The sequence below is a fragment of the Hibiscus syriacus genome, unplaced genomic scaffold, assembly GCF_006381635.1.
Source record: "Hibiscus syriacus cultivar Baekdansim isolate YM2019G1 unplaced genomic scaffold, ASM638163v2 tig00112225_pilon, whole genome shotgun sequence".
Classification (NCBI taxonomy): domain Eukaryota; kingdom Viridiplantae; phylum Streptophyta; class Magnoliopsida; order Malvales; family Malvaceae; genus Hibiscus; species Hibiscus syriacus.
The window spans coordinates 464230-536318 of record NW_024063273.1 but is presented as its reverse complement, the minus strand read 5'-3'; the positions used below and the strand labels follow the sequence as shown (position 1 = coordinate 536318).

Sequence of the window (72089 nt, the reverse complement as noted above, 5' to 3'; positions counted from 1 at the left end):
CTTTGATTTTCGTTTTGCTACCAAATTGTTCGTTGCTTACCTTTTAGCCATTTAATAGTATTTTTGTCAACTGACTGTTATTCATATTCACGCATGAAATATTCACATTATTTCATTTTAGATTCTTGTTGATTTTCCTTTTGGTATGAGTGCACGTCGTTTATATGGCTTTACATGCTGTTTGCCATCATTTCTCATATTTTGTAACATTTATGTATATATGTATAACAGCCATACTATACGTCTTTTGGTGCCATTTCACGTATTGTATATGTACATCGGGCATGTTGCCATTTTTAGGTGTTTTGTAGTTCGCAGCCTGTGTATTGTTTCTAAGTTAAAGTAGTACACATATTTTAAACGATGCACGTTTTAGATGTATTTGTATTAAATGCCCGTATGTACGTGTTAAATAATGGTCATAGTTTGTCATTTTTTTAATATCTACTAATAATAAATTAATGAAAATATTAATAAATATTATTTTGTGCGAATAATTTATGGAGACACGCCTTAACTGGCAAGGAGTGTGTCTCCAAGGATTGTTCGTACAAAATTATATTTTTTATTATTTGAGTAAATATTTAATATGTAATTGATGTAATGTTATTTCGTAAGGGGAATCATGGAAACACACTTTAACTTGTAAGGAGAGTGTTTTTGAAGATTGTTCGTATGAAACGGCATCATTTTATTACTCAAATATTTTCCGAACATATTAAAATATATATGTCTAATTTATTACAAAGATAAAGGCAATGATCTTTTATATGGGGAATCATGGAAACACGCCTTAATTGGCGAGAAGTGTGTTTTTGAGGATTGTTTGTATAAAATAATATATTTTCTAATTTTTTTCTAAAGGGGTCACAATTTAAATACCATTCAAATTTACAAGTTTTGATATAAAGATGATGTATAATCGCATAGGTACCGATTTTGGGCGTTGTGGGAGTGCTCACCCTTCCCCATGCGTAATCGACTCCCAAACATTTTTTCAAGTAGTTTCTGGTTAAACGCAGGCTGGTTTTGGTTTTTTATCTTTTAATTTAATTTTTCTAAAAAATTATTTTAAAAGGTAATTTCTTTAGGTATTCGACCTACCTAACCCAAAGGTCGATGGCGACTCCAAATTTGTTTCTAAATTTTAGTTTTATTAAATTAAGTTGGTTTGATCCCCAATTAGCCCCAAAAAGCTTAAGGACCATTCCGACATACTAATTTTCTTTAGTGAGTATACTTGTATATTCACTCGCTACTCTATAGTAGACATCATGGTGCTGCTGAGGATTCTGCATCTCGGAGCTCACACACCCCTCTAGTCTATCGAGCCTGGTTGCTCGAAATCTCTGCATCGGTTAGCCCCTTCGACTAGCCCACTCCTTGAGTGTCGGACCTTGCGCCCAAGTTAGTTAGCTTAAAGTGCCTCGCGCAATCCCTAAGGATATATCCGAACTGGAACTATACTTTTGACTCTGCTATCTTTTCTAAAGGAACTCAGGTGTCCTATTTGTTTCCCGAACATTCAAACAAGGCTAGTCTTATTTGATCCTACTTAATTTTTGTTTCTACATTTGAATTAATCATAATTTTTATTCTCACTTGTAGTCTTATTTAGAGTAATTAAAGCTTTTGGGAAAATCTCATCTTGTCTTAACTCCCTTATAATTAAAACCCTCAAAATCTGACTACTGGTATCGATACCAAGCATATTGGTATCGATACTGACTCTAGAGTATTAGTACTCCTTCTTGGGTATCGATACTGAAGACAAAAACTTTACTAAGAACTGAAAGGCAGTATTGTTACTTCCATACTAGTATCAATACTTCCATGTCATAGTTTCGATACTGACAAGGGTATCAATAGCAAAATGGCATTCTGGAATCTGAAATACTATCTTGGTATCGATACCACCCCATGGGTATCGATACAAACCTTGTAGTATCAATAATCTCTGTATAAGTATCGATACTGCCCTTAATACTTAAGCACATTCTTACTATGCTGAAGAACAATATCGGTATTGACTCATACAGCATCAATACCCCTACTCGAAAATACAACTCAAACTCCCTAAATTTCCTTACTTGAGGTTTTTCACTTGTTTTTTAAGTCTTATGTAATTAAAGGGGTCATAAATAAGGCTTAAAAACATGCTAACACATATGTACAAGGAATCTTCCATGAAAACTTGCTAATTGTGCTTTAAACTCATTTTCTAGCTAAAACTCTTTATTAATGATTTACAATTGGTATAAGGAAGCTGTGAGTGTGTTACCTACCTTTCTTGATGTTAGAATCCTTCTCAACTCATCTAGGATTCACTTTTTCTTTCCCTCTTGACTTTGAACTTTCTCCCACCTCTATCAAAGGTAAATAAAGGGATTACTAACTTATTTAGGGCTTAAAACATGGTTAAGGACACTCCAAACAACTCAAATTTACTAAAATAAACTTGAATCATTTGAATTCCTTAACCCTCCTAAAAACTCATTTTGGAAATCTTAACTAAATCTTGAAATTAAGGGCTCTAAATGAAGCTTAAGAAATGAAGATTATATTTCTTTCCTTGGTTGCTTCAAACTAGACTTGAGGATCTTAAAGGTTCTACCTTTGCTTGCTCTTGGGAAGGAAGAATAAGAGAGAAAGGACATATTTTGGGAGGCTTTGGTTTCACGTGAAAAACACTAAATTTAAGGGGTTTTTATCCTTTAAAACCAACTATGGACAAACTACCTTATAGTCCCTCTCCTTTAAAACCTAACTTAAAAACCCCATTTAACTTTAACTTTTGAGCCCACCTTAAGCCCAATACTATTATAAACTGGTCCAAACTGATTTAGAAGATCTAATGGCTTGACTTACGGGTCTCGGGTTGACCCTAACTACTGACCTAAAATTTATCTAAAATTTATATTTTCATGTAAAATTAATAAATAACATTAAAATACAATTATAATATAAATCATGAATGCAAGTAATTTCAATTTCATCCATACCTAATGTCATGCAAGTGTTTTGTTTCTTTATGTATCAATCATGAATTATAGGAGACACGCGTTTCGAACATGGAGTTTGTACATATAAATTATTATCAGTGCTACTATCATTTTACTGTAATTGTATGATTGATTCATCAATGCGATTCTAAATTTTTGTAGGTTAGCTGAACCATGCAAAAAGAATAGTATATTAAACGAAGAAATCATTTAAAAATAAACTATATAATATATTAAATCCAAGCATAGAATAAACTTGGGTCCTTCGTGTTTGTTGGAATTTGGACAACTCTATAACTTATGTTTAGTTTGGATCGGACACGCATTTAAGTGGAATGCCAAATACATATAACAACCAAAAAAGAACAGCATATTTAGAGAGAGAAATTACCTTGTGTTTGACCTAAAGGCCCCAGATCCGGCCACGTTGTGTTTTCATATAGTGTCATATATAAGTTTAGATTAATTCGAAATATATAGGCATGCAAACGACCCGAACACGAATGAACATGAATAATATTTTATGTTTATTTAATTAAATGAACAAAAATAAACAAATGGTCCGTTCGTTCATTTACGTTCGTGAATGTTCGGTAATCCGTTCGTTTATATTTGTTTATTTATGTTATCTTACGTTCGCTTATTTATGTTTGTTTGTTTATGTTCTCTTACGTTCGCTTATTTATGTTTGTTTATGTATGTTCTCTTACGTTCGCTTATTTATGTTTGTTTATTTATGTTCTCATACGTTCGTTTATTTATGTTCGTTTATGTTCACTCCAATCTTCAAACTCGTTTAAAACATTCAGACTAAGTAAATTTTAACGTTAAACCTATTAATTTTTAAAATCTAATTAATTTTAAACCCAAATAAAAATAAGCAAATCAATTAAAAAATATAAATCTTAAAATTATTTATATATAGACAAGATTAATTTTATGTTTGTTTGTTTGTTTTGTTTACGTTTGTTTATGTTCGTTGGTTTATCATTTTAACAAACGAACAAGAACAAACTACATTCCTTAATGAACGAACACGAACAAAAAATTATGTTTGTTTAGTTGTTTATGTCCGTAAGTTTGTTTAGCTAAAATCAAACGAACGAACAAGAACATACTTTTGTTCGTGTTCGTTCATTTCATTTACATGCATAAGAATATACAAGTTTAAATGTTGTATTTTTTTTATTATCGGTGTATGAAAAAATGACTGTTTAATCATAAAGGGGTGTTTTAACCTTAAATATTGAAGGTAAGGTCATATTTATTTTAATTTAAATGATTTAACTTTTATCCATATTTTTAAGATTAAATATTTTTGTCCAACCCTTTTGTCACATCAATTTATCAAAGTGAATTTATTTGATATATTATCGAGAAAAATAGTTTTATAAAATATTTAAATATACTTAAAAAAAATATCTGAATTCTTCCTATAAAATTATGTTTTTATTGGCAATATATAAAATAATATCTTATGCTCATTAATTCCAAAATTTGTATTTGATTAAATCAAGCAAAAGGGACTATATCACTTGATGAGTCACTTATTAATGATTGAAGATTCGTTAAAGAAGTGTTACTTTTTCGTACAAAGCATTATCAACTAATAAATGTCCTCAATCTTTATTGATTACATAAACATATGCTAAGAATTCATAAAATAAAAGTTTGGTAAAGGAAGATAAAAAGGGAACCACATTGGAGGTAGACTCGTATCAAGTTTAATCCCAAAACTCAATCCAATTCATGCAAGTTGGATATATTAAGATTAAATTAAACCCACCAACTCTATATGAAATGATAGAGTAATTTGAACTCAAAATCCTTCAATAATGCATATTTTAAATTAAAAAAAAATTTAAGGGTAAATTATGCATATAATACCTAAACTCTCAGTTTTTTTGTCTATTTTAGTACCTAAACTTTCAATTTTTTTTAAAAAAATCATACATAATGTTTAGTTTTTGTTTCGTTTTAATACACTGTCATTAAAAACTTAACGCGTTTAGTACCTAAACTATTGGTTTTAATAAGTTTTAGTACCAAAATTTTCTAAAAAATTCAAAATTTAACGTTAAATTTTGAACTTGGGTACTCGAATAAAACAAAAATTGAACTTTAAGAATGGTTTTGAAAACAATAAAAATTTAGGTACTAAAATAGTTTACATATTAAACGTGCAATTTGCCCTAACTTTAAAATTCATCTGTTTCGAAATAAATTTAAAAAAAAATAATCAAAATATGAGTTAATCTAATCCATATTGAAGTTATTACCTAACTTGTTCAATTCATATGTCTGCATGAAGGAATTCATTTATCGAATCAGATTCAACTCGATCCAGAGTTCTAAACGTCGGAGCTCAAGTTTAAGCATATTTCGGATGAATTTCCTTTACAACTCACACACTCTTGACATTAGCATATCACTTCCACACAAACTCACACCGCAAACAATTCAAATTTGAATTATCTATAAAAAGGTGAACATCGACGATCAACAGATCCACTTAAACCCTACTACCTTTTTATTGAAGTAACCCTAACTATTGTGTCGAATTCCGAATTGGGACAGATAACCTAACCCCTCTACAAATCCAGAGGGCAGGTTGGATGAACCTGATTGGGGGGCTAAATCTGGTTTACCCTACCAGGTACGTCAATAATATGATCATGCATGTCATTTTCAGCAACGCCAATAATGATGAGCTGAACTGGCTTTACGTTAGTGAATCGAAGAAGGCAGCCACAAAATTTAAAAGATGATGGTGCCCAAAAGGTTTTTCAACACTAATTCGGTCATGCCATTAATATATATCACCTTCCCCCCTTCATTGTACACACATACAGTTTTCCCAGTTCAATTATGGAGATGGGCCGAAAATAATAAATGAATGAAAATAAGCAATCTCGTCCCCACGAAATATTCTCATGTCCTAGTATTTTTTTAATGTTAACAAGTATTATTTTAATTATAATAAAATTTGAAAAACTGAAATAATTAGCTGTATTTTAATTATAGTCACTAATCTGTTAACAAATGATATTTGAACGTTAATTATTAAATGGTTGAGATTCTTCGTATAGATACTACCACCTGCTAGCGGCTTAGATTAAAGTTAAAAAACTTTTTTGATTACTTTAATGATCTTTTGATATTTATCCCAAACCTCACGTTGGTGTGTCCTATACATCCATGGAGAGCCAAACCCTTATTTATCAATGATTAATTACTCAAGTGAGAGATAAAATCCATAAAATAAGTGATCATTATGGAAATGATAATGATAGTTATCATTTCTTTTAAGAAAAAAGTGGGTCAAATTCTTTTTTTAATTCATGATATATATATATATATATATATATATTATTAATGAATATGAATTAAATCCACAACTTATATATAACGTATATACTAATATAAAAGTTCAACAGTCATTTTGGTATTAAACGAATCACATATAGTTAGTTAATTAACAAAATTATTGATATAATAATTTTAAATTTTATATAATAATATATTTAGTGGTTTGTGTTTTTACATTGTTTTTTTTAATCTTATTGTGGCCAAGAAAACAAAAACTTGTGATGATTCTTAGCTGGAAGTCAAATCAAACTAGGCAGAAAGATTTAAAGATGAGATGAAACACCAGAAAAAGTTTGTCCGCTAAACTATATTATTTATTTTCAGTCCAAAAAGAATGATGTCATGCAAACAGGCCCTTTTTTTAAATTAAAGAGGAAAATAAATAAATAAATAAATATATTAAACAAAATCTACATTTTGTCAGTCTCAGATAGCATATACTTCAAAGAGAGAGAGCAATGAGTCTGGCATCTGGAAAGTTAGATATAGCTAGCAATCAACTAACATTATTGGAGTGCGGAACCCCTCCTCTTATGCAAACTTTAGGTTTATTTACACATTTGATCCCAATATTTTTCAAACATCTGAAATTTTGATTTTACTTTTAATTCCAAAATTTAATATCCGAAACTCGATTTAAAAACACGAACAATTAAGATACAATATACAATCCTGTTTATCTTACACTACGTTAACCTTTCACTGGTCACATTTTGAGATTATATTTTTGGGTTTAAACCCATTTGATCATCGATAAGTATATTTGGACTTTGATTGGGACATATACTCGAACTATAAATAGCATTATCTTTTAAATTTGCTAGAGACCCTAGAAGGATGTATGAACCATTGCACCATGCTACTACTACAACATTGAATGATACGTTTCCATTTTTAAGTCAAGCAAGTAGAATGACAAAAATTATTAGGAAATCGAGATAGAATGACCAAATTTTAAATGTATAAAGAGTACAGGGTCTAAATACAAATTATATCAAGACAGCACCGAAATAATTCAATGGTCGAAAGATTTGTATACAGTGGCACAAACCCAAAGAAAAAGGAGAAGTTGTTCATATCCGTTCGCATTTTAAAAAATCTGTCTGGCAAGCTCTTCGACGTACACTTGTCATTCCCAAACAAATCCCAGCCACATATGGCCGGAAAAGAAGGATAACAACATCTTTTTCTTTTTGTTTTCAGCTTTATTTTTTTATCTTTTCATTTCCCCATCAACCAATAAACCTTCATTTTAATATATTTTAATATGTGGTAGGCCTTATTAAATTATTATTTACGTTGAGACGAGATATATAAAATTTTATTTTTTAGATGAAATTTCGATTTAAAATTCTATAGATAAATGATTAGCGTATAGGTTGATATCTCATCTTGAATGCTTTTTTACCTCATCCGATATTAGCACTAATGCACTGGATTTCATCATAACTCTGCACTTAAGTATATTTGGACGAGAGTCGTACTAAAATGAATAACTTTTTAAGAAGTTTTCATGTTGCACTCCTCATTTAAGCACGTACTAACTTACTTCAGTGATTAAAAGAATTGTTGTTATTTTTAGAGGTCATGGGTTCGAGCACTAACGTCTACAACAGAGTGTTGAACGTTAACTGTTAAATGGTTAAGAGTATTTAGAACAAATATTACTTTATAATCATCTTAGCTTAATAAAAAATAGTATTAGATTCAAATAATTTTGAATTTAAATTATATTAAATTCAGTTATATCGATATTGTATTTTGAATTCATGTTAAGAATTGCGAGTGCAAAACCAACAAATAATGGTAAATTTCGAGCAAAAAAAAAGTATAATGTTCATAGAACGTAAAACTCCTAACTGACTTTTATTTTAAATTTTACTTTTTTTTGAATTAATCATTAGTATTCGATCTATTGACCGACTAATTCAGATCGGGTACAACAGAAGCGAGGGCAGCCCTCCCAACTTAGTTTGCTTCATTCGCAAACGCAATTATTCGAACCCCTGACTTTGCTTAAGAGACCTAGTATCTCATCTCACTAGACCAACTAGATCATATACTACAACGAGTTTATTAACCTTCAAAATTAATATATAAATTTATGTATTAATTATAAATTCAATATAGGATTGCAGCTTAACTAGATCATGCAAGAAAATTGTCCGAGAACAAAGAGGAGGGAAGTTAACAGTTCTCTTGCATGTCGATCTTAAGGATATGGACGAAATAAATGCGTTCCCAATTACAAGCATTTAATTCGAAAATATCAATATCGATTAATGTCAAGTTAATCCAAATTATAAAATAACACGAATTAAAAACTTTTTGATGGTAATACCTTTATTTTATTATTCATACTTATTTGTTTTACTAATATCATTATGGTTTTTATATTTTAATAGTCTAAAACAGGGATAGAGTCAGGATTCTAATTGAAGGGAATAAAATATAATTAATTATAGAAATAAGGGGAAAATATAATTAACCATAAAAAACAAGAGAGGCAAAATTAAAATTTGAAACCCTAATTTAATATTTTCTCATATATTTTTTAATAATAAAAATGAGAGGGCCAGTGTATCGGGACTAAGCGTATGTTCTTCCTAGTATGAGGTGATTACAAGATAATATTTATTCATATTTACACTACAAATACAATTACACGAACTTTAAACCCCAAGAGTGAATAACACTAACTTTAACAACTGATACCACTCAATAGATTCTATTTCTAAAATACACTATTACATACACAATACTTATTCATATAATTTCAACTAAATCCTAATAGATATGAATCAAACTACCGTAATAATTAAATGAAATATTTTTATTTCTAAAAGTCTTAAATTCGAGTAATAAAGTATGCAAGATATTTAAACTTTTATTTTTAAATGGTTGTAAATTTTAATAACAAATATTATAATTTGTAAGTACTCTATATTAATCATAAAAAATAAATCCTAATAGGATATAGGCAATAACGTAGGAAGGGCAGACACGCTAGAAAGTGACACGTGGAGCTAAGAACAATATGGTAATGGAAAATGATTTTTCATGCTGTGTATTTCCACGTGTCATGCAAAGGATGAAGAGTTTAATACGGACTCTTGCTTTACATATAGCCCCAAACATTTACCCCCCACCAACACTCCCCTATATATACAACCCCCATCTTCCCTCGTCCCTCAACATCCAGCCAGAGTGTCCGAGACAGAACACAATTAGAGCCTCCTCCTCCATTTTCGTTCCTTCCAAAAACACAAAGCTCAAAGCATAATAGTTATCCATTTCTGTTCCGTTTGTGAAAGAAATAGCCATAATGGTCGATCACCATGTTTTTGCTGTCGCATTTGGCGTCTTAGGTTAGTATTATTACTTGCAGAATGCCGTTTTAGCATCCACAGTTACACCCTTTTCATTCTCTGCAATTCCCATTACATGATGATTGTTGATGTCTCGAAGCTCTCGATCGGGACATCAACAATCATCGTGCTGTTTATAAACAGCTTCGGTTTCGTTTTGTATTCGGGTTTGAGTCTGTCAAATCTTTGCTTCCCATTTTATTGAACACTTACCTTCTCCTTGTTCTTCACTTCTTTTGTTTTCAGGTTTTTTTTTATATTTGTTCTTCATGATATATATATATATACTATATTTGTCTGTTCTATTGGTTTTAGGCAAGTTGTAATACCTGAAGTCTAAGATAACTGTGATAATTAATGCTCATATATATATATATACTTCCCTCGATTCGGGGCAAGGGCAAATGATAGTGTTTAGTTGTATATACGAATTAGATACGATTATTATACGAATAGTTTGAATACCATAGACGTACGCATATCACTTCCGCTGTCAAAATCCCACTGTAGTCACCTTAATGATTCATTTCATATAGAAAACGGCAGCGTTTTCTGTATCTGCATGGATGCATGTTTAAACCATTTCCTTTTTCTCATGTTGGACAGTAAAAAGTTATGACAGTAACTAACCAATGAATTCACTTGCTTTTGCTGATGACAGGTAATGTCATCTCATTCCTGGTATTTCTGGCACCAGCGTAAGCATCAATTCTTTATTATTTTTTTAACTTTTTTATTTTTTATTATATTAATTAGATAAAGAGAAATAACCCTTTTCTTGGAATAAATTTCAGGCCAACTTTCTATAGGATTTACAAGAAGAAATCAACAGAGAGTTTCCAGTCATTACCATACCAAGTAGCACTGTTCAGCTGCATGCTGTGGTTATATTATGCTTTGATCAAAAAGACTGCTTTCCTCCTCATGACCATCAACTCCTTTGGATGTGTTGTGGAGACTCTATACATCTCCATGTTCCTAGCCTATGCACCCAAGAAGAGCAGGGTAAGAAGGGTTTTCATTAATACGAGGATCGAATTCATAATTTCCCCATACATATATGCACTGTTTAATTTCATCAAAGGTCCTCAAACAATGATCCAGATTCCAAATTGATATTTAACTCGGTCCTCAAACATAATTTAGGGTCTTCTGGTGAAATTAATCATATATGTATGACCCAGATTCTAAATTGATCCTAAGTTCGTGTCCTCAAATATGATCACGTATTCTATTGTATGAACAGTTTAGATTCGACGTGTCAACTTATTTTGGTTCTGGAATTCTACAGATGTCTGCTATGAAGCTTTTCGGAGCTATGAACATGGGGCTATTTTCATTAATACTTGTTGTTACACACTTCTTTGTGAAGAGTTCAATTAGGATTCAAGTTATTGGTTGGATCAACGTTGCCATAGCTGTGTGTGTATTTGCTGCACCTTTGAACATTATGGTGAGTGCTTATTTAATGGCTCTGATATGACCCATTTTTAAAAAAAAAAATTCTACTTATCTTTTGGTCCCTCTGGTTTTGATTTTCTTTCGGCTTATTAATTACTTTAATTACCCTTTTCTTCAGGTAAGGGTCATTCGGACAAAGAGTGTTGAGTTCATGCCTTTCAACCTATCGTTTTTCCTCACGTTGAGTGCAATTATGTGGTTTTCTTATGGAGTCTTTATCAAGGACCTTTGCGTAGCGGTAAGTGGCTGCGTTTATTTTTTGGGGTTAATTTCATACTACATCCTTAACTATGATCAAAATTCTAAATTGATATCCAATTTTGAAATTTCTAACTTAATACATCAACACCAAATCAATTAGATCTTTCTATTAACTTATTCGTCAATACAGACAATAAATGCTAGCTAAAATATATGAAGTATTAGTAAATATGTGGGCATGTATCTATGAAGGGCTAATCCAAACGGAGGGAAGGGGGCTTGAAAAGAAATGGTGAAATTTTGGTTTTGGACCTTCTTGAGAATTAGTAATTCAATTTAGCCCATTTTAACAAGTCAGTCTAAATTATCCATATTGATGCTTTGAGAACTCGAACTTGAACTATAATTTCGGGTCATTTGATTCCTTTTTCCTATGTGGGACAGTTCATTTATTTAATTTTATTCAATTCGAGCCACTAAATTATCATACTTTTGTCAATATCTCAGGTCCCGAATGTGCTAGGCTTCATCCTTGGAATGCTCCAAATGCTGTTATATGCCATTTATAGAAACTCCGACAAGGTTGTGGAGGAGAAGAAGGTCCCAGAAGAAACCAACAACCCCATTGCTGGCCTCAGCAAATTAGGCTCATCTGAGGTTCATCCCATAGACATAGATACTGACACCGATAATAATACAAAACAAGGTGACAAAGAAAACGACCCGACAGCTGAGCCTGATGAGCACCACAAAAGCTTGGAACTCTCCAGTAAACTCCACTTGGATGAATCTCCTGTCTGATTCAAAACAAGTACATCGTATGAATGTGTGTATTTTTGAGTTTATTTCACTTTGGCCCCCCCATTCCCATGATTATGTATATTGTGAGGTTGTATCTCAGTTTGGACCCCGATTATGTATTTGTGGGTATATATCAGTTTGGGCCCTCCCTGGTTTAAATTATATCTTGTATGTCACATTGTTTTGGAATAGCAGAATGAATGTTTTTCTCTAGTTTTTTGCTCTGATGAACAAGTGTTTTTTTTTTGTGTTTGATATTTGTTGATGATTGAACTGCAAAGCTGATTGAAATTTCAGGGAAATGTCTGTTTGTTTCTGGCTAATATACTAAATAAGCCATTGAAATTTATCACTTTATTTAAGTAAGCCATATACTTCCATTGCACTTAATATAGGGACTTAATAAGAGAAGTAAACTACTTCGAGGGCTCTTTTAGTAGTTTAACAAATTTCTTAACATTATTGGGCTTTCACGGGATCATGGAGGAACGTTCAGTTGTGTGATTGGGTTAATATACAGAATATGCCCTTGAACATTATCGCTTTATTTAAGTAAGCCCTATACTTTCATTACAATCAATATAGGGACTTAATTAAGAGAAGTAAACTAGTTCGACGGCTATTTTAGTAGTTTAGTCAAATTTCTTAACATTATTGGCCTCGTAACTGGGGGTTTGAGGAAGGTTCATTTACGGTATCATTTTGTTCATTCATTTTCAGAACAAGACAAGAACTTGGTCGTTGACGTAATAATAATATTATTACATTAACAGACAAACAGAAAAGTTCCGTACAGAACGTGACCTTAGAGATTACAAAGAACAAGGGATCAAAATTGACCCATACTGTCCTTTACCATAGCAAAATTTTATGAAACGTCTTGGTTCTCTCTTTAGTTGACGATATTGTACACTCTCCATCATGCTTTTTATCTTAATCATCGTCGTCGTTTTATCTCACCCCACATCTTGGCTTCGGCTACGGCTATGGTTCGTCCCTATCCTAATCCCTCTTCAACATCCTGGTGGTTTCTCTTGGGGAGTCCTCCTTCTCAGACCCTTCTAGATTCCCCCCACCTATGGCTAGATGCTGCTTCTCCATTGTTTTTCGATATCCTTACTCCTGTTTCATCTCGGTGTCTTTTTTCACCTGTATCTCCGGAGCCTCTGGAGCCATGCCCTGCTGCATTAGGATCATGTGCCTGGTTTGCCAAATTCGAGAGAGCAGTGAACACATCCCCGATAAGAGGACGTGCTGCAGCCTGCTCTTGAATGCACATGGATGCCTACAGCTCGGGCTTGGTAGAGACCTCACATTGGATACCGTCCCTGCAAGAGAGGATCTGCCAGTTTCGAAAATTTGCGGCGGTTATTGAATAAGGGACGTGCCTGTATATACATCAACCATGGGGAAAAAAACAGACCTCAATTATTAAGTAGGATTTGGCAATACTTGCTCCACAATAGTTAGGCAACCAAACTACGGAAACATTTCAAATGCATTACCCATGTGACAAGATTCTGTTCTCCATGGGGCCGAGTGCCGTCGATAGCTTTCCTTCCGGTAATTAGCTCTAACAAGACAACCCCGAAACTGTAAACATCAGATTTCACCGTCAATTGACCCCTGGAAATATGTGATTTATCTCCAACAGGACCAAGTTTCGTGAGCCCGAAATCGGATAACTTCGGGTGAAATCCTTCATCCAGTAATATGTTGGAGGACTTGAAGTCCCTCTAAATTACGGGAGGGTTTGCTTTATCATGGAGATATTCCAAACCCTTAGCTGCACCGGCTGCTATCTTCATTCTCGTGTTCCAATCTAATGGTTCCTTATCAAGTGGAACGATTGCAGAGAGATAAATAACATTAGATTGTTGTAGCACTGGTTTCTCGGGATAAAATGAAATAACGAGAGTATTTGTATCATTAGAGCACCAGAAGTGCAGCAAAATATTATCATGAAGGTGATCTTCCAAGGATCCCAAGGGCATGAATTCATAAACAAGAAGTCGTTGATCTCCTTCAGCACAATAACCGATCAGGTTAACTAGATTCAGATGATGAAGAAGGCTGAGCATGAGAACCTCGACCAGAAATTCCGTGTTACCCTGAAGACCATTTCTATCCAACTGTTTGACGGCATCTACCTGAAAAGGCAGAACCTATATATATATAAGAGACTCGAATCACTTCAATCACATTAACTCCTCAAGCAGTACAAGATTTAGATAATTATCTGCTGCTAGAACCTTGAATCTGTGTAATTTCAAAAGAAAACCCCGGAGATGCTCTTTTCAATCTCTTATACACGTGTTCGACAATGCTGGGAATGAAATAATTTGTCATCCAAATTACACGGTTAGATATTCTCACCATAGTGTTTCTTCTGCTAAAAAAAGTCTATATTAGCTAACAAACTCCAGCAGGATGAATGATACTTTCTTTCACCTAAGTATCAACTATACTCGGATCTTAATCAGATCATCACGATAGACAAAACATGATCAATCGAGGGTTATCAAATTAAAGAACCGCATCCAAGTTCAATAATTCAACTTTTAAATAGATGTGCACTAAGATTGAGCTGGAATAGACATTGAAAGACATCTAAAGGATTAAAAAAACCTGAACAAAAGAAGCATACCAACTAATGCTTCTATAATGGTGACGTTTCCGAGTTTACTAATGCTTAACATGCTACGTTAACAAATGTTAGAATCTTAGGAGAAACAGAGCATTTTTTCCGGACAGTCTTGAAAGTCTAAACAACTATACAAACTAGCATGATTCCTTTCAGACTCGGTTTAATTAATGATTTATTATAGCTAACATCACATTTATATGCTTTTAATATTTTTCCAAAACACTGAAACAATTACCTGACCAGTATTCTCAAGGCACCCTTTGTACACACTTCCGAATCCACCTTCCCCTATGAAAGATTCCGGCCTGAAGTTCTTCGTTGCAGCCGCAAGCTCAGGGAAACTAAAAATTTGAGCAGCAATTTGGGTACCAGGCCCATCCCTGAGACTTGGTAGTTCCTTTTTGGAACCTCCATTACTTCTTGATTTAAGCCTTTCCCCTCCTGCCAACTCCATCAAAACAGATACTATTAGAGATCTAATTACCATTTTAATGCGAAAAAAAAAACTAACAAGAAGAAAGACAAAAAAATAATAATACAATCTCAATTCTCAAGCTCAGTGACACGACAAGAACTATTTCCAATGCTTTGTTTTAGCCTTGTGGTTTGATTACAATTACATATAGCTGCTCATTTAATACATGTATTCATACTGTTGGACAATCGCAGACACCGTCTGGATCAAAGGCACGTGAATGACTAGTAGCCAATGTTGACTACTCAATGACTATTTTCACTATAATTGAAGAAGGGTTGGGGAGAAACTATCACCAAACTTCCCACTATAATGATTTTGTTTAATTAAAAATAACTCATTTTTTGGCGTCCTTATCCAAAATTTATATAAAATTTCTAAATCAACCAATAATCGTTAAATGGTTCATTTATTTTTGGTCTAATTCTGAATATCAACCTTTTACATTATGAAGCTAAAAAGTTTATAATTTCAACCAAACAATGAAGAAAATAAATTTCCAAAAAATAAATTACATGAAACAAAATATATTATTAATTTCACGGAGGATGCAATAATTCTGACTGGGACCTCTTTCCCACTATCCTCGACTTTTCCTATCAATTGCTACCACTTGGGCTCCATCTCCATTATTCGATGTCATTGTCTCTGAATTATTCATTGCTTAACGTGCTTCCACTTTCATCTCCATTCCTCTGTTTTCTTCCTTTTACTCTGATTTTTCCTTTTGCTTCTTTCTTCTAATAATCCCACCATGTCTTTCGTCGGAGAGGCTGCTCTTTCTAAGCTTCTGGAGCTGTTGCTCGGCAAGTCCATCGATGCTGCTCTCAACTTTGTTGCTGACCACAACCAACTGTAAGACCAGCTCAATGAGTGGAAATCCATATTGTCCGATATCAAAACAGTGCTGAGCCAAGCAGAGGAGAAGTAGATCAAGGACGAGGGTGTATTAAAGAGAAAGAAAAGGATAATAAATGCACCAAGAACTTTCTCGTATCTTATTGCTTGACAACAAACTTCACAGTGAAAACTATTTATAGTTTTTACAAAGAAAAAGAAATAACAGCGCCTCGAGAGTTGTAATTGCCTAACAATTGGCGCCAAACGAGCTAACCACCTAACCACCTGGGATAAAGAGCAGCCCATGCATGGGCACGTGCACACGAGCCTTTACTCATGCATGAAACTCTAATATTCACCCTGCTTTCATAGCTTTCTTCACTTGACCTCGATCACGTCAAACACACACAGTTTGTTCCTCAACATCTCAAACTGACTGAGTGCGAGTGGTTTGGTTAGGTCGTCTGCAACTTGTGTCGGAATGTAGTTGACTTGAATCTCTCGAGCACTAACCTTCTCCCGTACAAAGTGTAGATCAAGCTCGATATGCTTGGTTTTAGCATGCAGGATAGGGTTTGTTGTCATGGCTATAGCATTAGTGTTGTCACACCATATTTTTGGTATTTCGGTAATTGGCACAACCATTTCATTCAGCACAGCTTTGACCCATACGAGCTCCGAGGCTGTATCTGTATACTTTTATACTCGACCTCAGCAGTGGATCGGGACACCGCCCGTTGTTTCTTCGAACTCCAGGTCAACAAGTGACTCCCATTGTATACGCAAAAACCAGACATGGATCGTCTGTCGTCTACATCTCCGCCCCAATCCGAGTCAGCAAAAGCGTTGATACTCACCATGTAACACCCTACAATCGATTGGGATTAAAGTGCCACATTGAGCTACTGAGACAACCCCTGATTTTTTTTTTTAAAACTGATCATTTTCATTCAAACCTGCTGAATGATATCATAATTAAAAAAAATAAATGATTGTTGTAAAACATTTTACAAACCCAGAGCTCCGTGACACATAATTTAAAATCAGATAATACAACTCTGAGTTTAATAAACTAAATACATTAGTAAGGAACTATGAATACATTAGTAAGGAACTATGAATACATATGCCTACTAAGCTATGATACAATACTCTAAAGGGGATGTTGGAAGTCCTGCTGCAACAGTGCTCCACGAACTGCTCAAGCTACTGACATGCCAACGGAAAACATCTGAAGGCTGAGCTTATAAAGCCCATTAGTGTAATCGCTAATCTAGAGCATTATTAAAATTCATAAATATAAGCATGCTGAGATGTGGTAATAAGCGGTAGGTACGCGTATGACCTATATCAAGTGCTACATACTTAAGGATTAGATGTTCTATCTATAAAGTAAGGGTATCTCTAAACCTAATGTCTGAATTTGCTAAGCATTACCTGAATGTGATACTGACTCTACTGGCATTATCTGAATGCCAGACTAATTCTGATATGCATTATCTGAATGTAATACTTGTTATACTTTGCATTATTTGAATGCTAGTACTGACTCTGTTGTGACTCATACACTAGCTGGGTAGACATCATGGAACGATTGAGAGGTTTCATCTCAGAGCTCATGCACCCCTTTATCCTACTGGACGTTGAGGGGCTCATACACAACAAAAAACATGGAACTATGACCGTCATCATGGTGTGGCTGAAGGGCTTTATCTCGGAGCTCACACACCCTTCTAGCTTGCCAGTATACCCTCGGTACCTAAGTGAGATTCAGAGCTTCATTGGAAACATACACCCCGCCAACTTACTCCATCGAGTCTTTGACCATTTGCGCCCAGCTGGCAAGAAAAGTGTTGTAACACTGATTGAGATATCCATTGATGGACAAACAAGACAACGCCCTACTACTAAAGTAACTCGGGTGTCCTGGTTGTTTCCTGAGTGTCACACAAAGGCTAGTTTTATGTCATCCTAACCGTTACTGTTTTTAGATATTACTGTTATTATTCTGATTGTTATAGTTATTAATCTAGCTTTATTATTATTGTTTCTATTTTTGTTACTGTTCTAGCTGTTACTAAGTTATTACTGATTATCTTTATTGATCTGGTTATACACTAATAGAGGATATTTTATTCATTCTCTAACTCTGATAAAGTCTCCACACGATTTGAGACTTCACAATGATTATTGCTTACAGAAAAGGGTTTTGATTGACTCGGTACCTGGCTCGGGTTCGTTTTTGGGTAGCGATGCTCTATTCGCTAATCCTAAGCTTTACTTTAATCCATCCTTGAATTAAAAGAATATCTGAACGTCCAACATTCTCGATCACTCTTGCTGTATATGACACTGTTGTCACATAATCTGATTACCTAGTCGTACCTCTCATCAGTATACCCTATACACTGATCCTCCATCCATGTATGTCTGATTACGCCATCAATGAATATATTTGGATGCGTTACGCTTTTTGTGGTTACTTTGGATGTAACATACTCCCACGAGTGTCTCTAGGCCCCTTTGGCCATTTACGTCTCTCTCGGACTAAGTCTTAACCTTACGGACCATCCTAAGCTCTTACGAACCTTAATCAGGTCGAAACTGATCATACTGAGTGGATAATATCAATACTCTAGTTGTAGTAAATGAGAAGGATTAACCACCTTCTATGAAAAATGATAGGTAATTTTTTCTAGTACACTTACTAGAATCTTAAGGTCAGATGACCAAATATACATATATATATATATATATATATATATCTTACACATCGAGGACTTAGGTGGATGAAGGGATTAGTTGTGTGTTATGAGTTTATCCTTATCTTAGAAAATTCAAGACTAGTTTCACTTATCTAAGAGAATTATCGCTCATCATCACTATGTACTAGTTCAAGATACGTTCACTAGTGCTTAAGCAACTAATCTCACTTTTGCTCTTTTGGAAAGATCGTTTTTGAGTTTCAGAAGAATTCTTTCGTATTAGTAGGGGAACGTTGGTAATGCTCAATCCCACATTGAGTGGGAAATATATTGGGATTGAGTATTTAAGGTTTACATTCTCCACTCCCTTGTTGAGTGATAGAGTACAAGGGGGCTTCTTGCGCATTGCCGCCGTCGTCTAAATTATTTATAAATATGCATATAAAATTATTAAAAAAAAATCTAATAATCAAGTTTATGGTTAAATTATTACTTTGGCTATTTATAAATAAGCATATAAAATTATATATACTATAAATTATTTTATAAATAATTTATACATGTGTTAAACGTTCAAGTAAATGACGTATAGAATAGTTTTCTGAATACTCATTAACCTTACTTATTCATTCAAGAACTATCACAAAATATATATATATATATATATATATATACAAGTAATAAGACTCTAACAATTGCATAAACATTCTAACTGCATGAACAACAACATAGCTACTCTAACAACATCCTAACAGTCTCCTAATAGCCTCATAACCGACTGACTAACTGATTTGCTCAACATGCATGCAACAATCTTAACTGACTTGCTCAGCATGCACGCAACATCCTCACTATACTTCAACATTCTCCTTGTCCCTTTCAGTTGTCTTTTTTTCAGCTTCAGTAACTTGAACTTTTTGTCGAAACAAAACATGAGCAGACTTCAGCAAGGGTTTAGTCAACCCGTCTGCTACTTGGTACTCTGCAGGCACATAATTCACCTGAACAGCTCCACAAGCCATTTTTTCCCGCATAAAGTACAGATCCAACTCAATATGCTTAGAACGGGCATGAAACATTGGATTAGCACTCATCGCAATGGCACTCGTGTTGTCACTCTACATAACCGAAGTTGTAGACACCAACTCACCCATATCTGTTAACAAAGACTTGACCCAAACTACTTCAGACACCGTATCAGTAATGCTGTGATATTCGACCTCAGTTGTTGACCGAGCCACCGTCTTTTGTTGTCTAGCACTCCATCAAACCATATTACACCCAAGGAATACACACGACCCAGACACTGACCGACGATTATCTACATTACTGACCCAATTAGTATAGACAAAAGCAGTAACACAGCAAGCTTCAGAGACAACTGATGATCGGAACACCAAACCATGATCAATTGTTTCATTCAAGTAACGCAAAATTCTCTTCACAGTAAACCAATGACCATCACAAGGACGATACATATACTGAGCCAAACGATTAACATTAAATGCTATATCTGGTCTTGTGTGGCTCAAATACAACAATGACCCAATAATACTATAATGCATCAACGCATCTGCAAGTGGCTTCCTATCATCACATGTCAACTTGGGTGACACCACTATCGGTGTAGGTGCAGGCTTAGAACTAATCATACATGTTCGCTCCAACAACTCTAGAACAAACTTACTCTGATTCAAAACCAGTTGCTCAGTTGTTTGTTGAACTTCAACGCCAAGAAAATACCCAAGCTCACCCAAATCTTTCAAAGAAAACTTATGTCCAAGCAATCGAACTACACCATCAATAGCATCACGAGAGTCACATGTGATGATAATATCATCTACATACACCAAAACAAACGTACGACCTCCATCACCTCGACGAATAAACAAATATGCATTAGCTGAAGTGCCATGAAACCCAAGCTCCAACAAAAACTGACGCAGCTTGGACTACCACATGCGCGGGGCTTGTCGCAATCCATACAACGCCTTCTTCAACCTATAAACCAATCGAGATCCATCACTAGCCACACGTTCAAACCTCGGTGGTTGCACCATATACACGTCTTCTCCAAGATCACCACCGGGGAACGCGTTATTGATATCAACCTGTCTCAAACTCCACCCATGAGTTACAACTAACGACAACACAACATTCATTGTGGTAGTCTTCATCACTGGACTAAAAGTATCTTTGAAATCATGGTCGGGCACCTGAGAGTATCCTCTCGCCACAAGACGAGCCTCGTACCTTAAGACATACCCATCAACATTATACTTGACCTTGAACAACTATTTACAACCAACTGTTGTTCGCCCTCCTGGCAGTGGCTCAAGCATCCACGTACCATTCTTCACAAGAGCATCATACTCAGCAAGAAATGATTCCTTCCATTGATTTTGAAGTGATTGACCAATTGTGCAAGGCTCACTATCACTCACTTGTTTTTAGCAACAAATAACTTTGGTTTAAAAATCCCTCGTTTACTACGAGTGACCATTGGATGTCCATTCTGAGAAGAAGGATGATCTGAAACATCTTCAAGAATCTTAGAAGTACCACTAGGAATTAGCTCAACAACTGACAACACACCCTGTTGCTCTACATGACCTCGTATAGCAACCGAGAGATGATCACCACTCTAATAGTCTCCCAACAGTCACCTAACAACCTCATAACCGACAACCTAACTGATTTGCTCAATATGCACACAACAATCCTAACTGACTTGCTCAACATGCACCCAACATCCTCACTATACTTCAACAACATGTGATAGTGATATGATAATATTATTTATAAATATTAGTGTGATGAAAAATATATTTTTTCTAATAATTTATTTTTCTTATAAAAATAATTTTTAATTATTTTGACTAAATTTCAAGAAAAAGAAAGCACACCGACTGCAATACCACAAAACGAAAGGGACAAAACACTAGCAAAGGAAAGTACACTACAAGTTTAAATCGTGGTCGTTATTTTCACATGATTTTATAATTAGAGCCGTTTATTTACATTTATATAAAATTAAAATAGTTTTATTCGTCCCTGTAATTTTTATATAACAATTTATTAATAACTATTAGATATATTAAGGGTAAATTATAAGTTTAATAATTTAATTATCACTTTTGTTTTATTTTGGTCACTCACCGTTAAAAAATTAACGGTGACGCAGATGTGTCATCATATGATGATACCATGTCATTACTGAATTTTTTTAAACAATATCACATCAATAGTTATGTTGATTTGTAAAACATAAGATAACCAAAATGAAACCAAAACATAACGTTTTTTTTAAAATTATAGTTGATTGACCAAAACATAATAAAATAATAGTTATGATATTAAATGTGTTGTTTACCCATATATTAATAAGTTATATTAGTATATCTCTAACTAAATATTTTAAATTTAAATTCTCAAAATAATATTATTTTGAGAATCATAAATCATAAAATATGCAGAATATTTAAAAATACTTTTGTATAATTATTTGATCTACTAGTTAATTAATTTGGATCGGATACTGCGTAGATGATGAAGACCCTCTAAACTCAATTTGTTTCATTTACAAAATTCAAAACTTGAACATCTAACCTTGCTTAAGGAATATAATACCGATGAAAATACTATTTGTAAGTGCATGAACATAAAAATCTTAGAAAACATGTGCATTTTAATTTACTCGTGAAGAGACAAATATTGTAGTTCAATAATACAAAAAGAAGAAAAGCGACTGACCAACCCTTATATATTTTGAATTACCAAAATATATGATCGAATTAAGTCACGTCAACTCCATTAAAAATTATTTGATAAAATAATTATTATAATATTTTAAATTAAATTTAATGTCATTTGATTTACTATGCTAGCCCAATTAAAAAACACAAGATGAAGTTTGACCCTTGGTAATTTTACTATTGAAGCTTTATCTGATTTTTTTAACCCTTATAACAAAAGATGTTATTCATTTACATTTATTTAAAATTTATACCATCTTATATGTTAAGATGATAATAAATTAAAATTAATCCATTCTTACCGTCTATCAATGCATGGTGTTTTCGATTTCATTGTTTAATTATAAATTTGAGAAGCTTTGAAAATTTTGGGTTATAAAATTAAAGATTCTCTTAGGATATAATTAAATTATTATAGTTATTCGAATTTTATTGGTTGTAATTAGTGGGACTGATCTTTTCGAAAATATAACAAAATCAATGATAGAAGATGAGTAATTGGTAATGTTCAAGCAAATACTCCACATACGAACAAAAATAATATATAGAAACAAACAAATGCAAAAGAGATCTCTCACTCCAAGTTGTGGCGTATATCTCATCTTTTCCACATTCAGTTTCCAGATTTTCACGGTAAACAAACAGCCAATAAGCCCCACACCAACTTATTAAATTTATCGACTTCCTTTTTCTCTCCATCTCCGTTCATCAGCTAACCGGAAAGGTTCTTTTTTTTTAAAAAAATCCCATTTCTATTAACACTTTGATTGACTTAGCCACAAAGTCTACACCAGTTTTCATGCAATAATATATATATTCTGGGTTGATATTTTCTATCATTTGCAGTTTTTTGTTCAGTCTTTTGAGCGGGAAGCGAAAAGATAGAATTAATGCTGGCTGTGTCGCCTTTGAGGAACACAAGCAAAGATGAAAGCAAAGGAGAGACGGAGAGTTTTACTTTCAGTTCCGAAGAGTTCCCGAATTTCGCTGGAGGGAACTTACACGAGAGTATCGATTTTGAAGATCTTTTGCTAGGCATCGACGTCGAAGGCGACGTGTTGCCGGATTTGGAGATGGATCCCGAATTGCTTGCCGAATTCCCTGCCACTAGCAGTGGCGAGGAATTGGAGATGAACATGATGAGAAAAACTGATGAAGACGATAATCGAAAGAAAGAAGAAGAAAATAAAGTTTCGAGTTCGAAGAACGAGAATCTTAACAAAAGGGAGAACCCTAAAGTAGTTAAAGCACCTTCCAAAGATGGTTATAAGGGAAGAAAATCATCATCAAAAGCAAAGAATAACAACAACAATCAAGGCACTCGAAAAGTGAAGGTAAATAATATTTCAACTTAGATTTTTTATTTCCATGTAGAATTGTCATTTAAATTTTATTAAATTTATAGTCAAATTAAATCGAATTTGTTCTGATGTATAAGAAAATACGTATTCCATGGAGGTAATTATCTTTTGAATTTTTTGAAGGTGGATTGGACGCCGGAGCTTCACCGGAGATTCGTGCAAGCGGTGGAGCAGCTCGGGGTCAATAAGGCGGTGCCGTCGAGAATTTTAGAGATTATGGGGATCGACTGTCTCACTCGCCATAACATCGCCAGCCATCTCCAAGTAAATAATATAACCATTAATTTCCTTTTTTTTTCTTAATTAATTATTGGAAAAATAACAATAATTTTGTTTTTTTTCATGCATTTCATTGATCATAATTTTAAGAATTCGTTGTTAAATTTGTCAGAAATATAGATCTCATCGGAAACATTTACTAGCTCGTGAGGCGGAGGCCGCAATTTGGATCCACAGGAGGCAAGTCTACGGCGAAGCTACGCCGGCAAGTGGAGGAGCCAAGCAAGATATGAACCTTTGCCTTCCACCTACGATGGGATTTCCGCCCGTGCACCACCAAAACCACCATTTTAGGCCTTTGCATGTATGGGGTCATCCAACCATGGATCGATCATTAATCCACTTATGGCCAAAACATCTAGCGCCACACGTAACGTCCCCTCCACCGCCGCCACAGCCTACTTGGGGCCCTCCGCCTCCGGCAGAGCCCGGATTTTGGCAGCACGGCCGTGTAAGCTCTTACCCCCTTTTTTACAAGTGCAAATTACAAATATATATATAAGTTTTATCTTCTAAAAGTGGTGATTTTTTATTCATTAGGTTCCAAATGGACAAGCCCTGGGAACACCTTGCTATGCACCGCCACTGACGGCGGCGCCAACGGTAAACCAATAATCACTCATTACTTTTTTTCATTCTTCTTGTTTGTCTTCCTATATATATACTTGTATATATTGCATTATCTGTAATTAAATGATTATGTTATTAATTCAGCGAGTTTTGGTGCTTAATTTACATGCAGAGATATGGTGCAGTACCAGTTCCGGGCATTCCTCCCCACCATGCAATATACAAAGCAGACACCGGCATCGGCGCCCCCGACGTACAATTAGGTCGCCACCCTCGCCTCGACTTTCATCCGGTTAGTAGTTATAGATTTTTTAAATTATAAGATGCAACAATCTTTATATTTATACATGACGTTGTGAAACAGACGAAAGAGAGCATCGATGCAGCCATCGGAGACGTTTTATCGAAACCGTCACTGCCGCTTCCGATCGGGTTAAAACCGCCCTCGACCGACGGTGTTTTGGCTGAGCTACAGCGTCAAGGAGTCCACAAGATACCGCCCTCTTGTGCTTGACCAGCTTACTACTCCGCCGATGACTAAAACCCTAAAATCCGACGACATCACACGTTAAATTAATGTAAAAAATCTAATCCTTCGTTTCTTTTTCCGGCTGAAGTTGCGGTGCAACTTGGTTGTTGTTTTGTTCCCTTGCGAGGACATCTCTATTAATTAAGGTTACCGATGCATGTCCGGTAATGAAAACCATATTTTGCAATGGTTTTATGAATGAGATTATGTATTTGGAATTATGTTTGATATGAAATCTTCATTGGTTATCCACAAGAATAGTGATCCTTGACATATTTTTTTGTTATTATAAAAAAATAATGTTAATTCAGATAAATTAATTTTAGTTAACTAAGGTTTTGTTTCATAAATTGTTTAACAAATTAAAATGAAAATTAATGTTTTTAATGACATAATTGTTTTATTAATAGATAAGGTGATTACAAGTGATTCTCAATCATTTTAAAATAAACATTAGAATATCATGTAGTGACTAATATTTAAATCTAAAATCTATAAGATAATAATCATCCTTTTAACTATTGAAACTGTTTGATTCTAGCGACATTATTCTTTAAATACGTTAGATAATTAGAAATAAATAATATATATTAAAAATAAATTAAAGTTCACCTCGACTGGATCGTAAACATGTATAAAGGGGGACCCGGGCGAAAACAGAAACTATGAAGGAACGAAAACGAAAGGAGACATGGGGATGACCACAAAAGGCAAAGGGGACCTCATTGATGCATGTCAACTATCGTAAAATCCAACGTTTTGGGCTACCAAAGTTGACACGGCAGAGGCTGACCTTGTGACCTTCACCCTTGTTAAGACTAATCCACAATTATTTATTTATTTATGCTTTTTATTATTCACACTCACAAGCATCGGCTCATAAATTTAGCAAGTTGCACATCAAATGGATTTTGATTCAATATTTTATAGGGTAAAATACACATATGGTCCCTCAATTATAGGATATTATTTTATTAAGTCCATCAACTATTAAAAGTTATAAGTAGTCACCCGACTGTTCATCACCCGACTGTTCATCATATTGCAAACTCATCCTTTTTCGTTAGAAAAATGGCTATCATATCTCAGTCATCATGTTAACGTTCAACTCATAATACCATCAATTTTTTTAACAAAAAATGACGAGTTTAGAACATAATGAATAGACATGTGACTATTTTATTAATTTTAATAATCTATAGATTTAACAAAACAATTTTTTTATAATTAAAGGATCATTTTGTAACTTCTATATTCTCAAATCGAAATAAAAGTTTCTTATTCAATAGTTTTAAGTATCTAGTTTGGATCTTTTTAGTAACAAGTTATGTGAGGGCAAAATTAGCTCAATAGGCCATGCGGGTAAAAAAAATTAGCTCATTAGGTCATCTATAAAATTAATTTGGGATCTACCATAAATGCTACTTTATAAAGCAAACTCGTCACACCCACATGACGAATTAGTCCAAATAATATTTTTTTTATTAAAACTCATTACGTCGACGTGATAAGTGTAAAGCCACTATAACAAATGTCGTAGATCTCAAGATAAAATATCTTATGCAATATTGGACTAAATAATTAACCAGCCTATTGTCTTATCTAAGCCGAAGCTGATCCAATGTTTCGATCCATATATTTTAAATGGGCTTTAAAAATGATAATCCGGTTATAAGTCCGGATGGGCCTGATCCAAGTTCCCATTTATTTTCAGCTTTTGTTTAATGAAAAGGAGACACTGGATTGCTTGGGGAGAAATTAATTTTAAAAACTATATATATATAAATAATAACAACAAATCCTATTTGTTGTTCTTTTCTTCATAGACTTCTCCCCAGAAATCCATAAAGCAAAACCCGATAAGCAATCCTAATTACGATGTCGGATCCGAAGAACGACGCCGGCACTTCCCAGCCGAAGGCTCCGGCTAAGGATCCAAAGAAGAAAGGGGAGGAGGATCTGGTGAGTAGCCGTTCTGGATTTGGGTTTCTGTTGAAAATGTTGAATCATTTTCTAAATTAGTTTTTTTCCCCTTATATACGCAGTCGGAGGAGGATTTGGCTTCGAAGCAACAGTTGGAGTTATATGTAGAGAGAGTTCAGGATTCTGATCCCGGACTACAGAAAGTAGTTCTTGAGAGCATGAGGCGACTGAATCAAATTAGGGCTTGTTTATTGGTTTTACAGTTAGTGGGAGTATCCATTGACGGGTTTAGTTTCAATGCTTGAATGCATCTTATTTTTTTATGGTTTGATTTAATATTCTTTGTAGGCATGAAACCCGCACCTCGACAAGCTCCATGACTTCTGTTCCCAAGCCATTGAAGTTTCTCCGTCCTCATTACGGAACCCTGAAATCTTTTTATGAGACAATGCGGGATTCTGATATGAAGGTATTAGTTTTGCTTTGATTCTTTTCCATCACATCTTTTATGAGTATGATCTATTTGGGCAATAAGCAATTGAGGTAAGGATGTTTTAGATGGATGCTTTATTTCTATAGGCGTGTTGTGAATATTTTTTCTAAATAGTTTGGATAAATAGTAATCTATATAAAATTTTGGGTTATTTAGGTTATTGCTTATTAATTAGGTTTAGGCAGAAGCAAACATTCCTTCTGATTACAATTAGCCATTATTTAAAGAATCAGGGTTCTCAGTTTAAAGTCTTTTTATTCTTAGATATTTATTTTTCTCCTTATGTTCTGCATTACTAAATTATTTTAACTTGTTTGCAGAAATACCTGGCTGATATCCTGTCTGTGTTGGCACTGACCATGTCTGCAGAGGGTGAGCGGGTAACTTCCGTTTTTTATTTTATTTTCTGGAACACTTAAGTGTGAAATTCACATAGTTTGTTTGTTTCGATTTTTTATCCCCTGTTGTTTTGAGATCTAGTTTTGATTTGATAATCCTAAAGGAGAGTTTGAAGTACAGATTGTTGGGTTCAGAAGGTGACATTGGTTCATGGGGTCACGAATATGTGAGGTGAGTGTTTTCCGACTTGGATAACATACTGATTTACTCATATTTTCCTGGAAATTTTATATTACCAGTTCTTCATTAACTATATCCAATCAAACTTGTGAACAATTTTAGATAATGATCATCCCTTAAAAATTTTTCTGTTGGTATGTTAGTTAGTTTCAAGGTCCTCTATTTGGTTGTCGCTCACTTATCATTTGTTGTTAGGAACTTGGCAGGAGAAATTTCACAAGAGTATATCAAGCGACAGGTTAGAAGTCTTAAGGAACCTTTAGACATATAATAGTTTCTATGACTTCAGCACCTTAGGGTTCTCTGTAATGGCGAGAACTGAGAAGTTAATCTGCTTTTTAATTGTATTTCTTTTGTTGCTAATAGAGAGTGAAGAGGCTCCAATTGAAGATCTAATGGAGCTTGTGCAACAAATTGTTTCTTTTCACATGAAGGTATAGCTCTCTCCTTGGCATATGTAAAACGCAATTGATTTTTTGCAGAAATTTTCTTTTAAAAAATTATGTTGGTGTCCTGTTTCTGAAACTTCTGCACTATTGATGGAGCACAATGCTGAACCTGAAGCTGTTGATCTCTTGATGGAGGTACCACAACATTTTCTCTCAAAGTTTCTATCTCGATACCCTTCTCTTGTTATCGAGCTTGAAACATGTGTTTTTTGCCTAACTGCATGCAGGTGGAGGATCTTGATCTTTTACTTGAGCATGTTGATAAAACAAATTTCAAGAGAACTTGTCTATACCTAACCAGTGCTGCTAGGTATGGAGTTTAAAAGCTTTGGGATACTTGTTTAGCGCAAACAATAATGCATTGAAATTTGTAGTCCAAAATTACTGAACTAAAATTTACAATTAAATGTTTGATGACAGTTCCATAACAAAGGATGTTGAGTTCTCTTGCTTTCCCCTAAGGCTTTGATAACATTCCATGCTGCAAATTATTTTGCAGATACCTTCCTTATCAGGTTAGTAGTGGATATTGCATACACGATATATATGAAATTTGAGGAATTCGCAAGTGCACTTCAAATTGCACTGTCCCTTGACAACATGCAGGTTTGTTTTCTATTATCTTTCTCTCTTTTCATGCCATGCAACATTGTTGAGAAACTTTGTCTTAGGAACAGTATTGAATTGATTTATGTATTTTATTATTCGTAATAATTTATTGTGTGCTCTTGCAGCATATGAGACAGGTGTTTACATCTTGTGATGATCAGCTAAAGATGCAGTTTTGCTATATTCTTGCTCGACATGCTTGCTTTTGCTATATTGCTGTTGTAACTATTTGTTGCCACACAAGCTATTTGATTTATATTTCCTTCTGGTTCTGGTCGCCTCACTTCTATTCTTTTCTCATATACAAAATTTGGCTTTGATGGCCCTAAATTTCTCTAGTCTTGTTAGTTTGTGTATCACGTATGAGTGGGAGTGAATGTGCCTGTGTTTGATTCATAAGACGTTTTTTCTTTATTTATTTATTCTTTTTTTTGCAGGGAATCACTTTTGAGCTTGATGATGAGATGGTTGCAGATGATGATGACAGAGAAGCTTTGCAAGATATCATCAACAATACTAAATTAAGTGAAAGTTATCTCACCCTTGTTCGTGATATCGAGGTTATGGAGCCTAAATCCCCAGAAGATATCTATAAGGTTTGGACTTCGAAACTTGCTATACATTTTGAATTTGTATTTAATACCTGGTGCTCAATCAATAGTCTTATCTTTGGCTGGAACACCTCTCCCAGTTTTTTTCCCCTAGTTAATTTTTTCCCTTTCCTAAGTGGATATTTTCTAGTGAGCACTTCTCTCTTGATTCTAGTCGATTTTAAAAAAGTTCATTCTTTGAAAACCTTATCCACACTCCCCGACGTCACTCCTTTTATAACCCAGTGGTCGGCCATCGTTTCGCTGTCGCGACAGTCACCTTCAATAGGCTCTGATCGTCGCTTGCCGGCATCGGAAAAGGAAGAAAAATACACCATTTGAATCCTCTCTTCACCCCAAGCATGGATCAGACGCTGGTTTTTTTCAAAATCGAAATAGATCTAGAAGAAAAAATTCGCGTCTCCCGATTTCTGACGATTCTCACCCCGATAAACCAACAAACGAGAGATCAAATCTCTCTGTCCTCGAGTCTTGGTTTAGAGTTTCAGGAGCCTACTTTATAGTCATTCCAAACATGCTGGGTGCTGGAATCCACCCTTATCACTAGCAGTGACCTTCGCTCCTAGCTTCTCCGCCCTCTGCAGTTGCGCCTTCTCTACCACTTGATCCCTCTCATCATGACGAGGTTCGTACTATCTTCATTATGGGTCTGCCTGAAGACGTCAAAGAGAGAGAGCTGCAGAATTTACTGAGATGGCTTCCAGGTTTTGAAGCTTCGCAAGTGAACTACAAGGGAGGAAAGCCTATGGGTTTCGCTCTCTTCTCAAATGCAAAATTTGCATTTGCTGCCAAGGATGCCCTTCAGGAAACGGTTTTTGATGCCAAGTCGAAGTCCCTTTTGCACATAGAGATGGCAAAGAAGAATCTATTGGTTAAAGGAGGAATAGTTAAAGATTCTGATGCATATGACCCGTATGGATGTTATCCTGTTCCTCTAGTGCTGCCAATGCTAAATCCAGCTCCTGTAGCAGCTCCAAGCATTTATGTGCCTGTTCAGGCTGGGTGTTGTGATGACAAGTCTGTCGTAGATGTTGTCCACGATGGAACCAAGGAGTCCACCACAAAGAGGTACTGTAATGACAAGTCTTGTGAAGTAGCAAGAATTGGGAGAATCAGGTTTAATAATTTGTGGAAGGAAGGGCATCCAAAACAAATAATGGGTATAGAATTGGATACTACATGTTATTTATTGAAAATTTACCTGAGAAGATCCATTGGAAGAGATTTTGATCTTTATTTTGCACCCACGGTCGGGTAATTGATGTTTTCATTTCAAACAAAAGAAATTCAAAAGGGGTTCGTTTTGGGTTCATTCGTTTCACAACAATCGAAGAAGCAAGGAAAGCGATCTAAAAAATGAATGGTTCTTATATTGACGGTAGCAAAATTGGTGTTTCTTTGGCTAAATTCAAACCTCGATAGTCTTATTGGAGAAAGTCCTCGATAGTTGTTCACCGTAAGTCTGGGATGAAAGTTGTTTCGAGGAATAATCACTGTGAAGTTGAACGTGTGGTGGACGAAGATAAACTTCACGTGTTGAGTAAATGTCTAGTGGGGTGATGCAAGAACTTTATCAAAATCGGTAATCTTGCTAGTCAAATGTAAGCTAAAGGTCTCGCTGTTTTCTCGTTAATGAGAGCTGCTGGAAATATAGTTATAATGGTTTTTGAAGACTCTGTTTCGTTGAGAATTGTGAAGAACGATAAATTAGAGACTCTTGCAAAGTAGTTTTCTAGAGTTGAAGCTTGGTCAGTCTGATGATGGAGTGCCGTCGAGTGTGGTTAATTTGCGAGAGGTTCCTTTTCACGCTTGGAATTGGGATACTTTCAAAAACATTGCAGATAAGTAGGTAAATTAATAGCAATCGACGAAAGCTGTCAGTTTCCATCATCTTTTAATCGTGCAAAATTCAAATCCAACCTTCAACTCCAACGACTCATCAATTCTCACTTGAGCCTTTGTGAGGATTTGAATTTTTGTCCGATCAAAAGACGATGGAAACTGACAATTTTCGTCGATTGCTAATAATTTTTCCCACTTTTCTGCGATGCTTTTGAAAGTATCCCAATTCCAAGCGTGAAAAGGAACCCCTCGCAAACTAACCACACTCGACGTCACTCCACCACCAGACTCTCTGACCAAGATTCAACTCTGGAAAACCATTTTGCAAGAGTTTCTGATTTATCGTTCTTCACACTTCTCAATGAAGCAGAGTATTCAAAAATCATTAGAACTACATTTCCAGCAGCTCTCATTAACGAGAAACCAACGAGGCATTTGGCTTGCATTTGACTAGCAAGATTACCGATTTTGATAAAGTTCTTGCACCACCCCACTAGACATTTACTCAACACGTGAAGTTTATCTTCGTCCACGACACCTTCAACTTCACAGTGATTATTCCTCGAAACAACTTCCATCCCAGACTTACGGTGAACAGCTATCGATGACTTTTTCCAATAAGTCCGTCGAGGTTTGAATTTAGCCAAAGAAACACCAATTTTGTTGCCATCAATATGAGAACCATTCATTTTTTAGATCACTTTCCTTGCTTCTTCGATTGTTGCGAAACGAATGAACCCAAAACGAACCTCTTTTGAATTTATTTTGTTTGGAATGAAAGCATCAATTACCCGACCGTAGGTGCAAAATAAAGATCCAAACCTCTTCCAATGGATATTCTCTGGTAAATTTTCAATAAATAACGTGTAGCATCCAATTCTATACCCATTATTTGTTTTGGATGGCATTTTTTCCACCAATTATTAAACCTGATTCTCCCACTTCTTGCTACTTCACCAGACTTGCTATCACAACACCCCTTTGTGGTGAACTCCTTGGTTCCATCGTGGACAACATCTGCCGCTACTAAAGATTGCTTCCCAATCCCATATCTCTCTCCTTGTGAAGGAGGCAAACCTTCAGGCCTAGATTCATTATCCGCCATTTTTCTCGCAAAAAAGGTCTCATTATTCGCCGACGAAGCCCCATTGACAGTTTCCCTCGCAACAGGTGGATCCTTCCATACACGACCTTCGGCGAGTAGTTGGATATGATCACGGTAAATACTCGCAGCATTAGTGTTATCTCAGCTTTTATAGTGAGTTTTTTTCGACGTTATCCATTTATTTTTTCCTTTTGATATGCATGGATTTTACCAGGCTCACTTGCTTGATGACCGTGCTGGTGCAAGTGTTGATTCAGCTAGACAGAACCTAGCTGCGACATTTGTCAATGCATTTGTTAATGCAGGCTTTAGCCAGGATAAGTTAATGACGGCGCCATCAGACTCTTCAATTGGTGGTTCAACTGGAAATTGGCTTTTCAAAAACAAAGAACATGGGAAGACCAGTGTTGCAGCAAGTCTGGTATGGTTAGCCCATTAAATTTTTCTCCAATGTGTCTTTGCATATGTTGGTATGCACTTTCTATTTGGAATCTATTTTAAATATATATTCACGTTCCCCATAACAGGGTATGATTCTATTGTGGGATGTGGACTCCGGGCTTGCTCAGATTTACAAGTATTTCCATAGCAATGATAACCATGTGATTGCTGGAGCATTACTTGGGGTTGGGATCGTCAACTGTGGTGTTAAGAACGATAGTGATCCTGTAAGTTTCTTTTCTTCTTTACATCTCTTGGTTCATGCACAGTGTATAATGTTTTCTAAATGTCTGTCTTGTTTCTTTTATTAGGCACTGACTCTTTTGAGTGAATACATAAGTAAAGAGGATTCTTCAGTCCGAATCGGTGCAATTATGGTTTTAGGAATTGCATATGCCGGTGCTCAAAATGAGCAGGTGTACATCTCTCTCTTCATCTGTTGTAAATGAACCTTGTAGTTCATTGCATTGGAAATTATATTCTATATTTCTATGTGATGAATGCTGGTTACATTTACTATCTTTTAATTGAATCCAGTTAATGTTTTGGTCCTTATAGTTTTTAACAATTTCCCAGATTTTCTTTTGCAATCCGCCTTTGGGTCATATTTAGCTACACTGAAGGTTTACCATTGTTAATTGACAGATCCATAGCAGCTTGACTCCCATACTTAATGACGCAAAAGCGCCTCTTAATGTAATAGCTTTTACTGCAATTTCCTTGGGTTTGATATATGTGGGTTCCTGCAATGAGGAAGTTGCACAGGCTATTATATTTGCTTTAATGGACCGAAGTGAGTCAGAATTGGGGAAGCCCCTTACTCGGCTTCTGCCTCTTGCTCTTGGCCTTTTATACCTGGGAAAGCACGTAATTTTTTTTTTGGATTTTTGAATATAGTTGATTACATGATCTTTTAGTAATAGATTCTTTTTGTTTTAATTCAGATTGAGAAAAGGCCTTCATGTATGTAATTTTGCAAGGTTTCATCCTGACTTGTTTGTAAACACTTTCACTCTTAACAGGAAAGCGTGGAGGCCACTGCAGAGGTCTCGAAAATGTTCAATGAAAAAATAAGAAAATATTGTGATATGACACTACTTTCTTGTGCGTATGCTGGAACTGGGAATGTTCTAAAGGTAGTAAGCTCTTCATTCATTAACATGCTCGTCAAATTAGAGTGGACATGAATATTAGCTTAACCTTTTAATATGCAGGTCCAAAACCTTCTTGGTCATTGTGCTCAGCATCTTGAAAAGGGTGAAACCCACCAGGGTCCAGCTGTACTTGGCATTGCTATGGTCGCAATGGCTGAAGAATTGGGTCTTGAGATGTCAATTCGTTCACTGGAGCATCTTTTGTAGTATGGTGAGCAGAATATCCGGCGGGCAGTTCCTTTGGCTCTTGGTCTTCTTTGCATATCAAACCCAAAGGTAAGTCGATCCCATTAAATGTCACTGAACAACATAGTTTGATCATTGCAAGAGAACTTTCAGGTTGAGGATTTAAAAGCACCACTTTTTCATCATAGCCAATGAGCTACAGTATTTTATTGATCTATAGGACATATTGAGCTGAAATCGATAAGCCACTACACTTAATATGGACTCTTTTCTTCTCTATCAGCATTACCCTGTTCCTGAACCAAGATTTTAAGATCAGGTAATATTTTATTAATGAAGGTGCAGAGAGAGGTTTGAAATACTTTTTATATCTTTCCTGTTATCTCATTTGCTTCACATATATGTTATCCAGGTTAATGTGATGGACACTTTAAGCAGGCTGAGTCATGATTCAGATTCAGAAGTTGCAATGGTAAAATGATTCGAATAAAGGTCCCCCCCCCAAAAAAAAGTCACCTTGACTCAATAGTTTATGCTACAGGCTGCGGTTATCTCCTTGGGTTTAATAGGTGGTGGAACAAATAATGCTCGCACAGCTAGCATGCTTCGCAATCTTTCAAGTTATTACTACAAAGATGCTAACCTTCTATTCTGTGTATGTATTTTTGTACTCGTCTTTATAGTTTGTTTCATGATATCATGTGCTTTGGGAGACAACTAAGGTTGGATTGCTTGTCCAGGTGCGAATTGCTCAAGGTTTAGTACATTTGGGGAAGGGTCTGTTGACTGTTAACCCATATCATTCCGACCGCTTTTTGCTAGCACCGTAGGTGTTTCTTCCCAGAGACATCCACCAAAGTAGAAAACGAAAATCACAAAATAATGTACACGGTTCTCCTTCTTGGTTGACCTTTCAAAAATTATCTTTTTTTTCTCTTTCATTCCAGGACTGCACTTGCTGGTTTGGTTACAATCCTGCATGCATGTCTCGATATGAAAGCTATGGTATTGGGGAAGTACCATTATATTCTCTAATTAATTGTTTTGGCAATGCGGGTCAGTTATCGGTTTTGGTCGTACTACTTACTTTCCTGGTCCATATGTTTGCCGATGCATTTTTTTCTCATTATCGTAGGATACTGTTTTCTTTACAGCCAAGGATGTTGATGACCGTTGACGAAAACCACAAACTTCTGCCAGTCCCAGTCCGTGTGGGTCAGGCTGTTGATGTTGTTGGGCAAGCCGGTCAACCCAAGACCATCACCGGCTTCCAAACCCATTCCCGGTTCTTCTTGCTGCCAGTGATATAGCAGAGCTGGCTACCGAAAAGTAAGTTACCTCATCGATGAGCCGCAGCGAATGTTGCATGATTTATATGAGATGCCGGATTTTGCTAATGATCTCTCCCGTTCTTGGCAGGTATATCCCGCTGTCACCCATACTGGAGGTGCATGTCATTTTGAAAGAGAATCCAGAGTACAGAGAGGATAGTTAAAAAAGAAAAAGAAAAGAAGGCATGAATTTGGTTGTTGCTTTCTGATTGTGTAATGCAACTCCTTATTTAGAATTTTCTTTTTGTAACTTCATTTTTTTTCATCATAAAGTTTAGATTGAACGAATAGGTATAAAAACTCGAAAGGTAATACTCAATGGTTCGACTGATAGATATTTGGAGGATCTGATCAAACATTTTATTTATGTCATAATTTGAGGGTGTTTGATATGGTTGATCAAAATTAACATCAATGAAATACCATTGCAATTACATCACATTTTTCAATTGTTTACTGTCCCAAAGGAAATTTGTAGGCTGATTTATATGAATCTATCTATAAATCATGTCGTGATCTAATTTAAAAAGAAATTTTCATTCAGATTCGATATCAAATAAGTTGTCTAAAATAGATAAATGAACAAAATGGTTAGCATATGATATGCTACATGCATGTCTATAAATACAGATGTATGATGCAATGCATTGAGCCCACGGCCGATCCATTTGATGGTGTTGGCACCATACCTTGTTAGCTTATTAGGGCCAATGAGTCATCAAGGTGTAAAAGTATGGGTGTTTGGGGTCCATGGAGGATGTCAAAATGAATGAAAAATGCAAAATGGTGAGCCAACAAAACAAAAGGTGAAGGTAGGTGGGGGCCCAAGGCAAAGCTCCTCCCTAGCTAAGGTCATTTTAGCAAGGGCGATTGGGCTGTCCCCCACCACTGTCAACCGCTGTTGATGATGGTCGTTCGATCTTAAAATTCATAAGTCGGTTCGTCTCAACCCCTTGATTCCGAATCTCGACTGAAATGTTTCAACTTGGTCACTTTCAATCTCTAATTCGTGGACTTCGGAACAAGTTCTGACAAAATAAAGATTGGATTCGGACTCAAGGTGTCAAGGCAAAGCGATCCATAAAATTTAGTACCGAACGACCACCATCTACGGAGGTCGACGAAGGCATCCAACCACCTTATATTTTTATTTTATAATTAAGTGAGCAAAATAGAATATAGAGTAAAATTCAGTGAGGAACGATGTAATTTACCCTTTATATTTTTAACTATTTATACTAAATAATAATAAAAATAACACATCATCATGCCATTTAAAAGTTAATGACAGAGTGAGCAAAGTTATTCAATCTGTAAAGTTTAATGAGAAAAATAAAAAAAAAATGAAAATATGATAAACAAAATAGGAGAGAGTCAAGTTTAATGAAGAACGATATAATTTATTTTAATGTTTAATTTATTTACAATGACTAATCTGTAATTTACCATAATATGATAATGCCATGTCCTTAGGTAACATAAAAATATGAAATTACTTGTGTTTTTTAAAATGTTTAATTTCTAAAAATACAAGCATTATCGGAGTCTCTGTACGTACTATGAAAACTACAAAACATTAACCAACGGATTAATTTAAGTAATAAGCAGCTTGATATCACTTAAGCAATGTTTTAGATTCGAGTTTTTGTATATGTAAGAAATCCTCGTTGAAAGATTCATCAATCAAAACCAGATATACGATCCAGATCGATCCAAATTAATTAAGGCGAAACCTTAGAACTAAAAAAAAACTACAAAGCATTAACCAATAGGGTTGGTTTAAGTAGTAAGCAGTTTGAAATCGCTTAAGCAAGATCTTAGGTTTGAGTCATTGTATATGCAGGAAATCTTCATTGAAATATTCACCCATCAAAACTAGATGTACGATCGATCCAAATTAATCAAGATGAGGGATCGATCTAAATTAATCAAGGTGAGGACAACCAAAAAAAACTACAAAACATTAAATGGTTATGGTTAATTCCCGCATAATGCTTGCATGTTTGCCACGTAATTATCTAATGTATTTTTAACCCAAAATTTCGTTGTTCATATTAGGTTAACCACGTAAATCACTTGCATTGCAAACATATATACATACATATACATGTATATGCACATGTATACATACATGCAAACATACATATATACATATACTTTATATATTTAAATATATAAATATTATCAAGGAGAAATGAAGATCTGGCTTCATCGATTAATTCAGAAGTTAAATGTTACACAAATAAAAGATGATCTTATCAAATCTAAGAAAACAGACAAGGGAACTAAAAAACTTGAAACAATAATCAAATCAGCAATCTTTAACCCAAATCACACATAAATATATACACTTTCATCCGTGTTATATATATATATATATATATATATATATATATATATATATATGAGTAAATTACACGGATCATCACTGTATTTTACTTTTACTCTTATTTCAATTACTATATTTTAAAACTGGACAATTTATATAATTGATAAATTTGATCATCCATCCACTCGTTTCTCCCACAAACGGGGTTATGACGCTCGTTGATGAGTGTCGCCATCTATAACATCAGAATCATTTTCGTGCTCTGATAAAACTCCTACTGATCTCGTTCCGTGAAATGTCATCGTTCGCAATCGAGGACTGATCAAAGTTTGGTCAAAAAGATGACAGCTATAACAATTCAATGACCAAAAAACTAATTTTATTATGTTTAGTGACAAAAAACACTAAATGTATAAAGTTCAGTGAACAAATTGATATATATATATATATATATATATATATATATATATGTTAAGTCGTCGTCGTCGTCATATATCACCGTTGATCGTCTTCCAATTCTCTACATCAGCAGCTCATTAACCCAGCCAAGATCAGGATCAGGATCACAAACGGCTCCGTTTTGCTGCCGATCATCTTCCCCGCCGGACGAAACATCTAGCCATGGATTATTAATATCTGATTTTCCAGCAGCAGCCATTGGCGAAGTAACATCATAGAGATTCATGGTTTCCAACGAACTCGTCAGCTCGTTGAAAAAAACATCATAAGCTTACTTAAACGATCGCTGTACCTCGAGACCCATGTCCGTTGGTTTAACGGCGACAGAGGCGGCGATCTCGAAAACTGAGGCAGACCCATCAAAGTACTTGTGAGGGACGAGGCAACAGGGTGACAAAACAAGCAACAATGGCTGCTGCTGTTGTTGTTGTTGTCTGGATTTTTGTACTTCGGCAATGGCGGCTCCGGCAAGAGACGAAGCTCACGTGAAGAGTGAGCGAAAAAGCAAACCTTACGCTTGCAGTTCTTTCCATCTTTGCAAGCTTCGGTTCTATAACGTGTAGGGTGGAGCCAACACTCAAACACCCCGTGAGCGAACTCGCAGTCGTCCCCGCGAGGGCATCCGCCGCCTTGGCGAAAGTCGGAGCAGATGGTCGAGGAGTACCGGTACTGTCTCGGGTCGCGACGGCGTGCCTTCTCTCCAGGATGAACGAAGGGGCAGTCAGTCCAATCGTGACTCCGGCTCCTAGTACACTTCCTCACCTTGAACTCGTATATGCTGAAATGGTCACCGCCGTAGGGATCGTCACCCCCGCCGCAGTCGTCTTGTTCATGAAGTTTGTTCACGGCGGCACGGGAACATTGCTGGAGTTTCCTCGGAGGGATTTCAATGTCGTTGAAGGGCATATTCAAGGAGAGTTGATGGTGTGAAGGGTCACAAGCAGTGCTCATGGGGGAATCGATAAGAGAATAAAGTGTTGAGTGATATGGGGACAAAGGACATTGGAGGGGTACTTTTATATATATATATATGTATATAGGAGGCATGGGGGAGTAAGCTCATATAATATACAATATTAAAAAGAATAATCATGAATATTAAAATAATTAATATTTATAAAATAACATGAATCTAACTATTTCAACGATAAAAAAATTATTATTATTCTTTAAAGTTTTTAATATGATCACTAAAAATTCTAAAAATTTAAACATTCAATATTAAATGATTAAAAATTATTTTCAAACAAATATTGTATTATATTTATCTCATATTAATAAAAAATAAACTATATAATTAATGAAGTGTGGAGAAGTCTAGAAAGAAGTTAGGCATGGGTGGAGAGATGCGTGGAGGAAGATGATTAAGGGATAAGCATGCAACAAGGGGGATCGTGTCACCTACACAAAGCTCAGCGTTGCAATGTGTTGGCTCTTTGCTGAGAAACCCCAATAAGGTATATTCAATCTCAACTTGATAAAATTGGATTCGATTTAATTTTATAAAATCATTTTGATAAAAAAAAAAAACAAAGTTGAGTCACATTTTCTAAAAATTATTAATCTTTATATTTAAAAAAATTAGGTAAAGTACATAAATGATACTTAACTATAGAGTAACGCTTTATTAAAATTTTATATTATCAAAAGTTAAAAAAATAGTTTTCAAATTTATAGAATGTTTCTTTATTAAGTCTATCAGTCATTAAAAGTTATAAAATGATCATCTAACTATTCTTTATGTTTCAAACTCGTCTGTTTTCGTTAAAAAATGATAATTTTTAAGCTAAATATTAACATAATTATCGAGATAGGATATCCGTTTGATATTATGATATCATATTTTATCATATCACAATTAATATGTTAACGTTCAGCTCAGAATACCGTTAATTTTTTTAACAAAAAGGATGAGTTTTGAACATAACAGTCCACAATGATTGATAACGTGACGGATGACATGACATATAAGTTAAATTGGTAACTTAAACATGGCAGATAAACTATCACATCAGCACCATGGACTGACATGTCAGCACAGTATACAACCACACCAACATCGTAATGGTCAACGACGAAGAAATGTGAGTCAAAGGATCGCATTGACTTTTTTTTCAAAAGTACATAGACTTATGATGTTTTTTTTTACCTTTTCTTTTATTAGATCCATATTTTGCTTAATATAAATGAAAATTATATATATATTGGGTCGAGTATGAGTTTTATCTTAAAATCATATCGAATTTATCTAAACTTGAACTAAATCAAATTACGTGTAAGAAGATATTATACTCGCACCAAATTCAAATAGACCCGTAATAGGATCTGACCCGATCCGACTCATTATATCACTAATTATATATATAATAAGACCCGACCCGAAATAAACTCAACTACTTTCGGAGGACTTAAGAGCGTGCGAAAATAGCCGTTGGAATGACACCTCATCCCAGCAGTCACAAAGCCCGACCGTTAGACCTCCTTCTGCAAATTTCAAAAAGATAAAATAAAATTCGACCGTTGCAGTTCCCATACCATTTCTTTCTTTATTTCACCACTAGCGTAACAGATTCTTAAAAATTCCAAAATCGGACACTGAAAACTTCAACCAAATTCAAACAAAAACAGTGAGAAATCTCTCCGTTTCGGAATACGATGGACGAATCATCTGCGACAGCACCGATCGACGAGTTATTCGAGTTCTCGGCACCTTGTTTCTTCGATTTCATGAAAGGAGAATCGGCAGAAGAAACACGACATGCCGAGCTCTGGTTCGAAACCGCCTTAAGCTACGCTCCTTCTCGTATGTACTCTCTCTCTCTCTTTGCTATTTCGTTCTTTGTGTTTACTGTTAAATTAACGGAATCGAGTAATCCCTCACTCTTTGAATCATTATTTTCTCTATAACCGTATCGTTTTGATGGGATATTCTTGATATTTATTGGAATTTATAGTGTTTTGTTGTACTCTTTTTTCTCCTTTCTAGGGGGTTCTAGTAATTAGTGGCTTCCAATTTTAACTTGATTAGCTTTAATTGTTTATTACTGAAATTTATATCCCAAAGTTCTAGGGTTCGAGGTCCCTTAGTTGCTAAGAGCTGATTTTAAATTTAATTGTTTGGTTGCTTAGTTCTGGTGGTGAAAGAAAAAAGAAATTGTGATGTCGTTAAGCATAACGTCTTCTTTTTGTTCTTCCTAGAATATTTACTTCAAATGCAAGACCTGATTAGGTTAGTTTTCAAGGATATGACGTGTAAACTTAATCGCCAATTAAAGCTGTTGTATTTTACGAGGAGAAAACTTGAGATTTCAAGGATTAATCACCGATTAAAATTGTTGCATTCTTATCGAGGAGAAAACTGATATTTTTAATTTGCTTTTTTTTTTCTTTCACAATGAAGCTTTTATGACTAGAATCAAGACTGGTAGTAGATACTTTCAGGTGCAGTCTCTCTGCAATTTCAGGAAAGAAGATCAAATGCAGAAGGTTCTAATTACTTTATATATGCCCTTACTACATTTCAGTATCTTATAAAGCAACATCTCTCATCTCAATCATGACGACATATATATTATTGATGCAGGCATCTGAATCATCTGGAGCAACGGCATCTAACAGTAACTCAGAAGATAAGCCTCAAGCGAAGCTCGTGCCTGATAAAGTAAAGGAAGAAATTAAAACCTCTGAGGCAAAGGTAATTTGGTTTCTCATCCATTTTGAGTATTGATTAGTTTTCACGTATTCTCATGATTTAAATGCCTTGCAGGTTACTAATGACGATAAAGATAAGGAAAATATAGGGACTGTATGTGCTCAAGAAAATGGAAGGTTTGTTCTTAGGGTTCTGTAAAAAAAAACCAACAGCAATTGAGTTTTGTATGGGTACTTTGGCTGTCATTAACGTGTCTTCGGTTCCTTTATGTTGAATTTTCAGTGCCCTATCCGAAAAATCACATTTAAATGCTCCTGGTGATGAAGAGAAAAGCAAATCCACTGTGCAAGTAGTTACTGAAGCTTGCACCCCTAAACCATTGATGATATCTCAGAAAAAACTGGTGAGCGACAAGAAACATCAGACAGCTAAAAAGATAGCTAGTACTATAAGGAACTCGTCAGTGTTGAAGCCTAAAACTGGCAATGTTGGAACTCCTAATTTGTCTCTAGAAAGCCAATCCACTGTGCAAGTTGAAACTGAAGCCTGCACCCCTAAACCATTGATGAATTCTCATAATAAACTGGTAAGCGACAAGAAGCATCAGACAGCTAAAACAATAGCTAGTACAATCAGAAACTCTTCAGTGTTGAAGCCGAAAACTGGCAATGTTGAAACTCCTAATTTGGCTCTAGAAAGCCAAGCCATCAAACGCCAGAAACTAGACAGTGGAAGATCTAGACAGGTGCTTTTATACGCTCTTCCCCTTTGCATGATTTAACTACTGTTAATTTGTAACTTCAATCTTAAATTCTGTATTTCTGTTGCTTCCTTCTCTGTATCTCAGATCCTCAATGTGAAGCCCCACAACTTGCCCCACAAGTCAAAACTTGTTCTTTCCAGTGGTAGTTCCAACTTGAGCTCTTCTACTGCTAAATCTTATAACAAATTGGATAGAAAGGTTTGTTTTCTACGTGATAAGTTCCTCAATCGCATATTTCCTCTAACAATTGTGAGTACGTATTAAAAATTGCTTTATGTGTTCCTTGAAGGTTTATGTTCGAGAACAAGCAACATCATTTGTTTCAATGGCAGAAATGATGAACAAATTCCAATCTTGTACCAGAGATTTGTCGCCTCCTGGCAGTTCTTTGTCAAATGTAAATAAACAGAATCACATCAGTTGTTTGCTCCGACAAGGATTTGGTGGAACCTCCTTGTCTCCTTTTTCCTTTCACTAAATTCCTTCTACCCACCCATTCAGGATACGGCTGCTACTGTTCAGAAGCCAATGCTCAAATTGACAAGGCCTAAAGAACCTGAATTCGAAACAGCACAGAGAATGCGCCCAGTTAGAGTGAAGAGCACCACAGAGCTTGAAGAAGAAATGATGGCTAAAATTCCAAAGTTCAAAGCAAGGCCATTGAACAAGAAGGTCAAGTTTATACCATCTGATTTATGTGTATCAAACTGATCTTTCTGTATTCTCTACTGTTAAAGATTTTTATCCGGTAAGCTTTCTTTAACTTCTTTTTCATTTTTCTTTCTGGTGCAGATTTTTGAAGCTTCAACACCACTACCTTCATTACCTAGAAGTACTCCAATGCCTCCAGAATTTCAGGTAAATTGTGCTTTTAAGCATAAGTGGTGGTATGAGGTGAAAATGAAGATGATTCTTGGCAGATTAAAAAATGTATTCTGTTTCAGGAATTTCATTTCGAGACAATGGCTAGAGCAAGTAAGAATGTGGAGACATCTTCAGTAGCTTCAACGGAAGTGTCTCGTCAGGTTCAGAGAACTATATATCCCATACATTTGATACGTTTTCATTTGGAACCTTGAATAGCTCGCTTACCTTTCTCTCTTTTTCCCTGTAGCAGAATAATGAATGGAAACCTCAGCTCACAGAACCTAAATCTCCCGTGCTTCAAACATCTTTGAGGGCAAAGCCTCCGAAGGTCAAAAGTTCCATTGAACTTGAGAAGGAGGAGCTTGAAAAAGCACCTAAATTTAAAGCAAGGCCATTGAATAAAATGGTACTTTTCCCATCATTTCTATTCTGCATTATATAATACAGCAACAAATAACCATGTTTACTTGAGAAAGTAACCCTAGTTGTTGCCTTGTGCAGATCTTTGAGAGCAAAGGAGAATTGGGAATCTTCTTTAATGCAAAGAAACAGGTGACTATACCTCAAGAATTCCATTTTGCAACACACGAGAGGATACCACCACCACCACCAGTAGCAGTTTTTGATTTATTGGATAAGGTAATTATTCAAATGCACCAACTGGTTATTATAGTAGTGATTGAGCATATGAATTTTGAGGGAAACAACTCTTTATATGTTTGTTCCCTGTCACAGCTTTCTCTGAATTCAGAATCGAGCCATGATCCAATTCCAAGAAACACCATTCCCCATCCATTCCATCTCCACACGGAGGTACATTTCCTTTTTAATGGTATAATACCTGGAAAGATAGATAGAGTTAAGTATTTTATGATGTCCCAAATGATCTTCAGGAAAGAGGCGCTGAAAAAGAAAAGAAGTTTGTGATGGAGATTTTAGAGAAGCAGTTTGAAGAGGAACAAGCCAGGGTCCCCAAGGCTACCCCATATCCATACACCACTGACTATCCTGTGGTATGTTAAATTCTTTGTTCTTTCCTTGTAACGTTTTGGTCAGTCATGAGTTACTGAGGGTTTAAATTTTTGTTTTTCTTATGCAGGTTTTGGTCAGTCATGAGTTACTGAGGGTTTAAATTTTTGTTTTTCTTATGCAGGTCCCTCTGAAACCCGAACCGAAGCAGTGTACAAAACTGGAACCCTTCCAATTGGAGAGTCTGGTGAGGCACGAGGAGGAGATGAAACGAGAGATGGAAGAAAGAAAGAAAAAGGAGAAAGAAGAAGCTCAGATGAGGATCTTCAAGGCTCAGCCGGTTCTAAAAGAGTAAGAAGATTCTTCACATTTTATCTTGATTTAGTCAGAGCATCTCAGTACAACTACACCTAAAGAGGACAATACCTTCATGTTGTCAGTCAATATGATGTTAAATCCATTTGTTATGAAGGGATCCACTTCCTGTTCCCGAAAAAGTTCGCAAGCCTCTAACACAAGTCGAAGAATTTGACCTCAATGCCAATCATAGAGCAGTTGATAGAGCCGAATTCGATCAAAAAGTAAATTCTCGTCTCTCACGCACACTCTTGTGAAGTTTGTTGTTATATTTCCATTCAATAAGCAATAACAAATCTTTTTATACAGATTAAAGAGAAAGAAATGATTTACAAGAGATACAGAGAGGAGAGTGAGGCTGCAAGATTGGTAAGAATTCGAATTCTTTGTACTAAACTTGTGTCGTATAGTTCTCGGCTTAGCATGTTGTGAGAATTAAAGCTAATAAAATGTTCTTAAATTGCCAGATCGAGGAAGAGAAAGCATTGAAGCAACTAAGAAGGACAATGGTTCCCCATGCTAGGCCTGTTCCCAAGTTTGATAATCATTTCTGCCCGCAAAGGTAAGAAAATTTAATCGTCTATCGGTGTTCGCATACTTTTGTGTTGTGTTCGTGGCTTGATGACGGGTGTATGGTTTGGCACTTTGGCCAGGTCTTCCAAGGAAACAACAAAACCGATATCACCGCGTCTACGAGTTCTCAAAAGAATAGAAAGGAAGAAAATTAGTTTGCTCAACACACCAACTTCAAGTCCGGCCACCCTTATGAGATGATTTTGATTTCATGAAATCAAGTCGGGCAGGCGCCACCGGCCTGCCGCCACCGACGGGAGGGGGTTGTTCAAGAACTTTTGAAGCCCTTGTGAAACAACTCAAGACCAAACCCTTAACCATTATTAACCGCCATGTACATTCATTTTGTTGAAATGTAAACTCCAAAACATTTTTAAATTTCGTTACCATTAAAGTTCATACATGATTAACTCAAGGTAGGACTCAAATCTAGGTTCTAAGGACACGCAGAAAAAAAAAATGCACAATAAAAATAGTGATTTATGATTATTTTTAAAATTCATTTTTATAGTTTATAATACAAAAAAATAGGTTAAAATATAATATAAATTTTATTTTGAAAAACTTAACTGACAAAATTTAATTTCATTAATACATAAATAAACCAAACTCAGAATATTCAAATAAAAAAAATTAACTTCAAATAATTTTAAAATAAAAATTATGGTAAACATAAATTGATTCTATGCAAAATTAATCAGCCATTTAAATTGATAGACACGTGCCTTTTCATTCCTACGAGATACGCAAATAAAAAAAATTAAAATGAAAATGAAAATGAAACGCAAGCTTGCGAAAGTAGCCGTTAGAAATACACCTCAAGTCATTACAAGTAACCAAATTTGTCGCAAAACCCGACCGTTTGATCCCAAAATTCAAATAGTAAAAAATTCGACCGTTGCTCCCTCTCATGTCTTTAATTTTCTACTACTATAACAGATCTTCAAGAATCCCATAATCGGAGACTGAAGAAAATCCCTTTCCCTCCTTTCACCAAATTTCAATCACCCCCACAAGCAAAACAAAACAGAGAGATAAAAAGCTCACCGTTTTAGGAATCCCATGGACGGATCAAGCGTCATGACGACGACGGTTATCGACGAGTTATACGAGTTCTCGGCTCCATGTTTCTTCGATTTCATCAAAGGAGAATCAGAGGAAGAAGCACGCAATGCCGAGCTCTGGTTCGAAACCGCCTTGAGCTACGCCCCTTCCCGTATGTTCTATCTTTCTTCGTTACTATTTTCTATGTATTAGTATCGTTTTGATCATTGATTCTTGGTTTTTCTTGGTATTTTTAGGTTTTTGATTTAGTCATTACTTTACTTTCGATTTTAACTTGATTGATTTTAATTGTTTGTTATTGAATTATATTCCGAAAACTCTAGGGCTCGTGGTTCTCTTAATTGCTTAGATCTGATAGGGAAAGAAAAAGAATTTACCTGCTACCAAATAAAACTGTTGCATTTTTATCAAGGAGAAAAGTGGAGATTTTTAATTTCCTTCTGGTATTTATCATAATGCAGCTTTTATGTCTAGAATCAAGGCTGGTAGTAGAACCGTTCATGTGGAGAGTCTCTGCAACTTTAGTGAAGAAGATCAAATGCAGAAGGTTCGATTGCTTGTATATATACCCCTACCTAATTTCATCATCTCAAACAGCAATTTCCCTTTTTTCAATCATGATGAATATATATTATTGCTGCAGGCATCGGAATCATCGGATGCCACACCTCCTAACAGCAACTTGGAAGATAAGCCTAAAGCCGATCTCGTGCCTGATAAAGTAAAGGAAGAAGTTAAATCCTCCGAGGCAAAGGTTGAAACAAATCAAATTGTCACTGAGGTAATTAGTGGACTTTCTTTTAATGCATTCTGTTAGTATTAGTTTTTTTGTATTCTCATATGATTTAAATGCTTTGCAGATTGTTAATGATGATAAAGATAAGGAAAACACAGCGACTGTATGCGCTCAAGAAAATGGAAGGTTTGTTCTTAAGAGTTTTTTTCAACATTAATCGAGTTCTGTATGAATAGTTTCTTCGATTCTTGGATTTTCAGTGCCATATCTGAAAGATCACATTTACGTGTTCCCGGTTATGAAGAGAAAAGTAAATCTACTACTGTGCAAGTAGAATCCGAAGCTTGCACCCCTAAACCATTGATGATTTCCCCCAAAAAACTGGTGAGTGATAAGAAGCATCAGACGGCTAAAAAGATAGCTAGTATGATACGGAACCCCTCCGTGTTGAAGCCGAAAACCGGCAATGCTGGAACTCCTAATCTGGCTCTAGAAAACCAAGCCATCAAACGTCAGAAACTAGATGGAGGAAGATCTAGACAGGTGCTTATATCTCAAGTTTCGTCTCAAGTTTTCCGTGATTTGTAACTTTTATCTCAAGTTGTCTCTTTGTTGCTTCCCTTTGTACCTCAGATTCTGAATGTGAAACCCCATAACTTGCCCCACAAATCAAAACTTGGTCTTCCGAGTGGTAGTTCCAACCGGAGCTCTTCTACTGCTAAAACATCAAACAAATTGGATAGGAAGGTTTGTTTCTCAATGATAAGTTCCGCCTTCGCATATTTTCACTAACAATCAGGAATCAATATTGAAATTTGGGTTGTTCTTTCCTTGAAGGTTTATGTTCGAGAACAGGCACAATTCGTTTCAATGGCAGAAATGATGAGAAAGTTCCAATCATCTACCAGAGATTTGTCAATTCCTCACGGTTCTCAGTCAAATGTAAATAAATAGAATCGCATCATTTTGGCTTCAACACCTTGTTTCCTTTCTTTTTTCACCAAATCCCTTCTAACTAATTAGGATAATATTGCTACTGTCCAGATTCCAACACTCAAATTGACAAGACCTAAAGAACCCGAATTCGAAACAGCACAGAGAACGCGCCCCGTTAGAGTGAAGAGCGCCACAGAGCTTGAGGAAGAAATGATGGCTAAAATTCCAAAGTTTAAAGCAAGACCATTTAACAAGAAGGTATTATCCTGTTTTAGGTGTACCAAACTGATCCCTTTTTGTTCTTTACCGTTTAAGATTTTTCGCCAGTAAGTTTCCTTTAATTTGTTGTCCATTCTTCTCTTTGGTGCAGATTTTTGAAGCTCCAACACTACCCTCACTACCAAGAAGAACTCCAAAGCCTCCAGAATTTCAGGTAAGGTAGGCCTGGCTCGAGGTTGAAGACTGTGCCTGGTATCATACTAAAATAATTGTCCTGTTTCAGGAATTTCATTTGGAGACAATGGCTAGAGCAAGTAAGAATGCGGAGACGTCTTCAGTAGCTTCAACAGAAGTGTCTCGTCAGGTTAGAACTAAGTCCCCCATAATTTGATTCATTTTACACTTAGAAACTTGAATATCTCATTTGCCTTCGCTTTCTTTTTTTTACCTGTAACAGAATAATCAGTGGAAACCACATCTCACAGAACCTAAAACCCCTGTGCTTCAAACATCTCTAAGGGCAAGGCCTACAAAGGTCAAAAGTTCTATTGAACTTGAGCAGGAGGAACTTGAAAAAGCACCTAAATTTAAAGCAAGGCCATTAAATAAAAAGGTGAATATACCTCAAGTCTGCATTATACAAGATAACAACCATGTCTACTTGTGAAAGTAACTCTTGTTGCTGCCTTGTGTAGATATTTGAAAGCAAAGGAGAATTGGAAATCTTCTGTAATACAAAGAAACATGTCACCGTACCCCAAGAATTCTATTCTGCAACACATGAGAGGGTTCCGCCGCCGCCAACAGTTTTTGATTTATTCGACAAGGTTATTATACAAATGCACCAACTAGTTATATAATTATATGACTACTGATTTGAGTATATGAATTTTGAGAGAACACGTTTGCTCCTTACAGCTTTCTCTGAATTCAGAGTCTATCCATGATCCAATTCCGAGAAGAACCATTCCCAATCCATTCCATCTTCACACAGAGGTTTTTTATTTTCTTATGTTGTTCATGAATGGTTTGAGACCAGAAAAATATACATAGAGACCAATATTTTATCTAGTTCAAAATGTTCCTACTTCAGGAAAGAGGTGCTGAAAAGGAAAAGAAGTTCGTGATGGAAATTATAGAGAAGCAGTTTGAAGAGTCAAAAGCCAGGGTCCCCAAGGCTAACCCATATCCATACACCACTGACTACCCTGTAGTATGTTAATTTCGCGTGCTTCCATTTTAATGTTTTTAGTCAATCATTGGCTACCGAGGGTTTAAATGTGGTGGTGTTTTTCTAATGTAGATTCCTCCGAAACCCGAACCTAAGCATTGCACGAAACCGGAACCCTTCCAATTGGAAAGTTTGGTGAGGCACGAGGAGGAAATGAAAAGAGAGATGGAAGAAAGAAGGAAAAAAGAAAAAGAAGAAGCTCAGATGAGGGTCTTCAAGGCTCAGCCGGTTCTAAAAGAGTAAGATCCATCCACATTTCATCTTGGTTTCTGTTACAACATCATGCCGATAACGTCTCTTCAGCGCAAAGATTGATAATTATCCATTCCTTATGATGCAATCTTGTGCAGGGATCCAATTCCCGTTCCTGAAAAACCCCGCAAGCCTCTAACACAAGTGCAAGAATTCGACCTACATGTCAATCATAGAGCAGTGGAAAGAGCCGAATTCGATCAAAAAGTAAATTCCAGTCTTTTCCTAATGTGAAGCTTATTACATTTTCATTCAACAAGCATTTCTTATTATAACTTTTTGTTTCAGATTAAAGAGAAAGAAATGATTTACAAGAGATACAGAGAGGAGAGTGAGGCTGCAAGAATGGTAGGAATTCGAATTCTTTGTCCTAAACTTGTGCCGTTAATTCTGGTTCTCGGCTTAGCATGTTGTGAGAATTAAAGCTAAAATGTTATTAAATTTGCCAGATTGAGGAAGAGAAAGCATTGAAGCAACTAAGGAGGGCAATGGTTCCCCATGCTAGGCCTGTTCCCAAGTTTGATCATCCTTTCTGCCCACAAAAGTAAGAAAAAATCCGGCATTCGGTGCATCATATCGTGTATTTGTATATTAGTGTCGTGTTCGTGTCTTTGACGTTGTACAATTTGGCCAGGTCTTCTATGGAAACAACAAGACCGAAATCACCACGCCTACGAGTTCTCCAAAGAATAGAAAGGAAGAAAAGGATCGGTTCATTCACGGCTCCGACTTCCAGTCCGGCCACTCTTATGAGGTGATTTTTATGTTCCGGGACACCATCACCGCTGTTCAAAAACTTTTGAACCCCTTGTGAAGTTTAGTGCAAGTGTGCAATTTTTGAACTCATAATGTACTGTATGAAGTTGTATTTGGAATGAAAACATATGCATTTGGCGTGATCTATGAAGAATGTACATGAAATTTAGTGATTGTCGCATGATGAAATTTTGTCATCATTTTTCTAAATTAAAACGTCAATCGATCGAATATGTATTAAATTAATCAAAATAATTATGATTGCTTCAAAAATAATTTCTTTTGTAATTCAATTCCACTAATTGTTGAAAGAAATAAAATATAGGGTAAACTACGCATTTAGTACATAAACTATTAGTTTTAGTCTATTTTAATACCTAAACTTTTAATTTTTGTCAAAATCATGCCTAACATTTAGTTTTCATTTCATTTTAGTACCCATCCTTTTAAATTTAACGTGTTTAGTTACCTAAACTATAAGTTTTGGCGCGTTTTAGTACCTAAAGTTTTAATTTTTTTCAAAACTTAACATTAAATTTTAAACATGGTACAAAAAATGAAACAAAAAACTAATGTTTTTAACAGCTGGTTATTAAAATGAAACAAAAACTAACTTTAGGTATGATTTTGAAAAAAAAATGAAAGTTTAAGTACTAAAACAGACTAAAACTGATAGTTTAGATACTAAACATGTAATTTACCCTAAAATATATTACAACTAATTAAACTAAGGAAAATTATTCAATAAACATGTTGTACAGATAATTATGTTTATTTTAAGCTAATGAAATAAATTAGAAGGAAAAAAATAACGTACAAAAGAACATACAATGTTGGCTAAGCATGTCTTATGAAAGCTATGTTAGAAGCCAAAAACATGATAGAAATTTGACTGAAAAAAAAAACATGCTTTTCTTTTATGATTATCCCTTTGGTTCGAAGCAATATTATCTTTCCTCAGGTGGTCTAAAGCTGTCCTTTTTTCTTCTCCACTTGTAACAACTGCCAAAAACTCCATGGAATGGAAGGAGATAAGTCTTTGCTGCCCTGCAACCCCTCTTCCTCTTCCTCAATTATATCCCATTAATACCGGGAGATTCAGAAATATTTTTAAGAACTTGAAATTTTTAAATAGGGTGCGGTGCGTACAAATAAAATTTTAGGGTAAGCACTGTTAATAAAATAAACAACTAATAAAAGAAAACTCAGATCTCACGGTGGACACGAAATATTTCGGAGTGAGCAGCATCAATAAAATAAGAAACTAAGATAAGAAAATTCGAATTTCACGGTAAACACGTTCCTACTTTCACCAAGAGGTGGCTATGCCGCTGCCCGTTAAATTATATAATAATTTTTTTTTCAAATAATAATGTTAATAGGAGATGGTAATAATGAGCATTTTTATAAATATTTGATTTACATCTAATAATTTAAATTTATTTCTTTATGGATAATGAATTTAGATACAAGCACTAATGTTTTGGTCAAGCACTAGTGGTAGACAAGAATCAACATTTAATGAACCTACGACCCAATGGAAGCTTGAAAATTCAACATTTAATGAACCTACGACCCAATGGAAGCTTGAAAATTCAGTTTTGAGTGGTGCAATTTCAAAGGCCGAATTGTGACGGTTAACTGTCCCTGTAAAAGAGGGTTGGGATGTCCTCATCTACAAACCCAAATCAATGTTTACTTTCAAATACATATATAATTTGATTCGATTCGGTTTAATTTTGATCCAAATCGAATAGACCAACCTGAAACCAAATCAAAATCATAGTATGAACATCATGATTAAACTGAAGACTGAAGCATAGTTGCCATGAAAATGAAAGGGTTTTTTCTCTACATAAAAACCAAGTACAATTAACAAAGCATCCACCAAAAGAAAACAATGGCTTCAACCTCATTCATTATCTCGCTAGCCTTACTCTTTTTCCTCCTCCACCTCTCTCTCTCCTCCTCCTCCGCCTCCCATCGTCACCGCCAGCACCACCACCGTCCACCGCCCCCAAGCCCCAAACTCCAACAAGCTTACATTGCACTCCAAGCTTTCAAAAAAGTCATCTACTCGGACCCCCAGAACTTCACCGCTAATTGGATAGGCCCCCAAGTGTGCAAATACAATGGCATATATTGCTCAACTTCCCCTCACGATAACGAAACCAAATTCGTCGCCGGAATCGACCTCAACGGCGTCGACATCGCCGGGTACCTCCCCAACGAGCTCGGCCTCCTCTCCGACCTCGCACTCATCCACCTTAACAGCAACCGATTCTGCGGTATCCTCCCGCAAACATTATCCAGCCTCTCCCTCCTCCTCCCTCCTCTTCGAGCTCGACCTCAGCAACAACCGATTCGTCGGCCCGTTTCCTACCGTCGTGCTCTCTCTTCCTTCGCTAAAATATCTCGACCTCCGTTACAACGAGTTCGAAGGGTCGTTGCCGCCTCAACTCTTCGCTAAGAACCTCGATGCCATATTCATCAACAACAACTGGTTCTCCAACGTTGTACCTCCAAGCTTTGTCACGAGCACGGCCTCGGTCGTCGTGTTTGCGAACAATAAGCTTGGCGGCTGTCTGCCGCCGAGCATATCGAACTTAGCCAACACGTTGGAAGAGCTCCTGTTGATCAACACGAGCATCTCCGGCTGTTTGCCTCCGGAAGTGGGGTATCTGTATAAATTAAGAGTGTTGGACGTCAGCCATAATAATTTGATCGGTCCGATACCTTATAGCATCGCCGGGTTAGCTCACTTGAAGCAGCTGAATTTGGCCCACAATATGATGAGTGGCATTGTTCCTATGGGCGTCTGTGTTTTGCCCAACTTGGTCAACTTCACGTTTTCTTATAACTTCTTTTGCGAGGAAGAAGGGATTTGTGGGAACTTGAGTTCCAACGGTGTCGCTTTCGATGATCGCCGGAACTGTTTGCCGGAGAAGCCGAAGCAGAGGAGTCAGAAAGAGTGTGAAGCGGCGCTTGCACATCCGGTGGATTGTTTTCATTACCACTGCAGCGGCGGTGCTAGTGGCGGTTCGAATGCGATTCCGCCAGCCATGGCGCCGGCAGCGGCGACGCCATTTTTGTCACCTTCTATGGCTCCCGGCAACGCGTAAAGGACTTGTATAGGATGCATGCAAACATGGTTCAGGAATTCTCTCTAGGCCATATTTTCGTTTTTATCTCTAAACTATATCCGTTTTTCTACTTTAGTATCAAGCTTTTTGTGTCTTACTTTAATACCCAAACTATCATTTCCTACCTATTTTAATACTAATTCTTTTGGCTAAAATTAGACGGAAATGATGATTAGGCATCAAAATAAGACCAAAAAAAAGTTTACATACTAAAGTAAAAAAATAATATAGTTTAAGGATCAAAAGTTAAACTTTAAAATTAAAATCATAGGTTTTATTGTTCATATGTTATTAGTGAATGATTGTATTTTTTTGGGGTTACAATTGTATCTTTTATTGATTAAGTGAGAATGTTTATTAAGTGTTTCATATATAAATATTTAGAAAATAAATTTAATTCCCTTATTTTATGATTGTTTCTATTATATAATTATTATGTTATTATTTTATTTGCCATATAATTTATTACATGATATTTTAATTAATATATTTATAACTGGTTAAAAGATTGAGACCAGATCTAGTTAGCATATTTATAACTTGTTAATTTTTTTAACAAAATTAATTAAGTTTTTGAAATTTTCACATTAATTTTTTTCTTTTTAAAATTTTACCAATTCATCTCATTAATCAATGTTAATTATTAAATATAATATTTTTTAAATTAATTAATATTATATGTCACATCATAATATTATCAAGTAACATTTTTAAAAAATTGCTAATGTTCAAAATTGTTTAATTTTTAAAAAAAAATTATTTATATAAAACATATATAAATTTCATATGTTAAAATTGTATTGTAACACGTGATAATGTCATCTTATAAATTTATTGAAATTTAATAATTAAAATTAATAATAATTAATCGATTTATTTTTTTACTTTAAAATCTTAACTAATTTAACCCTAAATTTAATAGTCATCTAAATATTATAGCAAAGTCGTTAAGCCGCTCCCTTGTTCCTCTAAGTAACTCGAAAGAAGTAATAATACGAGTCGCAGACTCGTAGCCACGCTCTTGCTCATTTGAACTCCAGCTGTTCAAAAATTTTAAAAAAAAATTGAAATGGGAAAACCAGAAATGAAAGGTACGGTGACGTCGTTGCGAAGGTGGTGGAGGAGAAGCTTTCGGAGAAGCAGCATGAAATGAATCAATTGATAGAATTCATCTCCGACAACACCTCACTCATCAACCTCGTGCAAAAGCTCCCCGTCGAACTCCACCACGATATTATGGCAAGCATATCGATTTATAATCAAGCGATTTTAGTTTTATGTAGATATATTGAATTCTTTCCCTTTCAATTTATGAGCATAAATTTAAAAAGGTTGCGTTTTTTCAGGTCCCTTCGGGAAAGCGGCGTTTTTTTCCTGGTCGTTTGATTCACACGAACGAGTTTCTGGTATAATGCTTTTGTTTTACGCTAAATTAGGAATTTGTTTCATTATGTAAGTTTGAAAACTTTGGGCATTTCGTTTGGTACGACACACTCCGGCATCCACCCGGTAAAACCGTTGTAGAGTCGGGTAGAATGTTAAACTGTTTCTCCATTCATAATACTCGAATATATAGTATTTGAGTCTTAAGTGAAGTTTGGGTATGTTCAGTTAATATTTTGAACTCAGTGTAGGTTCTATTAGGGGAAAGTTTCTATGCTGATAGAACAGCTAAACAAACTGTTGAAATTCTAAAGAGAAGAGGGAAATCATTGATTTCTAAAGTGGATGCATTGAAGGCCAAGATGCAAGATCTTAAAGCTTCCTTTTTCGATTCCACTGCTTCTGAAGTTGCAGTAAGTTTTCCCTGATTCGCCTCTTCGTTTTGTTGAATTGGGGGCATTGGTCTTTACTGTTTACTGGTTTTGTTGTTACAGGAAGATCTTGTGGAGATTAGAGAGTATGAGGAGGACGATTCTGCCAAAAGGGTGTCCCAATCAGGCAGGTTATTGCGCCCTTTTTGTGTTCATTAGCATTGTGTTGAAACTTTGTAGTCTACGTAGATTAGTAAAGATGATACTTTGGCCATCTGATTCTGAATTATGCATTATGAGAAAGCTAGTTGGAGTGCCAGTGTCGTTCAACATCTCGATAATGCAGTAAGCACTTGATCATTTGTTTATCATGTTGCATAATGTCTTGTTCTTGGTTTTCTAGTTTATTTTATTGCCAAGTTACTGATTATCATGTGGCCTATTTAATTGTTTACGATGAATTGGTTATTGCTATTTAATGAAGTTAAGGGATATAAGTCAGACAAAACACTTTCTTTTCAGGTCCAGTGGAACTAGAATCCCCTAGTGTTGCTGAATTGGACAATAAAGCGAGTGAATCTGAGGATGATGGGTATGCCCGTCTAATGTCAAGGTTGGAGGAACTTGAGAAGGAAGAACTTGCAGCTGAAGATGACGAAGAAAATGATGAAGATGAGGATGCTAATGCTAATGCTACTGAAACTGATGGTGATGGTGATGGTGATGAAGATGAGCTAACTGAAGCTGCTTTTTACGGGAAAAAAGATGAAGGATACAGTTCTCTTGATCATGGTCAAAGATATTTAGAGGTAATGTTCGGACTTGAGGCTTTTTACCTGTTAATACAGTTGTAGGTTGAATGATTTCGTTTGTCACTTATGAAATGGATGTATCAGTCTCAGCCGAAGAAACAGCTACAACAGTCCAAAGGCAAAGATTCAATGAATGAAGAGATGTCTACCAAGTATAATTATCAAGATTTAACTAATCAGTTAGCTGTAAGCAATTAAATCTGTGTGTACAATCTTTGTCTTTCACCTGAACTAATTTTTGCCTTTTTAAGTCGCTGATTTTTGTATATTTCAAATGCAGTGTACAGGATTGACAACGGAACCTGTTACCAAAGGTAACTATGATGGTGAATGTTTCTGACTTACGCATCTGGATATCATTTCGAGATTGATTTATAGATTTGAGAATTCCTTTATTTTATCTTATTCAGGTGAAATATCACCCAGCCGGATTATACATCAAGAAACAAAGATGTTAAATCCTCCCGTAAATGCATATGTGCCTTCTGAAAAGTCGAGTTTGAAGCAGAACATTCATGATTCGTCAAGAAATGAGGTATCCGTAGCTCATATTTGAACTCTGATCTTACAATTGAATCACTTTGAACCTAGAATTCTTACAGAAGGGTTGCTTCAAAGCTTCTGTCTTTGTAGCGATGGTCTATGGGAGAAAGAGAGGGGGGGGGGGGGGAACTAATACCATTTATGTTTATTTCGGAATTGATCTTTAGATAACATCAACGATTGTAATTTGAACACTGCCTTCTCAAAATTGTATTTATAAATTCACGATCACATTGATAGGGCTGCTAACCATCTTTTAACTCTGATTTTGCGTTACAGAAACCCGTACCGACCACAAAAACAGAATTTGATAGTTCCAAGGTGCACTACCTTTACCGTGTCGGTTACTTTGTCGTGAGCATGATGTGTACTGAGATTTTACCGACTCCTTGTGCAGGCTTTTACAGGTAATATCATTGAGCATACTGAGAATTTAGAGAAAAAAAATACCGGAACAAAAAACAGCTTCATCACAGTGTCGCAACCGTCTTTCGGTTGTATCCCGAAATTGGGCTTCGACTTGAAAAATGTGGATTGGAGTCGTCACCGATCATTTATTTAAAACAAATGGGTTGATCGGATACCCTATTTCTTACCTGATCTGCGTCTTACCAGAAATATGTCGGACTCGGGAGTCGGTTACGGTCAAGGAAGTATTAGCACCCTTGAACCGCCCTTTCGGTACTATGTAATTTCCAGTTGTCTTAATTAAGAAAATTGTAATTTTAAATTAAAAGGTAAAATTTGATCATGAATTACTTACCTCTGATCAATTGACGAAAATACCCTTAAAAAGTCATAAGATGTGTTAGAGGAAAAAAATGAATAAATGAAAAAAATGAAGAATAAAAATAAATTAAAAAATAAAATAAAAAGAAAAATAAAATAAAAAGAAAAATAAATAAATAAATAAATAAATGAAATATTAATATATATATATATATATATATATATATATATATAAATGAGTAAAATAGAAAAATAATAATCATAACAATAATGATAGTAATATGAATATATAATATAATATAAACAAATAAAAAAACCAAAAATAAATAAATATATAAACCAAATATAAAAGTATACATATAATGATAATTGACTTATTAATAAACTATTAAAAACATAAATATATACGTATAATGATAAAGTAAAAAAAACTAAATAAAGATAATTACAATATATATATACATAGTAATAATACGCTTATAAGTAAAATATTTAAAAATATATATATATATATATATATATATATATATATATATATATATATATATATAAATAATAAATATAGTATTAAAAAATAACCAAATGAATATAAATAAAAAAATATGTATATATAATAATAATATATAGTGTAAAAAATCAATTAAAAATCATTTAAAAAAACATACGTATATATATTTATATAATGACAATAATGTAAATAATAAATAAATAAAAATATCTATACAATAAATAAAAGGACTAATATAAAGAAAAATAAAGATCGGGGCCAAATTTGAAAGACAATTAACGTCGATATTGCGCATTAGGGGGATAAAAAATGAACACGTCTCGGGGTAGATCTAGGTTCGAAACTTCGAAACCCCACCCATTTTTGGTCGTCGGCGCAACCCACGTTTTAGATTATTCGAACCAAATCTCAAGAAAAATAACGTGCACATGCGAGAAATGAACAAATCAAAAAAAATGCTACATTTTATTTCTTTTTCGAATCGTTTACAATAGTTTTGTCTTTGTATTTTTCGTGCTTTCCTCTGTATTTTGTCTGTAAATCCTCTGTTACAATAGTGAGTTACAATGGCTATTTATAGTGCTTGTGGATCCTATCTTTAGGAGTTTAAATCATAGTAGAACTCTATCATATTTTTAGGAGTTTGAATCTTAGCAAAATTCTATCCTATTTTTAGGAGTTTGAATCCTAGTAGGACGAAAATGTGTGTTGACAGCTGCCCCTCTTTGCCCATAGTCGTGTAACGGGGATATGTCAAAGATTAAAAGACACTTTTCGTTCGGTGGAGTTGAAAATTGACTCTGATGTTTCAATAACTCCCTGTCTAATTGAGTTACGGATGACTACTACGTCGTGAAGCCGAGTTCATCTTGAAATGATATGAAATTGATGCCGTAGTTCGGAATTTGAATCAGCACGTGGCTTCTCGTTGCCCTTCGGTCTTCTTCTCGGTTTAAAGACCTTGGATCGGAATCGAACTCATAAATCTTCATTGACAGATAGCTTTTGCTTGAAAATGGTTGCTTGTCACTAAAGCACGGTTAACCCAGGTCCTCTTCTCGACTTGAAAACCTCGACTGCAACCGGAAAGTAGTGTGATTGATGTGTCATCGAGCTGAATGGAATCGAATTCGACAATTTTGATGGCAGATAACCCTTCTAGCCTTGAGTTATGATGTAAATGATGTGCCTTGGAGCTGAGCGTAGTCGAACTCGAAGGTCTTTGTTGACAGATACTCCTTCTTTGAGTTGGATATCCTTCGTCGTGAAGTTGAAATCCAATCTAAAGATGGATGATGCTTGTGTGCACGATTCCCTTCGTTGTGAAGTTGAAACCGCGGGTGGCCCCTTCGTCGTGAAGTTGAGCCTGAAATTGGATATCATTCGTTGTGAAGTTGAAATCCAAGTAAGTAGCATTGTTCCGAGTCCAATATCCTCCGTCGTGAAGTTGAAATTGGCTCTGGAATCGGGAAATTGTTTGTTGACAACCAGTCGTACCTTCGTTGTGAAGTTGAACTTGTGTTGTCTCGAGTCCAATATCCTTCGCTGTGAAGTTGAAATTGACTATGAATGAAATTTTGTTGACAATCAGCCGGCCCTTCGTCGTGAAGTTGAGCTTGTGTTGTCTCGAGTCCAAGATCCTTCGCTGAGAAGTTGAAATTGGCTCTGAAATTGGGAAGTTGTTTATTGACAACCAGCAGTTCCTTCGTCGTAAAGTTGAACCTGCGTTGTCTTGAGTCCAATATCCTACGCTGTGAAGTTGAAATTGGCTCTGAAATTGGGAAATTGTTTATTGACAACCAGCGGTCCCTTCGTCGTGAAGTTGAACTTGTGTTGTCTGGAGTCCAATATCCTTCGTTGTGAATTTGAAATTGGCTCTAAAATTGAGAAGTTGTTTGTTGACAACCAGCGGTCCCTTCGTCGTGAAGTTGAACTTGCGTTGTCTGGAGTCCAATATCCTTCGCTGTGAAGTTGAAATTGGCTTTGAAATTGGGAAATTGTTTATTGACAACCATCGGTCCCTTCGTCGTGAAGTTGAACTTGCATTGTCTTGAGTCCAATATCATTCGCTGTGAAGTTGAAATTGGCTCTGAAATTGGGAAATTGTTTGTTGACAACCAACGGTCCCTTCGTCGTGAAGTTGAATTTGCGTTGTTTGGAGTCCAATATCCTTCGTTGTGAAGTTGAAATTGGCTCTGAAATTGAGAAGTTGTTTGTTGACAACCAGCGGTCCCTTCGTCGTGAAGTTGAACTTACGTTGTCTGGAGTCCAATATCCTTCGCTGTGAAGTTGAAATTGGCTCTGAAATTGGGAAGTTGTTTATTGACAACCAGCGGTCCCTTCGTCGTGAAGTTGAACTTGCGTTGTCTGGAGTCCAATATCCTTCGCTGTGAAGTTGAAATTGGCTCTGAAATTGGGAAATTGTTTATTGACAACCAACGGTCCCTTCGTCGTGAAGTTGAACTTGCGTTGTCTGGAGTCCAATATCCTTCGCTGTGAAGTTGAAATTGGCTCCGAAATTGGAAAATTGTTGTTGACAACCAGCTGTTCCTTCGTTGTGAAGTTGAACTTGTGTTGTCTTGAATGGCACGATATCCTCCGTCGTGGATTTGAAATCGTGGATGTTTGGCTTCGAGCTAGATATCCTTCGTTGTGAAGTTGAAATCTACTCTCAAGCAAATTGTGAGTTTGAGAGAAACTTTCAATCTGTCGAGTTGGTCAAAGTGTAGCTTCTTGCTGCTAAGTTAAGCAACCAACATGAATATTTAAAGGTGCTTTTGAATCGAATATCCTTCGTCTTGAAGTCGAAACTTGACTCTAAAAGCTGCAAAAATTTATGTATATGGAAAATGATAAATATAATGCTCTAAAATGTATGCATAAGATGCATGTAACATGAATTGGTTATATTTTATCTCCTGAAAAATGTCTAATAATTTGCATTAGGATGTTGAATCCCCAAATGATGCCCCAATATCCAAAAATGCCCCAATATTTGACGTCGAATCTTCAAAGATACCCCAAATATTCCTCATTTCTTACTTTAGCATTGATTATGAGCATGAATTTTGTGTCTAAAAGTCACATGTCATTTACCAAGATCCACTCTAGAGAGACTGTCTTGTTTGAAAAAATGTTTTTCTTTCTCTTTTATTTTTAAAGTTATGAAAATATCAATTAAAAGAGTTTTGAAAAATGTTTGATCCAAAGTTTTGAAAATATTGTCACTTTCACGGTTTTACAATTGAGACGAATCATAAACTAGAGTTCATCGGATATCAAAGAATTAATTATACTGTTAATCCTTCAATGAATTCTAGCTATTTGACAAGTGCCAAGATCAAAGCTATTTTTGGGAAGTGGTTAAGTAAGGAAAAGATAAAAAAAAATCTCAGGTTATTATGTTTGGTCAAAGGTTTGGCATTTGATGCTCAAAGGTTTGACATTTGATGCTCATAGGTTTGGCATTTGATGCTCAACGATTTGATGGGGTAGCTTGCATGCTCCTCTACTGGAAGTGTTCTCTGACTCCCAACCTTCGTGGTCACACTCGGGTTGTGTGATGTCGTATCAAGGAATTTGTGTGATCGTCTCAGTTGCACAATTTTTATATTCGAGCCGTCTTTTCAGGTTTTCAACTTGAATCCTCTTTTGGTTTCAAGACGTCATTCGGAATTTACGTCTTGAACCCCCCTTTTTTATTTTTCTCTATTATGCATTAATTACATTGTTTTTTGCAAATAACGATTAGTCCTGATGGGCGGGATGAAATCTGAAGATAATCTCTTATGTTTAGAAATCCATGTATAATTAGAAGGGACTTTTAAATCACGTAATGTAGGCTAGGGTTCGTGGTTATAAAAGAAAAGGATAAATAGGCCCAAACAAATGTTTCAGGGTGTTGAACCAAGGATCAATTCATTATGATGCCTTCAATTCTGTCTTGCTTAATTTGGATATGCTCATATGTGTTTCTCTGGATTTTCTCTAGATGTTCCATGATCTTCGAGTGAAGTGATTCAGAGATTCGAGAATGATTGTGCTTGATCAATCTCATAGTTTGAAGCTTGATGTGCCATTTGTCTTTAGGGAATCTTTGCGTGTGTTTTTTGTCTCTTTTTCTTTCGATTTTTGTTCTTTTGTTTTTCCTTTTTTGCTTCTTTTCTTTTTTCTTTTTGCCCTTTTTGTTCTGATTGAATCTTCGCACTTGGCGTTTGGTTCACCTTTCGATATCTCATCTAAATCAATGTCTTCACTCATGCGAGCAGATTTTCTCCACCTTGCCCCCCAGTGTGGAGGGTGATCCTTGGTTAGGGTTGAATCAGAAGAAAAATACTACAGGCTCAAAAGGGGACACAAGGGATATATTTTTTCTCCTGTTGTGAAGGGATAAAGAAATAAAGCAGTTCATCATTTCATACATGGAAGTCCTCACAGAAAAGGTATCCCTAGGGGGATAGATTTTCAGGATTAATTCTATTCACATGAAAATAGTGTAATTAATGCATGATAGAATTATTTCGAATGAATTATTTTTTCTGCTTCTTGCTCCAAACTTGTCTCAATGTTCAGGCTCCCGGCGAGATGCCCCAAATTGTGTCATAGAATAGTGCTCATGTTCAAATGAACAACTCAATGCCTTGAGTTTTAATGGTAAAAAAGGTTATTTTTGAGTCTAAAAAAGACAGTGGTGTGATCTTATTGACTCAAAGAAAGGTATGGGTGTATCAAAAAGATAAAGGCAATGTTCAAGAATTTCAAAAGGAGGTAATGTCAAAATTTTGTCTTTTGGTAATTACCAAGAGTTGTTTTGGGCAAAGAATCAATGTATTTTATTATGGGGTTTGAGACAGGGTAAGAAAGGTCTAATCTTGCCAAAAAAATCTATAATTCTTGAAGAATTAAAAGAATCCTTAATTCATTTAATATTCGAAGAACTAAAGATTAAAATTTGTTCAATTGCTTCACCTTAGAAAGTAGCATAAATTCAATCGTTTAACAGATTAAGTAAACATGAAAGATCATAGACGTGTTCAAACAAAACAATCCTCTAAGTGCAAATGGTATATGTCATGCCCCCTTCTTCGGCTGTCCATGCCCCTGAATCCATCAGGTTTTGGATATTGCGCTTCAGCGCCTTATAGTTCTCAAAGGAATGTTTGGAGCATCATATGTGGCAACTGCAAACAGCTTCAACATCGTAGCCCTTAAGATATGTGGACTATTTTCTTAGATCATCCTGGCAGGCTTAGTCATACAACCAGGTGATCAAGCTCATACTGTATTGATTTCAAATTTTCTTTTAATTGTTAAAATCTTGCTTCCACGTGGTGTCATGTGGTTAAAACCACTTCATCGAATCCTCCATGAAGAAATTTCATGTTTATGAAAATGCTTAAAAATGAAATGTATATGCAAAATGCAAAAAAAATGCATGAGATGGTCGAGGCATTGATCCGAAAACATGTCTGTTATTATGAATAATCCTTATTGGGGACAAAAGTGTTTTATCTTTTAAGAGACAAAAATATCCTAACAGCTTCTGACATGTTTACTAGTCTTCTGCCTTCGTCTGTTATCGGTTGAATACCCTGTCGAACCGTTCAGGCTCTTTTGGCCAAAATGTGCAAGTGACAAGTTGTTTGCCCCAAAAAAAGGTATCGAATGACTGCATCTCCGACTTTCACTCTCTGTCGAGCTTGTTTCTAACGAAAGTGTCATTGAAATCCTCAATCCGAAGCTTATCGACTTGTTTCTGGAATTCATCTTATTCTCGTAGTTTTCGAAAGAAATCTTCGGGTCAGTAACTTTTTCCTCGTCTTGCCCCTACAACCTTTGCCTCTCAAAAATTTGACTTTAGTGTGCTCGGTGTAAATTTCGATCCATTCGGAGTCCTTTACAATGTAGCAAAGTAACATATTCTTCGATTGCGGGTACTATGTCTTCTGGATTGAATATGACACATAGTCGCCTTGTAGACTGTCCTCTGTATTTTCATCTCTTGTATTACAACCCCTTTGTCCATTAATGCAGATTATTCATGTTTAACAAACACGTTTTTGGTGGATTAACACCTCTTTTAAATGATGCATATGATGTAAATAAAATAAAAGGAAAAAAATGAAAAGAGTTAGTAAGGTAAATCAAAATAATAAAATGAAAAATTCTACCCCACATGATATCTACCCGAACATGCTTAGTATTCCTACTCGGACATGATCTCTATCCCGCATGCTAATTTCAAACAAATCCTAACCGCATATTTGTCTAGTTCACATGCTTTGAACAGAAAGTAAAGCATGAAATAATTCTGACATCTTAGGGTTTGAAATGAGGTTTTGGGGTAGGCTCTATTTATCCATAGTCTCCCGGTTTAGGTTCTAAAAAAAACGGTACCCGGGTTCTCCTTGTTGGTGCCCCCTTGGGCTTACCAGACCCTCAGTCCTAAGCCCATTACAAGCTTGTGTGGACTAAGTTAAACTCGGGAGGATACATTCCCTTATGCCCATACGGAGAATAAATTCACACGAAGGCATAAGGTATATGAATCCCGAAGGTTACTTGCTAGGCCCATACGATGAATAAATTCACACGAAGGCGTCGCTTTCACCCCCACTTAAAACGGGTTCGGAGCTCGGGTATAGAGCTTTTGGATGAAAAAGTTTGGAAGGCTTAAATCATTGAGAAAACGGTCAGTTCAACTATTTACTCGAAAAAATATAATCAAAAGTAAGAAATAAGGATCGAAATGTTACCTTAAAATTTAAACTTACCCTTTTCGTTAAAAAGACAACTGGAAATTACCTTAGCCTGACTCACTTACCTGTTTCCCCAGCGGAGTCGCCAAGCTGTCGCAACCGTCTTTCGATTGGGCCCCAGAATTGGGCTTCGACTTGAAAAATGTGGATTGGAGTCGCCACCGATCATTTATTTAAAACAAATGGGTTGATCGGATACCCTATTTCTTACCTGATCTGCGTCTTACCAGAAATATGTCGGGCTCGGTAGTCGGTTACGGTCAAGGAAGTATTAGCACTCTTGAACTGCCATTTCGGTACTACGTAATTTCCAGTTGTCGTAATTAAGAAAATTGTAATTTTAAATTAAAAGGTAAAATTTGATCATGAATTACTTACCTCTGATTAATTGACGAAAATACCCTTAAAAGTCATAAGATGTGTTAGAGGGAAAAAATGAATAAATGAAAAAAATGAAGAATAAAAATAAGTAAAATAAATAAAATAAAAGGAAAAATAAATAAATAAATAAATGAAATATTAATATATATATATATATATAAATGAGTAAAATAGAAAAATAATAATCATAACAATAATGATAGAAATATGAAAATATAATATAATATAAACAAATAAAAAAACCAAAAACAAAAATAAATAAATATATAAACCAAATATAAAAGTATACATATAATGATAATTGGCTTATTAATAAACTATTAAAAACATACATATATACGTATAATGATAAAGTAAAAAAAACTAAATAAAGATAATTACAATATATATATATATAGTAATAATACGCTTATAAATAAAATATTTAAAAAAAAGTATATATATATATAATAAATATAGTATTAAAAAATAACCAAATGAATATAAATAAATAAAAAATATGTATATATAATAATAATATATAGTGTAAAAAAATCAATTGAAAATCATTTAAAAAAACATACGTATATATATTTATATAATGACAATAATGTAAATAAAAAATAAATAAATATATATATATACAATAAATAAAAGGACTAATATAAAGAAAAATAAAGATTGTGGCTAAATTTGAAGACAATTAACGTCGATATTGCGCATTAGGGGGATAAAAAATGAACACGCCTCGGGGTAGATCTAGGTTCGAAACTTCGAAACCCCACCCATTTTTGGTCGTCGGCGCAACCCACGTTTTGGATTATTCGAACCAAATCTCAAGAAAAATAACGTGGACATTGCGAGAAATGAACGAATCAAAAAAAAATGTTACCTTTTATTTATTTTTCAAATCGTTTACAATATTTTTGTCTTTGTATTTTCTGTGCTTTCCTCTGTATTTTGTCTGTAAATCCTCTGTTACAATAGTGAGTTACAATGGCTATTTATAGTGCTTGTGGATCCTATCTTTAGGAGTTTAAATCATAGTACAATTCTATCCTATTTTTAGGAGTTTGGATCCTAGTAAAATTCTATCATATTTTTAGGAGTTTGAATCCTAGTAGGACGAAAAGGTGTGTTGACACACAGGTATTGTGCTTGGACATTTTTGTATGTAGCGATGTAGTAGTACATTCACCAACTTCAAATCCTCATTGCAAAATTTATGTCCTCTGCAGTCTTCTCATTCAAAACCTTCGAAGCCGGTGTCTAGATTCAAGATGCAAAGGAAGTAGTTTTACGGGGTCGAGAAGCATGGAAAAGCTTGAAACGTATTCTGTCGTCTCTCTCGTCATTGTGATAACAATATATCCGATCACGCCATAACTAATTCTGGATCGTAATTGTTGGGATGGAAGTTTTGTTTAGATGGTTTTCAGGGACAGTTGCTCTTGTTACTGCCCAAGTATCAGTTAATGCAATCTATGTGGCTTCAACTCTTTCGACTTTTCATCCTTTATGCAATATGAGGAGCTAGATGCTCACTATCAAGTATTGTGTAAGTAGAAAATATGAGAGCTTAAATTTCTAAATAAATACCAGAGGACTAGAATCCAAATTTACAAAGAGTTCAGGGACTTAGAGCATATTTCAGCCAACCATCATAAAATGCAATCTTATTAAAAGAGTTAAAAAATAAAAATTGTCCAAAACTAATAATTTTAAATGCGATATCTAATTAACCTAAAAATTCAGAAAACGACTTCAAAGGCGCCGGCGTAATGCAAGCCAGGCAAGTTCACTCGTAGATCAAACGTAAGCATCGAAACCTTGGGAATTTGTGGTCGGTCTGAATATCCCACCGGCAACGGCGCCGCCGCAGCCGGCATCTTTCTTACGTACGACCCCAACCACTTGGCTTGCATGTACTTCTGCTTCCTCCACAGCGCCAAGTGCAGCTTCTTCTCCTTCATGCATTTTTTTCGCCGCGGAACACAAGATCTTGATCAGCGCCTTGAGCCTCTCGGCCTTTGCGACGAATAATTCCAGCAAGCGGCCAATCAGCTTGTTGTAGCTTTCGTTGGCTTTACCCATTTCGAATTCCGCTTTAAAATTCAACTCAATTACGACCCTTTTATCTTACTTTTTAGCGTTCGATGATTTCTTTAGCACCTCTAAGTACGTGTGTTCTCCGGTGGGGATTTTGACGGAGCTTTTCCACTTGGATTTGCATAGGTAACAATTGAAACCCTTGTTCTGGAGACGAATAGAGAGTTCCCTTTGCAAGCAGTTCCGGCAACCACCGGCTACTTGTCTCCGACAACCGCATTGAACTCCGATCAAGTCTAATTCACTCAATGCTCCTCGTTTCTAATGAACTAGTACCATACAACGTGGCCAGTGGCCTACAAGAACATTAAACCACAAAATAAGGCTTATTTATATAAAAGTCCCTATACTCTTCGAACTTTTCAAAATTTATCTACACTTATAGTTAAATTTAAATATATCACAATTTATTATCAAACAGTTTGGTATTCAAATTTAACGAAAATCAATTAACAATAATATTATTCCAGTTTCAAAATATTGTTTCGGCTTCAATTTTTGAATTATACAAATATATGAATTAAATTCCAAATTTCAAAGAATACAAGAATGAGGTATATTTAGACATTTACTAATTAAGACACAACTATTTATATTACCAGAAGAATCTGTTCTTGAGTTTCCCAGAAAAAACATGTTTTTTTCAATTTCAACCTCATTCATTTTCGTTACGATCGATGAAATTTGTAAAATTTTCGTTGTTTCCATCCAAAAAACCAAACATCAAATCAGCAGAACTCGTTGCTCCGTCGAGGAACCTGTTAGGAAGTAGATGGGGGAGGAAATAATGGAGTTACAGAAGATGTAGGCAGGAATGATACTGATTACTATGACAGTGATGACCTTGGGAGTTTGATTAGGTCAGATGGGAATTCTTCGACAAGATTAGCAAGTACGATCGTATCAAATCCAACACACGTATCAAGGAAAGGAAAGGAGAAGGAAAAGGCTTGTGTTACTTCTGATAAATCAATTAGGAAAAAAATATACGAAGGGATAGACCTTTACACAAATTTGAGGACTGGAGAACATACATTCTATGTAAGAACATATTAAATAAGTAACATTCTTTTCTTCGACAACTTAAATAATCTTTTAATTTTCTGATATGTTATTAGTCTGGTACAAGTGCACCAAAGAAGAGAAAAGGCGTTGAGGATCCTATGGGCACTCAAGAATCAATAGCACCAAAAAAGAAGAAAAGAATTGTCTGATCGAATGGGTCTTTTGGTTGTGCTGCTTTTGTTAGGGTATATGTTTGGGTTGTGTTTTTTTGTATAGCAAATATCTGCCTAACTTCATATGAGATACATTTTAGCAGTAATATTTGCATGTGAAATGTTATTGATGCAAGGGTCCGCCCCTTAAGATTATCACATTTCTTTCCTAGCTTTTTCGATTAGGTCAATCCAATTTTTTTAGTTTATTCGGTTTAAGCATATTAGTGTTCATTGTGCCCTAAGAACATTTTGGAAATAAGAAAAATGTGAAGGTAAGTTATATATATATATATATATATATATATATATGAAGAAAATAAAATTTTCAAATTAACTAGCCAAGAGAATAAAAAACACAACGCATAGTCATTTCTTTAACAAATTAACCGGTCAAACACTTAATATTAGACATAGTCATTTCTTCTCAAGAAGTAACAATCCAACACTTAATATTAGACATACATAAACACTTAATCTTTAACAAAACACCTAAAGTGTTATTGCAAATACAATTACCACAAAGATACATATACACACACCGTTGAGCAAATACACATTGTCTTATAATTTTTTTTTCTTTCTTCATTGTTTTAGATTTTTTCCTTCAAGCTCTTAATCTTTTCCTTTAATTCATTGTTAATGTCTTCACTTTGCACACTTACAATCTCTTTCACTTTGCTTTGAACACTTTCACTTTCACTCTCTTCCAACAACACACTATTCATTTGAGCAGTAAAAGTAAGGGAACAACTTCTAATTTGTCTTCTAGGTTTTGCATTCTCTTTCTTTAAATTTCGCACAAAAAAAAGGCTGACGTGTCAATTCCACGTCAGCATATATTAGTGGCGTGGACACGCTATGACATCATTGATGTCCACCTATGCTTGTTTAGTCAGTTGGAGCCGTTGACCGTCAGTTGACTGACGGTTTACATCCAGGGAGACTTTTGAATCAGTTGTGGGGTCAAATGTTCCAAAAAAATAATAACAAATTTATATATACTGTCAAATATTAAGGATATTTGTTTACATTATGTCATTCTAAAAATGTTCAGCTGAAGCATCGATTCGTAAATTAAACCCAAATCAAGATGCCAATAAAAGATTTATGGGACAGGTCCAAATTCAATTCGTTATATTCCAAAAATAGTCCTTAGAATATTAAAACCTTTGAAACACAGCTGTCTTTTCTCCACCAAGACATACGTTTATTTGAAGCATCCAAATTATTTAACGGCTTTTCAAGCACATTCACAACATGGACCAATAAATTGCCGCCGCCATTAGAATTTTTTTAACTTTTTTTAATTGTCTTGGGTACCAGAGAATATTTATTTATAAGGTCTCTTAGTCATTAAATAAATATATATTACAGACGTAGTTTAAAATTTATAAAAATATTAATATTATTTTTAACTATTAAATTAATTAATGAGTTCAAGTTAATACTAATTTTTATCTATTTTTAATCTAATAAATTTAATATTTATTAACAGAGGGACCAAAACCATAATTTGATCCTTCTAAAATCTCAGCCTTTTCAACGCAGCAAAGAACAAAACGATCCAAAATCACCTCAAATCAAAGCTCAAGCAAATCGGGAAAGAAGAAGAAGAAAAACATGGAGCGGGAACATGAAGAACAATCTCCGACCACATCATCGTACCCAGTGTTTCTGAAGATTATGAGCAAAAGAAGAACATGGGTGTTCCTCTTCGTGTTCGTTTACGCCGTCCTTTTAGATTCCTCATGGAGCTTCCTCAAATCAACCCTGTCTTGGTACCAAAACCAAAACCAAGCCCGAGAACCCAACGGATGGCCCGCCGTTTACGCATCCGTCCTCCTCGGAGGGGTTTTCGGGTTGCTATCCATGGCGGCGGCTCTGGCCGTAACGGTGCCCGCCACCTTGGTGACGTGGATAACGGTGGTCGTCTTGCTCGCTTTCTTCGGGAAACCGAAGAGGGCGCTGGTGGTCGAAGGGAAGAAGATCACGAGAGAGATCGCCGGGTCTGTTTTCAAGACCTTGCTGAAAGAAGGCAACTTTGTGGCGGCTGTTTGTGCCGTTTTGGGTTATTTTGCTCTTGTGAGGAACAATAACGGCGAGGGATCAAATTGAAAAAAAAAATCTGGGAAAGTTGGTTCGTTTTAAGACATTGTTTGGTTCTTTTTCCCTTTCTTTTTTTAGATAATTCGACCTACCAGCATATATCTTTCTTCATTGTAAAGCATGATCGAAGTCTGTTACTTCATGGGTAATTGAATTGAAAGGGACCAGATTTAGCAGAATCGTGTGTTTCTGTGCTGTCTTCTGTTTCATTAGTTAGTTTTTGGGACTATTATAGATTTTTGGATTATCATATAAATTGGTACCTGAAGTTGGTATTTTCCTCAAATTATTGCATGAATTGGAGAAACTTTTTTTCTTCTTCAAATTGATAAACAGTTTTAACCGATACTTCAACAACTAACTAGATTATGATATGAAACATTTAATAACTTGCAATTTAGCTGTAAATTATGCACTTAGTACCTAAACTATCAGTTTTAGTCCTTTTTAATTTTTAATTTCTTCACAATCATACATATTGTTTAGTTTTTGTTTTATTTTAGTACCTCTTCGTAAACAACTTAACGCATTTAGTACCTAAACTATCGGTTTTGGTCCGTTTTAGTACTTAAAATTTTAATTTTATTACTATTGTTATTATTGATTAATATGAGTTAAATACAATATATTATTTGTTCAAAGACAAATCACAACCTTTTAATATTGAGCATTCATATCCCTGACATTCATAACGCTCGAACTTGAGACCTTACGAAATAACAACAATTCATTTATTAATGATCGCTTGATCCGTGCTTTGATTTATCATTAAAATGATACGTCAACAAAGATATCAT

At 35.3% G+C, this 72089-nt stretch overlaps 5 protein-coding genes and 5 pseudogenes across 6 annotated transcripts; 8 read left to right on the top strand and 2 right to left on the bottom strand.

The window, feature by feature from the left end:
• Positions 1-9613: 9613 nt before the first annotated feature.
• Positions 9614-12412, top strand: LOC120176046 (bidirectional sugar transporter SWEET15-like). The gene is made up of 6 exons (XM_039182560.1): positions 9614-9739; positions 10401-10437; positions 10534-10744; positions 11031-11192; positions 11319-11438; positions 11909-12412. Exons 1-6 carry the CDS (start codon positions 9697-9699, stop codon positions 12200-12202), a joined length of 867 nt encoding a protein of 288 aa, XP_039038491.1. The 5' UTR covers positions 9614-9696; the 3' UTR covers positions 12203-12412.
• Positions 12413-12951: 539 nt separating this feature from the next.
• Positions 12952-15378, bottom strand: LOC120176044 (annotated as a pseudogene).
• A 7826-nt stretch (positions 15379-23204) lies between these two features.
• On the top strand, positions 23205-25512 carry LOC120175996 (transcription activator GLK1-like). Of its 2 annotated transcripts, XM_039182519.1 has the most exons (7): positions 23205-23348; positions 23471-23958; positions 24109-24249; positions 24377-24715; positions 24805-24867; positions 25007-25126; positions 25199-25512. In XM_039182519.1, the coding sequence occupies exons 2-7, from the start codon at positions 23515-23517 to the stop codon at positions 25346-25348; spliced, it is 1257 nt and encodes a 418-aa protein (XP_039038450.1). In that variant the 5' UTR covers positions 23205-23348; positions 23471-23514; the 3' UTR covers positions 25349-25512. The 2 variants fall into 2 exon arrangements, with proteins under 2 accessions (XP_039038450.1, XP_039038451.1); XM_039182520.1 differs by having other exon boundaries at positions 23205-23958.
• A 1641-nt stretch (positions 25513-27153) lies between these two features.
• LOC120175981 lies at positions 27154-36351 on the top strand (annotated as a pseudogene).
• Positions 36352-38890: 2539 nt separating this feature from the next.
• On the bottom strand, positions 38891-39843 carry LOC120175980 (annotated as a pseudogene).
• Positions 39844-41467: 1624 nt separating this feature from the next.
• On the top strand, positions 41468-46410 carry LOC120175991 (annotated as a pseudogene).
• A 663-nt stretch (positions 46411-47073) lies between these two features.
• LOC120175993 (protein TPX2-like) lies at positions 47074-51252 on the top strand. Its single transcript, XM_039182515.1, has 19 exons — positions 47074-47271; positions 47582-47667; positions 47764-47874; positions 47981-48042; positions 48117-48399; positions 48490-48603; positions 48694-48798; positions 48901-49050; positions 49163-49225; positions 49295-49375; positions 49469-49624; positions 49707-49838; positions 49930-50007; positions 50105-50224; positions 50315-50481; positions 50593-50701; positions 50783-50842; positions 50944-51038; positions 51129-51252. Exons 1-19 carry the CDS (start codon positions 47118-47120, stop codon positions 51250-51252), a joined length of 2250 nt encoding a protein of 749 aa, XP_039038446.1. The 5' UTR covers positions 47074-47117.
• A 1831-nt stretch (positions 51253-53083) lies between these two features.
• On the top strand, positions 53084-54385 carry LOC120176017 (annotated as a pseudogene).
• A 1157-nt stretch (positions 54386-55542) lies between these two features.
• LOC120176014 (nonsense-mediated mRNA decay protein 2-like) lies at positions 55543-57913 on the top strand. Its single transcript, XM_039182529.1, has 8 exons — positions 55543-55632; positions 56028-56189; positions 56271-56334; positions 56670-56956; positions 57044-57145; positions 57240-57273; positions 57370-57494; positions 57782-57913. Exons 1-8 carry the CDS (start codon positions 55543-55545, stop codon positions 57911-57913), a joined length of 996 nt encoding a protein of 331 aa, XP_039038460.1.
• Positions 57914-70747: 12834 nt separating this feature from the next.
• LOC120175989 lies at positions 70748-71395 on the top strand. Its single transcript, XM_039182514.1, has one exon. It carries the CDS (start codon positions 70807-70809, stop codon positions 71299-71301), a length of 495 nt encoding a protein of 164 aa, XP_039038445.1. The 5' UTR covers positions 70748-70806; the 3' UTR covers positions 71302-71395.
• The last annotated feature ends 694 nt before the right edge of the window (positions 71396-72089 follow it).

What these genes read in the sequence shown, in the direction of transcription:
- LOC120176046 (XM_039182560.1), top strand. Translation starts at nt 9,697, where the DNA reads ATGGTCGATCACCATGTTTTTGCTGTCGCATTTGGCGTCTTAG. An exon ending in CTGCACCTTTGAACATTATG is followed by an intron (nt 11,193 to 11,318) that starts GTGAGTGCTTAT and finishes CCTTTTCTTCAG; the next exon opens with GTAAGGGTCATTCGGACAAA. An exon ending in TCAAGGACCTTTGCGTAGCG is followed by an intron (nt 11,439 to 11,908) that starts GTAAGTGGCTGC and finishes TCAATATCTCAG; the next exon opens with GTCCCGAATGTGCTAGGCTT.
- LOC120175996 (XM_039182519.1), top strand. Translation starts at nt 23,515, where the DNA reads ATGCTGGCTGTGTCGCCTTTGAGGAACACAAGCAAAGATGAAAGCAAA. An exon ending in AAGGCACTCGAAAAGTGAAG is followed by an intron (nt 23,959 to 24,108) that starts GTAAATAATATT and finishes AATTTTTTGAAG; the next exon opens with GTGGATTGGACGCCGGAGCT. An exon ending in GATTTTGGCAGCACGGCCGT is followed by an intron (nt 24,716 to 24,804) that starts GTAAGCTCTTAC and finishes TTTATTCATTAG; the next exon opens with GTTCCAAATGGACAAGCCCT.
- LOC120175993 (XM_039182515.1), top strand. Translation starts at nt 47,118, where the DNA reads ATGGACGGATCAAGCGTCATGACGACGACGGTTATCGACGAGTTATAC. An exon ending in CAAGACCATTTAACAAGAAG is followed by an intron (nt 49,051 to 49,162) that starts GTATTATCCTGT and finishes TCTTTGGTGCAG; the next exon opens with ATTTTTGAAGCTCCAACACT. An exon ending in TTTTTGATTTATTCGACAAG is followed by an intron (nt 49,839 to 49,929) that starts GTTATTATACAA and finishes TGCTCCTTACAG; the next exon opens with CTTTCTCTGAATTCAGAGTC.
- LOC120176014 (XM_039182529.1), top strand. Translation starts at nt 55,543, where the DNA reads ATGAATCAATTGATAGAATTCATCTCCGACAACACCTCACTCATCAAC. An exon ending in CAAAAGGGTGTCCCAATCAG is followed by an intron (nt 56,335 to 56,669) that starts GCAGGTTATTGC and finishes CTTTCTTTTCAG; the next exon opens with GTCCAGTGGAACTAGAATCC. An exon ending in AACGGAACCTGTTACCAAAG is followed by an intron (nt 57,274 to 57,369) that starts GTAACTATGATG and finishes TATCTTATTCAG; the next exon opens with GTGAAATATCACCCAGCCGG.
- LOC120175989 (XM_039182514.1), top strand. Translation starts at nt 70,807, where the DNA reads ATGGAGCGGGAACATGAAGAACAATCTCCGACCACATCATCGTACCCA.